We start from the raw sequence: 72089 nt of genomic DNA on the forward strand, positions 1-72089 counted from the left end.
CAAACGACAACAACTGAGAACAATCAGACCTTTCATAAAGACAGTGAGGCAAACTAATAACCCCGCTGGACAGAAAACATAATGAGCATCACCATGGACCGTGGTTTACACAACAACCTCAGACATAATCCTTTAATTAAGTTCTTCCTAAGTACATCAGTTGCATGTGTTCATGGAGGCCGAATAAATCCACCCACCCAACTCTCCTCCCAGTAACCACCCAACTCCCCTCCCAGTAGCCACTCAACTCCCCTCCCAGTAGCCACCCAACCCTCCCCAGTAGTCACTCCACCCTCCTCCCAGTAGCCACTGGGAGCCACTATGGCTGGGCGGCGTCCTTCTTGGGGGGGGGCTCGGTGGTCTTGGGCCGCTTGGACTCGGGGGGCAGGCAGACGGGGTCGGAGGGGGGGGAGGGCCTCTCTGTGGGGAACAAGGGAGACGATCACATGAGCTCATGTGATGAGACCCCTCTACGTTGCTATAGCAACTTACACAACCATCACTGGTAATACAAAACATGGATGCTGCAATATTTACATGGTTGAGAAACATCAGAAAAAGAGCCGGTTCGATAACAACGCTGAAATGTGTAAAATGCCATTTTACATTTACCTTTACAGTCGGCGTTTAGCGGACGCTTTTATCCAAAGCCACTTACAATCAGCACATTCGTCAGAAGAAAGAGAAACAACAATATATCTCTGTCGGTACAGTAAGGATGTTCATATTAACCCATTTCCCCTATACAACAGAGATAGCTAGGATAAGATGCTACACCATGCTAAGTACTATTCTTAAGACCCAGGACGTACAACATACAATAAGTGAGTACAATAAGTGGATTATGTTTCCATTACTGCACTATAGCTTGCTCCTTATGGAGCTGCATCCTGAGGAGGTGTGAGCACATGAATCCTGAGGAGTTGGGAGTACATGAATCATGAGGGGCTGAACCCACCATGCTTGGCCTTCTCGGTGGAGGACGGTGTGAAGAGGGCCGCTGGGGACCGCAGAACCACCGGGGTCAGGGACACGCGCCTGGAACACAAGACCAGAGACCTCAGGACGGGAGGGGTCCGAGAGGGCACTGGAGGCAGCGTGAGGGGCCCCGCTGGAGGGGCCACCGGAGGCAGCTGGAGGGACCCTGCGCTGGAGTGACGTTGTGTAGGTCACACCCCACATAGTAAAATACTGCACATAACGCTCCTTACATTTACATTTTGCAGATGCTTTTATCCAAAGTACCTTACAATATATCTCGGTGGGTACATTGAGGATGTTCATAGAACCAAGTGCCAGGATGTACAACATTAATAAGTGTGTACATTAAGTGCCAGGACGTATAACCTACAATAAGTGCGTAAGAGGGGTGTGGGGGGCTAAGGGGGGCGGCTCCTTAACTTCCGTAGCGCTGCACTGACCCACAGGGTTTAGTTAGTTAGTAGGGTTTCAACATATAGTTGGTTCTGTTGACTAACAGAACAGTTTGAAACTGAATTCAATTAATTTAAAACATCAACATTTAGAAGGTTCTGTGGCCTCGCAGGAGAACCTAGTCCTGGTCCTGAAGTGGAGCGGTACAGGACTCATGGTGGGGTCGCGCTGGCAGATGCGGCCCTACACACGCCCACTATTGTCCGCCAGCAGGGCCCCCGGCCTGGGGTCTTTATTGAGGAACCAGCGGGGGGGGGTCCGACCAATCCCTGAGGCCAGACAGGGCTTTGTTCTCCCGGCCGTCCAGGAGCAGCGCGGCTCCGGCTGTTTACACCAGCCGCCTTCACTGAATCCATCATATACAGAGACGCCTTAAACAGCCCAGACAGGACCTCGCTCTGAGGACTACACACACACACACACACACACACACACACACACACACACACACACACACACACACACACACACACACACACACACACACACACACACACACACTTTCTTTCCCGGGGGCCACTAGTAGTCACACAACATTTGAATAAAGGGTTTGAATATTTACATACCGTAGTGTCCTTGTTAGTGTCCTTGTTCTACTGGCCCTGTCCTAGGCCCTGTCCCAATTCTCCCCCTTCCCCTAGATTTGAGCCATAACACTACCCCTTTGCGTTCCCGCAAGACGTTAAAAAGACGTTAAATTAAATATAGGCTACTATACGGGACATAGACCGCAGCCTACCCTCATGAACACACCATGACTGCACTTCACCACCACACCACTAGGCTATGTGAGCAAACTGCACGATCAATTAGATTTGACAGATTGCAAGTCCAAAGAAGTCACCTTGCTTTTAGCTAAATATGCTTTTGAGGTAAATACCAATTGGCTACGGACTTTGAGTTAAGCACCCGTGGTCATTTCCTGTGAGACCAGGTTGCCTTAATTACATCTGTCACATATGTCAGGTGAAAACTAAATGTCAAGGGAAAGAGGCGGTGGTTGAAAAAAGTATTTTGATCGCTTATTAAGTTCATCAGTTGCTTATAATGGTACAGCCGAGAACAGCTGAGACAATCCTTAATTCAAACATGCCGTTTCATTTTGCCTCAATTGGCTACGGATGCAAACTTGGAATGAACATGCGCAACATGCAGGGATTTCTAAAGGTTACTGTACAGTGGTGGAGTCTAGCGTCAGGAGCTGAAACATCATTACGGTAGAGCTAAGAAGGTTCTACAAGCTCTTCAGACCAACCTTACCAACGACCGACGTAGGCTACGAAAGAGCTTCGTAGCAAAGAAAGTTTCGGGAAACACGCTAAATGTTAAGGTAGAACTTAAAGAAGAGGTTACGAATACCAGGGCTTTTGCCCATGGTAAGGCTATGTGTGCAGTGCGCCAACTTTCTTTATGAGATAGAGAGACCCCCTTAAAGATGAAAAGATAATTCAAACCCTGGTCCCAATACTTAAGGGAGCAAGGGGGAGTGCTGTTTTTCCCTTAAAATCAACCCTTGAACGCTAGCCAGCTCGGGAGCTGACTTGCAGCTAAGGGCACTCAAAGCAAGTGTTCTTGTTAAGGGGACAGAAATGGGACTGGGCCCTAGTGTCCTGGTCCTAGTGTCCTCGTTCCCTTGTTCTATTGTCCACGTCCTAGTGTCCTCATCCTAGTGTCCATGTTCCCTCTTGCTAGTGTCCTTGTCCTAGTGTTCTCGTTCCCTCGTCCTAGTGTCCTCGTTCTAGTGTCCTTGATAATAAAATATTATAATATAACAGTATAATAAATACTGACAGTAAAAGGCGGTAGGATGTGAACCCTGAACAGAAGCTAAAGCACCCTTACCTGGGGGCGGGGCCCTTGGGAGTGGAGGGGCCCTTGGGAGTGGAGGGGCCCTTGGGAGTGGAGGGCCCCTTGGGAGTGGAGGGCCCGGGAGAGTAGGTGCCCTGGAGGCCCTTGGTGCCGGTGGGGGTGAGGGGCCCCAGGCGAGGCTGGGGCGTGGAGGGGGCGCTGGTGCTGCCGGGAGCCGAGATCTGGGGGCCCTCTGCCGGGGCCCGGGGCCCCGCCGGCTTCCCCCAGCCCTCCAGGGTGTTGAGGGTGATCCTCCGCGGCGGGGCCTTGCTTGCGACGGTCGGCGTCCCCCGGCTCCTCTTGTCCTGCGAGGGGGAGGTCAGGGAGGACAGGGGGGTGGACGGGGCCTCCCTGACGGCCGGGGCCACGGCCACGGCCGCGGGGGCCGGCTGCGGGAGCGGGGAGGAGGTCCTGGCTCCAGCGGACCTCTTGACCTTCTTCTCAGGGCCCGGCGTTGGGGTGGAGAGCTCCAGGACGGGGGGCTCCTTCAGGGGCTGGCCCAGCTCCCCCGGGGAGAAGGACACCAAGGAGCAGTAGCCATCCGTGGACGACACGGCCAGGAAGAGGCCGTCCCCAGACCTGGACCCGGGGAAGACACGGCTCAGAACCAGGGACCCACATCTCAGAAACCAGAACCACACAGAAACCAGAAACCTGGAAACGCTTCTCCATACTCAGGGTGAACCAAAGACAATAAGATCAGAACCCTAAATCACTTCATTAGCCAAGGAGGGAATTGGACTAGGTGCACAAATAGACTTGGTATTTGTAATACAAGCTGTTTACTGTTATATGGACATTTTAGTATACAAATAACTAGAACACAGCCTATGCTCATTATGTAGAGCCCTATATTAAGTTCAAAATGTTCAATCAGCTGGGGTCTACAAAAGGGACTGCTATTGAGTCAGAGGAGGGAGAGGAGAGGACCGGAGAGCAGAGAGGAGAGGCTAGGAGAGGAGAGGAAGGGAGGGGAGAGGAGGAGAGGAGAGGAAGGAGACTAGGAGGGGATGGGACTGGAGAGGAAAGGAGAGGACAGGAGAGGAGAGGATTGGACAGGAGAGGACAGAGGCTAGGAGGGGACGAGAGAGGAGAGGAGAGAGGCTAGGAGGGGAGAGGAGAGGAGGAGAGGCTAGGAGGAGGAGAGGAGAGGAGGGGGCAAGAGAGGAAGGAGGCTAGGAGGGGACGGGGCTGTACCAGCTCAGGTCGCTCAGCGTGTGGTAGTGAATGTTGGACACCAGAGCGAAGGGCAGGGTCTGCTGCGTGTCGTACAGGTAGACAGAGTCCTCCGACGCCACCGCCAGCACCATGCGGTACGGCAGCTGGAACACGTTGGGGAGGGCCTCCGTGGAGCCGTCTGGGGGAGGGAGGAGGAGCGGGGGGTGGGGGGGCACCAGTGCTGGCGTTAGAGAGGAGCCTGGTGAGAGGCCCCCAGTAGTGGGCCAGTATCAGGGCCCGCCCACTAGCCTCCATGGAGACCGGCGCAACAATGAACACAGACAGTACCGCTATACTATTAAAGGGATGGACGGAATCTTTTCATTGACTTCTGATGATGCTGAATGTACCCTGTAATGAAGTTCGGTACCCTGAATGAAGGGTAGTGAAGCTGTGCATTAAGCACCAGAAGACGATGGTCCACGAAATCCATTCTAATCTCACGTCCTTCCGGTCTATCGACCTCCTTCTATTCCTTCAAGCTGATTTAATGGGTCTTTTTCCCCTCCTGGCTACGCAGCCAATCATCAGTTCATCAGCTGACTTTGGGATGTGTATTTATGTACTTGGTGACATTTTCCTGACCAGGGGTTCAGTAGGTGTGTGGGGGATCCCTCAGTGATGTGTGGTGGTTACGTCTCTACATCCTGCCGTCTGTCCCTCGCCTACAGTGAGGTATGCCGCACTGCTTCCCCAGGCAGAATGCTGTCCTACCGTCGGCCTGCTTGGTCCTCAGCTGGAAGTAGACAGGGCAGCAGCGCACCGCCAGGGTCGCTTTAGACGGACAGGGCAGGTGGGCGATAGGCCTGAGCAAACAGTATCATCATCATTATATCATCAGTATTCATAGCCATTGTGCTGCTTCATAACTTTCTAAGGGAAAAGTGATTCGGGGAGGGGAAGACACTGCAGCGGCCGCTGAACAGCCTAGCCGCTAGGCCAAACAGCCTAGCCGCTAGGCTAAACAGCAAAGCCGCTAGGCCAAACAGCAAAGCCGCTATGCTAAGCAGCCTAGCTGCTAGGCCAAACAGCCTAGCCTAGCTTATCAACAACGACACATCTCACAAACGTCCAATTAGGAAGGAACTGCTCCAAGTATGCTTTGACATACCAGGAATTCGGCTCTATTTCATCGCATACAGTTTACAGACAATATATACAACAAATCTCTGCATTTGTTTATATCTCCCATTGACTCATGATTTAGAGCTTAGCTGTAGTCTCACAGAGTATCAACACAGAGTATCACGACGGAGTATCAACACAGAGTATCAACACAGAGTATCACGACGGAGTCACCTCTTGAGGCTCTTCCTGGAGAAGACGTAGGTGGTGTTGGTGACGTTCTCCCCAGCCTCCACGCACCCCGCTGAGGACCAGGATCACACCACATCATCATCATTATCATCATCCTCCTCCTTAAGAAGACATGTTTTAACCCAGCATGATGCCTTTATCCCCCTGTGTGTGTCCGACTGTGTGTACCGGGGGCCAGCAGGAAGGAGCCGTCTGGGGTGAAGGTGAGGCGTCTGAAGAACGATCTCATGCTGTCGTCATGGAACATCCGGTACGGCTTGGTCTACACAGACACACACGATATTGGCCATCAATATTTAATATCAACACCACAGCATTCCTGATTGGTCAATAACGAACCACGGCCGTGCTTTAGTTTCAATAACCGCACACCTCTAACGACAGGAGGCTAAAAGCCTGTTATCGGGAAAGTAACTTGTATCGAATGATGTGGGATCGGTGGAACATACCACAATGGAGGGGTCCCGTTACGGGGAAATAATGTATAACGTGGTGGCGGTGTCCACCACCGCCGAAATACATCCTTATTTAGTCCTGATTGCTTATGGATTATTATTATTTAGCCATCGAGCAGAGGGTTTCATTGGGGTGAACCCAAGAGGTGCTGCCCATCTCCTCAGGGAGGCGTGGTTAGTCCGTTACGACGCGCTGCCTTCTACAGGAAGCCCCACCTCTCCGTCTCCGGGGGGCCCCGAGGTCATCTTGCTGACGCAGTACGCCTTCTTCTTGGTCTGAGTGCTGTACACCCGCATCACTCTGAGAGGGGGGGAGACAGGTCGTCAACATCCTCTAGTAAACATGCATGTTGTACTTCCTTGCGCATAAAAATAGTACTTAGCATTGTGTAGCGTCTTATCCTAGCTAGCTGGTTCTAGCTTTGGATACAATTTTTTGCTAGATTCCCTGAATGTAAATGAGCACAACGTGTGCCCCCTGATATTATCAGGGGGCGGGGGTGTCTGTGTCAGCGTTATGGTGGGGGCTCTGGTACCTGTCGCAGCTGAGCGTGGCTACGTACTGCCCCAGGGGGTCCCACGTCACCCCCTGCACGTAGCTCTTGTGGTCGTTAAATATGCTGATCTTCTGACCTACAAAAGGAAGAAATACATGTTAATGTTAATAAGCATGTATTATTAGGTTTACATATGTTTCCATCTGGTTTAAATACCGTTAAAGCGGTTCTATTGCAAAAATCAAATTCATGTGGACCGGCTGCTACGGAAAGGGCTACAATAGTGAATGTTATTACGGCTCAACAGTTCTGATCACCAGCCCCTAAAATGTGTGGGGTGCCCATCTGTACCCTCCAGCTGCATGTACAACATGGGGGTACAACATGGGGTACAACTAATCCTACAGACACCCCATAGTGTGGGTGTAACTAGAGATGTTCTGAGTATTGGCTGATACTGAGTATATACCGATACAGCATCTAGCATTGTAAACTTCTTATTGAAGGGTTCTCTTACGATGACAGCAATGCATATTCAACAGCATACCACTGTAGTGTTTGTGATGTTCTCTGCCTGTGTAGTAAATGAGGCAGGTGATGGTACTGGATCGGCGCATAGACTTGATAATGATAATGATAATGCATTTTAGGCAGTATTGGAGAAATTTCCGATACTGGTATTGGAACAACTAACCAGAACCAGTTTAATATTGCACAGAAGAAGCGTATCTCCCACCTTTGGTGACATCCCACAGGATGGCCGTGTTGTCCACAGACCCAGACACCATGAAGGTTCCCTCACGCGTCCAGGAGATGTCGTACACGTCCTCGATGTGACCCCTAAGATAAAATACTAGTCAATATCCCTCAAACAGAGCGGCTGACAGGACACAAACAGGCCCGATGAAACAAGTTTATTTGGGAGTAAAGTAGGCCTGAACGATTTATCAAATTCAAACAGACATCGGAATGTAATGGAACACAATTTTTGAATCACAAAGACAGTGATTCAAATAAATAAAGTGTGTGTTTTATTTCTGCACTTTAGTATGTGTGATTTGTTATGGACTGAAAATCAGTAAGATTCATGTTTATTTTACAATTCAATAGTTCATACTATAGAATGATTTATTGCTTGTGTTTAGTGAATAATACAGAAGATTAGGAAAAATCGCATGCTAATGGAAATTGCGATATTGGTCCAAAAAGTAAAAAGTTAGATAATTTCCCCAAATCGTTCAGCACTAGAGTACAGGAATCTGAATATCAAAACTATGAATACAGATATGACGGTGATGACAGAATGTGGGCGTTCTCTGTGTCCTGACCTCAGGGTTTTGACCACGCTCCAGCTCTCCTTGTTGAGCAGAGAGTCGTCCTCCTCCTGGAACAGCGGAGACGACTCGGGCTCCTTGTGGTCGTTGAGCTTCCACAGCAGGATGGCAGCGTCTGGACACACAAGAACACCCGAGGGTCAGAACTAGAGCCCTCGAGAACCCCTGAGGGTCAGAACTAGAGCCCTCGAGAACACCTGAGGGTCAGAACTAGAGCCCTCGAGAACACCTGAGAGTCAGAACTAGAGCCCTCAAGAACACCTGTGGGTCAGAACTAGAGGCGCACTGTGGAACCTCTAGGCTGATGACGAGCTTCGTAAAGCTACCGCAGGCCGGAACAGACGTCATTTTTAAATGTCGTCAAGAACTGCGGTCTTTTTAAATGTACCCCTAGCGGCATCACAGGACTAGAATATGATGCTTTTTAAAAACAACAACAGAATGTCAATAATTGTCCCACCCTCGAGCAAAACATTATTACACATTTTGGCCAATCCTCAACTTCAATGATACACACGCATCCCCCTGCCAGAGCGAGCCATCGCAACACAGCATCAAAGAGTTCAGTGAAAACGCTCCTCCTCTTCTCGTTGCTGGGAGTGAATTCAAGTGTCTGGATGAGGAAACACAGCGGGCCGTACCGTCGCCTCCGGAGGCCAGCAGCTCCCCCCCCGGGCTGAAGCGGACCACGTTGACGGCCTTGGTGTGTCTGGCCAGGTTGGAGAGGAAGTCCACCACCGCCTTCCCGTCCGGGCCCGTGTCCACCCGCCACACCTGGACCCCCACACAACACACTGTTGTTTACCATGTTGCACAACCAGCCAAGATGAAAGACTGAACATGTTACTCATTCGAGACCTGCCTTTAAAACTGCTGTTGTACTTACCTACGATTTTCCATATATATGCAATGTATAAAACTCATTGCATCGGTAGACCTAGATTTAGTAATCAAGTTCTATTGGCTGGTGTAAATGCAGTCTGTGTGCTGTAATGCTATGAGCAAGGACCATTCTGTAATAAACCTCATATATAACAGTTAGAGTCTAAATGTTATTTATATTTTTTTTACTGAACCTTTATTATCAATATTCTGCTGTTAAGTTCACGTCCATTTGACCAACAGAGCATTAAACTGTAATAAAGGTAACACAATCAGTCGATCGACAGATATAGATAGTGAATGGTATCCGACAGCGATGCATTTAGATCCAACCTTTGATTATCCTCCTCCTACTGCAGCTTACCCTGACTGTGGTGTCGACCCCGGCTGTAGCGAGCCGGAGCACTCGTCCATCTCCGTGGTGCTGGAAGTCCAGACTGTACACCGGCTCCTTGTTGTGCCAGGCGATCTCACACGTCACCACCTTCATCCTCGTACGTCTTGATGCCCACTTTATCGGAAAACGAGAGAAATGAACGACAGGTGTCAAATTAACAGTGGGGTTTACAGAACTGGTCGACTGGACAGCTCAAAGCCCTACACTAGAACAGACCTGGAGCTCAAAGCCCTACACTAGAACGGACCTGGAGCTCAAAGCCCTACACTAGAACGGACCTGGAGCTCAAAGCCCTACACTAGAATGGACCTGGAGCTCAAAGCCCTACACTAGAACAGACCTGGAGCTCAAAGCCCTACACTAGAACGGACCTGGAGCTCAAAGCCCCACACTAGAACGGACCTGGAGCTCAAAGCCCTACACTAGACTATGGCCACCAAGCCACGAGAGACCCTCAGGTCACGACCTCCACTGTCATGTGTGAGATGACAACGTTGTTATGTATGAGCATCTTCCTGTCCTTAAGTCCGTGGAGAGTTCAGGCCCTTCAGGACACTGGAAGGAGAGTTCAATCCCTTCAGGACACTGGAAGGAGAGTTCAATCCCTTCAGGACACTGGAAGGTGCAACGCTTCACAGATCTCTGATCTCTGACAGGACCGACGGAGATCTTTGTGAACCCAAAGGCTCGTCGATACAAAGGAGGACGAGCCGAGCTGTGCAGAGAGGTGCAACATGTCGCCATTTAACACCAGCAGATTGCTACAGATAAGACTTATATCCTCATGAACAGGGCCTGAGGTGGAGATAATGGAGATAATAGAGACATAGAGGACTAAGAGGTCGCTCCTGTTGACGAGAATGTCGGGTTGTCATGTCTCGAGTTGATACGGAGACGAACGCTGAAGCCAACATGTTTTTGGCGAAAAGACAGAATAATAACACACCATACATAACAACATAATACATATCCTACTAACATAATACATACCTATTCTCCGTCCGCTTGATACCGTTGGGGTCGGTTCCCTCGTCCAGCGGTAAACAGATGAAAACTTCAGCAGCTTTCCCGCGTAGGATTTACTCCGAGCTTCCTGTTCAAGTCCACGTGATTGGTCAGAGTACAGGATGGGGAGGGGCTGAACGTCTGATTGGTCAGGGTGCAGGAGGTGGGGGGTATGATATATATGATATGAATATTATTTATTATGACATTCTTTTTGTATAATTGACCGTTGCTAAGCATAATTTACCGCTGTCAAGGAAAGTGTATTTTTTTTGCCTCTGATTCACGTCTTTCGTATCACTCCGCAAGCAGTCCGGTAACTTATCAACCCCAGCGTATTCGGTTGCTAAGCGACGTCCACGTCTTTGGCGGACTATTTCTCTGCTGATCAACACTACGAATGCTTGTAACAAATACATTGTAACAAGAGTAGTTGTTTTTTTTCGTTTTGGCAAGTAGCCGTGTAATAAGCGGGATAATGTATAGAACGCCGGTCATTATCGAAAATATATTTATATTTTCCTGATCATGACCGGCGTTCTATACATTATCCCTTACTTAGGGCGAGACGGTATGGACACGCCCCTACCGATGTCAAGAAAAGGTCGAAATGTCATTTCGTCCTCTCATCCACAAAGGCAGAACTCTACAAAACGATACGTCATTCACGTCATTTCATCCTCTCATCCACATAACTCAACAAAAAACTAACGGCGCTAACGGTTAATCTGTGGTCCGGAAGCGCCAAGCAGCGCCTCCACCGGAGCGGAGAATGTGATAGGAATCAATACCTTAAACACTTACCTCATATTAGAGATGTTGTCAACCGATAACTTTAACGAATGTTATGAACAATGTTTTACCCGCCTCTCCTAACGTTGTGTGTATAACTAGGTTATACACAGTTAAACATGTCATCCATCTTATTAACTAGGTTATACACAGTTAAACATGTCATTCATCTTATTAACTACACAGTCAAACATGTCATCCATCTTATTAACTAGGTTAAACACAGTTAAACATGTCATCCATCTTATTAACTAGGTTATACACAGTTAAACATGTCATCCATCTTATTAACTAGGTTATAGTTAAACATGTCATCCATCTTGTTAACTAGGTTATACAGTTAAACATGTCATCCATCTTGTTAACTAGGTTATACACAGTTAAACATGTCATCCATCTTGTTAACTTGGTGATACACTGTTTAAAATGTCTCCCAAGAGAATACTAATTAAGATTATTTTACTTATTAGTACTTATTAGTACTTATTTTTTTGCGGACCTGTATTTAGAGTTATACCACATGCATTGATAACTCTGGAATCTCAGAAATATAGGAACAAATACTTTCAAAGACATTATTGGGATATCTACACAAGAAACATTGAGATAGAAGTAGGCCTTGGCAATAAAACAATGTTCAATATATAGCGATATATTATTATTATTATATATTATATATTATAAGAGACTCGACCACCGAATCTAGCAGCTGGGTTTGTTACACAAACACAGTTCCATACTTATTTACAATATTTGAATGTCTTTCATTGTTATAACGACATTGGAGTGTTTATCAATGAAGAACAGTGGAAAGTCATATTAAGTGTTAAACAGAAGTGTTTAAATCCAGCATGGTAATTCCTAGTCTTTTTAGGTCATTAAAATTATCAATAGTTATCGATATCGATCAAGTTATATCGTGATATTTCTTTCGGCCATATCGCCCAGGCCTAGATAGAAGGTTCAATTCATTCCAGTAATACTCAAACAAGTAATACGCAAACTAGCAGAGTTATATATTTACAAGCTATATATTTTCTCTTTATGCATCAACTTATATTTTTATTAGGAGAAGGAACCAGCAGGTGCAAGCAAGACAGGGAGGAGGAACAGGGCCACAGGTGAGGACTTACCATGGTTTAGTAGTTTTAACAGTGTAGCAAACTATGTTTAGAGCTCTTATTCTATCATATATATATATCTTTTTAATATATATATATGTATATTATATTAAGACAACAAGGTATTTAAATCAAAGTATGTTGGTTAATACCTTTACCTTTAAAATGTAGTATAACAAAGCAAACTACATGAGATGGACAATATATTTTCTCTTTTTATTAGGAGAAGGAAGTTATGCAGCCAGCAGGTACAAGCAGGACAGATGAAGCAACAGGTCCACAGGTGAGGTCCTACAATGGTTTAGTAGTTTTAACAGTGTAGACTACGTTTTAGGCTCTTATACTGGGGTGCTTTTGATGATAGAGTCCATAGAATGGCATTATACAGAGTAGCTACATTTGTTATGCTTTTTTAGTTACATTTTCTGAGGAGGTAATTGGTAACGGTCCACATGCTAGGGAGGATGTAGATGACAAGTGACAGTAGCATCGACAGTGAGATTGTAAAGGCAGTTCAGTATAATATAAAAGATGTCATTATTGTTTGGAACAAGCCTAAACATGCAAGTACACAAGTACAGAGTATGGCAAATAGGCTTCATCATTTAGCAAAATACTGTAGGTGTGTCTCTGTTTCAGAATAGGCAATTGTACTTTCGGCTCTTGACTGTACCCCAACAGTAATCAATATTTTATTTTCCTAATATTAAATATGATTCTTGGCTAAACCTTCAAGGTCTTAAAAATGGTCGAAAAGTAAGATATCCTAGCAAATTATGTTTGTAAGGTGAAAAGCTTGAAAAGGGAATACATTTGGTCATAATAGAGCTGTATATAGTTTTTAATAGTTTGGCCCATGTGTGCGTGCACATGAACCACTTGGAATGGGTATGGGTAGAATAAAATAAATAAAAAGTCCCTACCAATATTAAAATCAAACCTATGCCCTTGACCGCCATCTTATATTTGATGTAAACTGTGTTTCTTTCTAAACTATTCAGATGGGAGTTTATTAGGCACTTGGTGACTGAAGCGAATGTGGTCACCAGATCATAATTAATACGTAATTAAATAATCCAGAATTTGACATGCATCAAATTATGACGTTACTGAAGGATGAAGAGAATGTTTTGTTAAAAAGGTACAATGATACAATGAAACATTTAGGCGACTGGTAATGTATTAATATATATGCACCCTAAACCTAACAAAATATATAGATTCAGTTTTATACTGCAGTTCTACTTACCTTACCCTTAATTCATAAATAAAGCATACACCAGTTTTGTATGGGGAAAACCTGCCTTGTCTAAAAAAATTTTTATCAATTGAATCAAGCTATACTTTTTGTTAAATCTTTTTCACATTATTGTAAATGTGCAGTGAAAGTAAGAAACATGTTGCACACTATGAGGAGCCCAAGACCTCTTGTCCGGTAAAGGATCAATGTTCAGGGAGGGCATCTTTACCGGATAAGCTCACACCGTAGCGTTATACTATAGGCCTAACCCTCACTCAGACGGGAGAATGGCAAAAACATAGGATTTTACCGCTTTCTCTAAATTGGGGACTTATTTCAGTAAATAAAGTGATAAATTGCATAGATTACAGTTGATTATGGTTCAATGGCTCTTTATTATATTGATAATTGTTATGAACAGCACACAAACCCCAACAATCAGCACAAAAAACCCCAAAATATATTATGAATATTATATTATATTATATTATAATATTATAATTAATATTATGAATACAAAAAATAAATAACGTTGTCCCATCTTACCAATAGAATGTTATGTTATGTTTCATACAATTATCTCTACAAACAATTTACATCAACAATATATATTTTAATTTCTGATTTATTTATGGAGACCGGTCTGACACCAAAAACTTCCATCACATCAGGGCCCTTACAAAACAATATTTACGATGACATTTTCAAACACGAAGGAGTAATCAAAATATAAACAGTTTACAATATTATAATCATTAAAAAAGCTGGAATCGAGACTAACTCCAGGTCATCCTGGAGCCTAGCCAACTACTCTGTATATAATAGCTAAACGCTGTCTTTGCCAAAATCCAAAAGGTGCCCGTGGGACTCTGAAGGACACTGAATGTTGACCTTGCTTTGGTGAGATAGGTGGGGAGTTTACCCCAAACAGCTTTGTAACCAACATGGGTCAATGGTACTGCTGTGAAGTAGGACCGTTGCTACGGAGGACCTGTTCCAATATCTCCTCAATGCACTCGTAGTTCAGTCGGTCGAGTTCACAAGGTCCAGCATTTTTTTTTTTAGCTCTGTCAGACTGTTCCAGAGTTGACGAGAGAGACAGAAATATAACGATACATATTGTGTACTTTTTAATTGGAGGCAATTTATACCAATCAATAGATAGAGTGAGAGGGACTAACCTTGACTTGTTCTTTTCACACTGAGCAGAAATGGTGGCTTTCTCCTCCTCCAACTGCTTCACCTAAAGGGGAATCACATGGTGTTTAAAGTTCTAACAAGTCGTGTTGATTTTATTTGTATAAAACTCCCAGTTGCGGTCTCAAAGGGCTTCACAAGCCTTCTCACAATCATTCTTTTCGCATTTCAGACGCATTGCAACAAAATGTTTGCCCTCACTTCAAGTTCAAGTATTTAAGTACCTTAAGTCAGGTACACAGAGAAACTGAGGACGAAGCTGGGCACTGAAAAGTTTAAGAAAAGGCAAGCCACCTGCAGCCTACTAAATCAAACCTTTAAGTGCAGTGTCTTTGTCACGTTGCTGCTTTGGTCCAATCTACACGTCAAGTCTTCAAAATGCTTCGCATGTTCCTGGTTTTGGCGGGAATGGGCCTCCAGTAATGCCTCTTTTTCTCTGCTCAGCTTCTCTGCCTTCTCTCTGGCTGTCTGACAGTCTGCACACTGCTTCTTGGCCTCTAGTTGTGCATGGAGCTCCTTAACCTTCTCTTTGAAGGAGTCTCTCTCATCAGACACAGACTGCAGTAGCTCCATGAGCTGGTCTTGCTGTTCTTGGGCATGGATGATGCTAATCATTCCCTCCTCCATCACTCTAGCTCCATTGTTTGCCGCTGTGCTGCTGTTCATCTCCTCCTCATCCTTCACTCGTGGTCCTTGCATCTGGGTGCTTTTGTCCCTCATCTCCCCCGTGGCATCATTTCCTGTAGAACTTGCCTCCAAGAATGCATGGCTAAAGGTCATCCCGTAAGAGGAATCCATCGGGTCACTCTCTGCCCTCACTCCGACCGGGGGGAGGGTGGGCTCCGTCGGTGCAGGAGTACTGCTGCCCTCAAATAGGTTGTTGTCAATGTTTAAGTCCTTGCAAGGGACAGGGGTTGGTGGGGACGTAGAGCTGCTCAGGCTCATGACTAAATTTCTCTTGAGACTATTTAGCTTCAGTCTTTTGGATTTGTTTTGTGGAGTCGTAGGCTGCTGCCTTTTCATCCTGGAATTCAACAAACAGAAATTAAGATTTTCCAAGACAATAACGTGAAAAACATGTGGGGGTTAAAGGCAGTCCTACCTTGAGGGGGTTTTTGACAGTGAGAATACATCTGTAATTACCGGATGACTAGTGGACACACCAGATGCTAGAGAAAAAATTATATGAAATATATTACAAAAAACAGAAGGTGAAGAAAACAGGAGGTAAAAATAAAGTATGTACCACCCAGATAATACAAAAACACATTTTACCAGAAGCGCCCTCTCCTGGTGTCTGTGGTGTGTTCGGGGTGGAGGTCTTGTTGTCATGATCAAAAGTTAGTTTTAGTATTATTGTAGAAATACTATTTACATGTGATATTATTCAATATGTAATTCACTACATTAGTTATATATTTATATGTCATCTGTAGAAGTCAGTTAGAACTAGAAACTACTTCATACACACCACGCACCATTTGTCTCCACTCGCTCTTCTCCTTCTGTCTTCTGAGGGCCTCGGTTTTGAGGAGAAGCCTTTTCTCTTCCTGATACTAGTGGACACATGATAACAGAAGACTTGATGGTTAAAGACCTTTTCTCACCAAACTTTTTTCAATCTACCTATAGTTTTTTGTCTTTTACGTAATAAACATTCATTATTATCATTATTATGATAATGGTACAGATATAATCAATATTTTAATTACCATTTATTGTTTACCATACCATTTACCATTTAAACAATACTACATACAGTATAATATGATTTATATCTGAAGACATTTTCCTCACCTTTTTGAATTCTTTCATCTCGTCTTGTTTCTTTTTTTCCTCCTTCTCCCTGTAAACATAAACAATACAATTATCAGAAACGCCAATGTCAGTAAATGTACAGTTTTCAGTATGTGACTAAAACACCACATACACATACATACATACTTTTTTTACTGACAAAAAACACAAAGGTTGAATTTGTTTACCAGGCTAAGTGAAGAAGAAATGTTAAAAATGAACCCTACTGTATCTTATAGGTCTTAGGGTTTGCTGGCTGCTCAGAATCAGAGTCCTCTGGCTCTTCCATCGTCTGACAGCTCCTGAATGAGGAGATATGAATATATAACAATACAAATGCTATAACAATGATTGTGTCCCCTACAGCAGATTTCAATCTGGATTAATCATTCAATATGCTAATAATCCTCCTTTTTAAGGAACAATAAAGAATATAAAGTATACTAGTATATAATAAAATTATTTTAACATCAATTGTTTCCCAAATTGATTCCCAAAATGATGAAAAGTGCAACAGTTGACTTGCATTTATTGTGGTGGTGAATGCATATGGATTAATTTCAAGATAGCCAGGTTGCTGAAAATGTCCCATCTAATTTCAGTAGCTGCTTTTATCCAGAGCGACTTACAGTTAATTAGTATAGATTGGCATTAAGGCATCTTGATGCCCAAAGACCTCTTGGTCAAGTCATCGACTGACATCCGATTGACATCGGGGATCAAACCCAGAACCTTTCAGCTATCTTACCTGAACTGAGGGTCGGGGTTCATGTAGCAGAACCACTCTTCAGGAAGTTTATCCTTGTTAATTCCATCCGGCAGCCTCCGCCACTGCTGACACCCATCACACTGGGCCCAGTTCTGATCCGGGCGTTTTCTATAGAACACAGGAACACAGAACCACTCCAATTATCAGCAACGTCCTCATAAGAGCGTCCAGTGACAGTAGACAACATTGGGATTCTTAGCTTGACAAAACGACAAGTATCACAGTATGAGGCAGTATGGCTGTAGTATCTAGCTGCAGCCATTGAAGATTATTTCATTTCATTTCATTTCAAACCTTTATTTACACTCGTAGGGCATTGAGGTTTCCCTCATTTACAATGTCGACGAGTTTACATCAAAGGACAAGCAAAAATAAAATAAAAAACAACATAAAATAAAAAAACAACATTATACAGGTAACTGACGGTATGATGACGATACGCGATCTGGTTGTGACTTACTCTTCTTCCTCAATGGGTACGTTGTCGCCCTTTCTCTTAAACCGAATTTCTTTACAGTATTCTTCTAACTTGGTTGCAACATTTCTGATAGTGTTCCTGTAAAACAAACAAAGAAAATGTCAGCCTTGTGTCTTGATAAGAGGGACAGTGTAGTGGTTAGGGTGGTTGACCCGAGGCCCTGGGCTCAAACCCCAATATCAACAGTCTACATGTAGGCACTCTTGAGCCGGATTCTAACCTCTTCCAGCTCATACAGACATCTGAATTCACTGCTTGTTGCTTTGTGGAAAAATGGCTGCTAAATGCCGATGATAAATTAATTCATGGCTGTGAAATCATGATTCTACAGGCCTTACCTGTACTTATCATCAGTGTTGTCAAAGTCCTGTTTGTTGTGAGTCGGTTCCAGAAAATTACATTCAATCACACCGATGACTCCGATGCCTTGCTTGTTGCTAGCCTGTTACATACAGCAATGTTTACCAACACAAACACCAAAGTATGAATGATAAGAAATTATTAAAAGGCGCATATTAAACTAGACATGTGAATTTTCAGAAGAAAATGCGTGTGGTTGCATGCCAACTCCTGCTGACAATATTCTGTGAGCACGCTGACATGCTAATGACACCGTTTGCCAGTCCCTTGGCCGCTTTGAAGCGGACTTGTGATTAATAGAACAATGGGGCTTAGTTATGGCGCCCCCTGTCGCCCAAGAGGTCCTTTACCTTTGGAGACCTTCTGACACGTGGTTTCTAACTTAAACCGCTCTAAGTTGTTAAAATTCGGAATGGCTGAAGTTAAAGTAAAAAAAAAAAAAATTAAGTCTGCATTGCTGGAGTGGGACATAATTCGTGCATATAATTTATTATTCATTTTTATGCTTTATTCCTGAAGAGTTAGACAGGAAATATCGCCCCATAAATTTATATTTTCATAAATAAAATAAGGCGCTCTAAACAGATTCCCTGCTCCTCGAGGTGGCGCTCCACACATTAATGAAGGAAACTTGAATGGAATTTAACTAACCAAAGACGAGTAACTGAAAAACTCAGATTGGACCGTGAGTAAAAAGACAGAAATCCAGCACTTTACCCTTTCACAGTCATTTTGTATTCATCGTTAGACAAATATCGCCATGTATCGCGTATCAGATCGTGAGGTACCCTGTGATTCCCACCCCTAGCATTTATACCTCAAAGACTTTTGGAGTAGATAATTAGGAAAAATAGAGGGGAAGAAAAATGTAAATAGTAAGGCACATGATAACAATAGTGTGGCTTGCTTTGCAACCACACTAATTATTGCAAACAAGCACACACTCACGTTTAGCTGACAGCCGACACGATGATACGCCTTCATGAGTCGGTTCTTGTGGTACATCATGAGGCCATAATGCTCCTTGCTCTTCGTGTTGTACCCAAAGGTGATGGGGATTTTTAGTTTCTAGAACGGGACTTAAGGAACAATCTGGACCAGAATAACTGATGTAGATTCTCCACAGAATGAAAAACATGTCATGCATAAATAAACCAATGACACACAAACAAACAACCAATAAACACTAGCTCCTAGCCATCCCTTAACAAAGACAACCATGCTATAAACTGGAGTTCCCAGAAGCTACACCATGTAGCAGTCCACTGTTACCGGGTTAAGGGGCAGAGAATGAATTATTTCTTCTGCTGCAAGAAGAACCTTGAACGTTTGTGGACGTAAAGGATACGACAAAAGAAGGCTTGTAGATTTCTTTTGCGATGTGGGCCAGGCTCTTAGAGATGAGCTGAGTCTTCACCTTCTGTCCTCGAATGTTGATCTGCATACGAGGCTTCATGTAGAGGACGCTGCAGTATGCCTACGTTTAGTATAGATACAAAACTAAATTCAACCTTTCATAGATACAAGTATGCATATCCCTAACACAACCACAACTAAACATTTACCATCTAGTCGCTTTTTAGTCATAAAGATATGTCTTATTGGTAAGTGGTAAAGTACATAGCATTCTGAGGTCGCTAAAACTTACACGCAAGGAGGAGTCACTCTCAGGGACTGAATAGTCTGATCGCCCCCGTCTTTGGTTTGGTTCAGTCGTTGATTTAAGGACATCAGAGGGAATGCAGATATCATAGCGGTCTGTGGTGAAATCAAACTCCATATTCCCTGCAAACGTCCTATAATGAAAATATGAAATAAATAAAGATTGCAGAAAGAAATACATGAACTAAGGTTAAATGTATTTGCAATAGTCTTTATATAATCTAAATATGTATCAATATTAGACAAAGCAATCTCAAAAATCAATATTGATGAAAGCAACGACCGCGGGGTCCTACATGGAATGGAGAGTGTGGTGAGCATTGCCTGATGCAAACATCATATTTGACATCATTTGATTTTGTGCCGTGTCTCACAATATGTTTGGTTGAGGTCGGAATCAAACAGTGGACCTCCTGTGCAACATTGCTTAGCATTGCCGCTACACTCTCTACCACTTGCAGGTATCCACCAGAAGGGGCAGGACAGACTATGTTTTGAGAAGGAGGAGTCTTCCATACTTTGCACAAAAGTTTAGCTAGTTAAGTATAAAATGTCATTGATATGCCATAAGAGCAGGTTTAACAGAAGTAAACTGTGAGTGTGGGGTTGATGGCCGGTTTAAGTTGGCTGGCTGGGTGAGGCTGCACATCTGTTTTGCAACAATCAATGAGAACAGGTTAAACCATCCATCAAACACTGGAGAGATGGCTGCATGTTTCTCTGCTATGAATCATTAATCCTACAACGTATAAACTGGTTATAATAATAAACTCTATGCTACCAACAATATACCTATTCTCAACATCTACAACCTGTGTCCGGGTTAGAGGGGGCCAGTAAAGGCCACCTAGGTGGCCTGTGGCGACAGACTTTGAAACCTATATAATCAAAACATCAACAATGCCTCTATGACAAATGTGGCAAAGTGTATTTCAAGGCATTTCTGACAACTGGTCTTAACAAAAACTAGGGATGTGAATAACTCAAATTTTTCATGGTTGAATAATCAGTGGGTGGTATGAACGAATAATCGATTATTCGATGTGTGCCGACATTCACAAAGGCAGCCATGGATCATCTGCAAGGAATCACTCAATATCTTAAATGCAAAAAAAACAACTTTAACAGTGATCAGTGTTTGTGTTGTATTCATATATATATTAATATTTATGCTTGTGTATTGTGTATATAGTTTTTCTGTACATGATTAATAATAATAAAATCAACTAATAGTGCTACAGAACCAACATTGTTTCTGTCCGTTAATTCTTGTTTATTTGAATGGGAAAAAATGTTAACGGTCCAAATGTTAAAAATCGGCTTTGACCCTCAGGAACGAATAATCGAATAATCGAATATTCTAACCCATCCCTAACAAAAACAAGGGTTCCTACCAATGTTGTAGGACCCCTGATTAGTTCCAATTATTAATTTATACTAATAGTTATTGATTCAGCTTACCTAACCCAATTTGCTTGTATATGAGATATTTTCATATAAAATCAATGATAATGTTTGCATGGCTAAAGAGGCCATATTATATTGTTTTTGGTCCTTTCTCATTATAGGACTCAAGAACAATTTTCAAACATTCTAAAACATTATTTTGTGTCCGTCGGTCACAGGTGTAGTGTGATTAGCCGTTACAAGCCGTTTTGGAAATCTGCCCCTTATGACATCACAGGTGGGCGTGTCCACCTGTGATGTCATGTCATAGGACCTTTAATGTGAATCTGTCCTCCAGAGAAGCCTAGTAACCATGGGGATAAACCCAGACCTGCGGAGGTTCCAGATGATGATCCGGGTCCCCGTGCTGGAGCAGGAGGACTCGATAGCTTGGAGCTCAGTGAGCAGCTCTTCCTCAGTGTTGAAGGGTGAGTGGTCCAGGATGTCCCTCAGACTGGCCAGGTGCTCCTCCATCACACTGAGTAGTCACTCGGGTCAAGGAAGTTCTTACTAGGCTTTGCTGATAGATAGATCTATCTATCCATCTATCCATCCATCTATATAAAGTCAGCGCAAGGTAAGGTTTAGCTACTTCCCTAGCTTTATCTATATTGGTGCACAACCTTATTATATATGCTGCATATGGAACCAAAAAAAATATTTGTCTTAAAGGGTGATCACCCCTTTAACCCCCCCCCCCACACACACATAACAATCTAAAATAAAACAAACTAATATCCCCTTAAAAAGGCTCTAGCTGAAGAACCGAATGTGGCTTTATTAACATATCCACCGTCATTTAGTTTATGATAACAGTGATTAAAAAGACACAACAGCAATTATAGCTGCTGCGCAGCAATGGGTCGGGTCCGGGCTAATTTTGGCAAATTCTGAGCAACAAACAGGAGAATAGGAAGACAGGACAGTTGACCTTATAATGTTCAATTTGCACCAGTTGAGGATTGAACCCACAACCTCTGGAACCAAATACCATTGTCTATCGCACTGAGCTAATTGGCTAATTGGCAAGTGGCATTTCAACAGTGGCTTCACAAATTGAGTAAGCCATTCACTGTCGTGCAGTCAAAATTTCAGAAATTCAGTCATCTAAACAAAAATCTGATAATACATAAATTGCATCTTGACAGCATGGAAATTTTGGTGATTTGTTTTTAATGATAAGTGTTTTGCTTCATAAGAGAAAATATGATGTTTAAAAATTCCACTCTCACATTGGCTGCAGTTGTTCCCATGAGAGCAGAATTCAAAATGTTCTCAAAAATTCAGTTTTTGAGATAAAATTCTGATATTTGCCAAACTTCATCAACCATGACTCCAGAATATTCTCAATTTTTTTCAGGAAGATTGAAAATGTATTTATCAAGAATTTGATGGTATACGTTTACAGTACTGTTTACAGTCATACGTTTTCATGCACTGTAGGATCAATTTTTGCTTAATCAAAAATCCGAGAAACAAGTTTTGTTGAGGACGGTCTGGAGATGCTCTGTACCAAGTTTGGTGACAATTGAGCAAAAATTGTGGGAGGAGATACATTTTAAAAGTTTTACAGTTATTGAAAAAAACAGAGTGATGGACTTCATAATTTGTAATGAGTTTAAGTGGACTAACGTTTCAGCAGTATTGAGGCTACATTGTGGTGAAGTTTCAACACTGTAGCATCTACCGTTGGTTTGGTAGGAATTTTTTTAGTTTTTAAATTGTGCATGTGCCCCCCCCTAGGAGGGGGGGGCACATGTCCTTGGAGTTGAGTGAATCTGGCATGGGACTGGACCTTTGTGCAAAGTTTGGTGAGTTTTCACCCATGGGAAGTATGACTTCCTTGGAAGAAGAAAGAAGAAGAAGAAGAAGAAAGAATTCCTAGGAATACAATAGGTTCCCGGCAGCTTAGCTGCCCGGACCCTAATGACCAGGAACACAGTGTATACCCATTTGACATGCTCAAAAGGATATACTTTTTTGCTTCTGGTTTCTTAATGCTTATGATGGGCACAGTGATCTGCTTAGCTCCGACCTTCTTCAGGTAAGTCTGTGACAGCATGCCAACACACAGGTCATTCTTTGATTTGGATAAAACGATGGCATCCTGGCCCAGACGCATTGAGCCAGACTTGAAACCGTTGCCATACATTCCAATGGGATGTTTGCCGTTCACAGCTTTTTTGTCGCTGTATCCGAAGCTATAAGGGAAAATATGTTTATGCATTAACCACTAAACTCATGACAAACTAATGAATATACTGAATTCCCTGATTTTGTGATATTATAAATAATCATTGTGGGATTGTGTGTGGATGATGGCTTTAAGCAGCCTAATCAGGGGGAAAGGCTGCAAACAGGCTGTTATATTGAGTAATCAGTGTGCATAGGTTAACCAGTCATCTCCATACACACATACACAATCTGGAGCCCAGTCACCTAGATGGAGTGTGGCAGCCATCTAGGTGGCGTGAAGCTTTTGTACACTGGACATTAGGCTCCAGCCGGTCTATTGTTAAAGTTGTGTTAATGAACATGGCAATGGTACTCCGCTGCCATGCAGGAGATCTCCCGAGTGTGTGTGGAGATGGCCGGTTTAATCTGTGCATACTGATTACTCAATGTGCAACAGGTGTGCAGCCTCACCCAGCCCCCCAGCCCCCCCACTACCACAATCATCAATACTGTAAATAATCGACTATCACCTGAGCATCCTATGCATCATGTCACAGCTGAGTCCGTTTCCGTTATCCATGAAGGTGAGACACTCCATGTTTTTGATCTGGGTCTTATCGATCCATATCTGTTTGGCATTGACATCAGGGTCGTATGCGTTGTCTTCAGAAGGAATTAAGGAAAATATCAAAGAATGCTTCAAATTAGGTCCATCCCAACATAAAATGGCTGCTATATTGTTATTAGGTTAATAATTTTTTTATTCTGCATTTGTGAAGGTCTCTATTAAAACATTTGAGCTTCTGTTAGATGTCAAGTGAATTTTTGGTCCTAGGTGACTTAAAGCACACTTCTACAAACCAAACTCCAACTAATGTATGCTTCCACATAAACCAATAGTTACAGGAGGACTCACCTATGAGTTCAGCAATAGCACTGAAGGGCCAGGTGTGGCTGGTAGAGTTGGTGTGGAGAAACTTTGGACAAAGCTGAAATAGGAATGCCAATTACTGATTACAAAACTACACATTTTTGCATAGTTTGCATCACTTTTGCATTACATTTTCATAGTCAACTCATCTTAGTGGTAGTTAGCAAGTTAACATTATGTTCCTTTGGGCCGTTTCATTGGAAGGAAATGACATAACGTGAATACAACTTACATTCAATACATTCACAACAATACATTCACTCAGGCTTGAACATGATTTCTGCTTGAGTCAGATACATTTTCACCAGCAATAGAGAGCAACAGTGTGGTTCCGGACATAAAAATCCCATAAATTTTCTCCATAGAGGTTTTGATTAAGTCATAATGTCAGAACCATCCAAAGTATTTATCACATGCTGTTATATTGCGAAAGCCAACCATTGCAAAATGGTTTGCAGTGGTTTATGGGAGCAGTAGTTCCTTCACTCTTAACAAAAAAGAATGGACAGAGTCTTACCTCTGCCTTTTCCTGTTTCCCAAATTATTTCCCCCCCGAATCAAACGTTTTATGGTCACGACTACCTTTCTACGATTTTTACGAAAAGTCAATGGAGAAACTGAATGGTAAATTTACTTCCGAACCAGGGGTGCGTTTGCCAAAACAGTCAGGAAGTTAGAATTTTGCGGACATATTACTAAGCCCAGTTGTACTATGCAGCAGCCAAAGTATGAATGTTTCCCAAAAATCTCCAGCTAACATAGCAATACATAGCTGACCTCTTCGTTGATTAGCTGCGTACTTATCAGTTAATACATAGTGAACAGATGTTTTCTGAAGGCGGAGTTCGTAGTTGCTCTGAGGCATTCAATCATCCACAGGTGGAAGCCTCACAAACTTTGATATTTATCTAGACTACATGCTTGTTATACAGTTGTGGTTAATATTCGTCAACTTGATTGTGTATAGCCTACCTATCCTTTGTATCAACATTAGAAACAATTGTTTGTTTGGAAAAAAACGTCACACGTTTTTAATGACACTGGCAAATTCATCAGCATAGGCCCTATCTATGCAATACAATATAGTTGCTGCAAACGTTTGATACGTTTATGGAAAAAAGATAATTCAAACAATGAATTTGGTGAGAAATTTGCGTTGTCTATACTATTCTCTGGGATATGGATAAGTAAATAAAATACTTTTCTCCCCAATTCTGTGCAAGACACAAATGACAAATGGAGTGGTTAGAGCACTCGCCCTGAGAGTAACAGGTTATTTTTTTTGGACACCGGTTCAAACCCTGCCATATGCATCTTGTTTCCTCAGTTCTAATGATAAGTGTAAACAACTTTTGAAGATTTTTAATGTTTGAAGTCTGTCGATCTCTTAACAGTACCTAGGCTGTATATTTCCCTCCTACAATATTTTGATAGCCTATTAATTTTGACAGGGGGGCAGCATCTTGTGTTGTCACTGCAGTGGATGCATGTTTCTTGATACTTTTTTTTATTTTAAATTGTAAATTGTATCACTGAATTCACTTCTCTAAAACATACTGCCCAGAATCTTATCACATATGTAAAAGTAACAGGGTTGTTAAAAAATATATTTGTGAGCCATTAAATGTCCAGTGATGTTCCACACCCTAAAATTTGGAGGCGAAACTGCACTAACTCGGATTGCTAATTGGGTAAAAAAGAAAAAGAAGACTGAATTCGGTTATGTGACCATGAATATCCAGGAAGCATGTGGCATAATATGGACCTACAACAGCCCAAGAGCCGTTGTAAATAATTTGCCTTTTTACCATGTGGGTAATAAGGAGTTTAATAACTTCGGAGCTTACTATGTAGGTGAAATGGTTTTGGGGAACACTTTCCTAATAACTGCTGAGTCCCTAAGAGGTAGGTTGCTAAGGAAGTTAGCAACTAATGCCACTTTTCCAACGACAGTACCAGCTCAACTCGCCACGACTTAGCACGGCACGACTTGGTTTGGTTCCAGGCACGTTGCGTTTCCATCTAAAAAAGTACCTATTCAATGTGGGCGGGTCGTAGAAAATAACCTAAGAACGTGGGCGGGTCGTCATTAGGTTTTAATCCCGGGAGACGGGATTCCTGGGAAATCTGATCAAGATTCCCAGCAAAAGTTGTGACGGGACATGGGAAATAAAATAAAATAAAAAACGCAGCAGCCTGTTTACGTCATTCAAAAGTACCAGCTCAGCTCGCTTGGAACCTCGACGGAGGTGCTACTAAAAAAGTACCCGGTACCAGGTACTTTATTTGCCAATAGAAACACAAAAAGAAAAGGCAGAGTCGAGGCGAGTTGAGCTGGTACTGTCGGTGGAAAAGGGGCATATGCTTTTGGGAAACAAACCCCAGAGCTGTTAAAAAAGGGTGTGGTCACTGTTGCGCTCTATACGGCATTTCAGAATGTTAGTAAACAATAGCCGTAACGACACTTCCGGGTGGCAGAACGAGCGGCTACCACTGACCAGAAGCCATCCAGCCGGCAGTAAACACAAATAATAATAATAAATAATAATAAATAAATAACAATAAAGACTATGTCACACAGTCAACAAAACATTGTTGTTGATCTGAAGTTGAAACGATGACGAAAACTATATTAATATAATATAATATATTATATATATATACATATATATATATATGTATATATATATTAATGAGACGTCCCGTAGCACCCCGCAAGAAGAAAATCATTAATTCAAGCCATTTACTCTGTTTTCTCGATCGTGGAAGGGTTTGTTTACTAGTGGTGCCAACGGAGAACGCATCGGCTTTTGCCACCCGGAAGAACATAATGTGACGTCATGGTGAATTGCCGTATAGTGGTGAAGACAACAACCATGATTCCCCACAACTTCATGACGTCATCAAACTAGGTTGTCTTAATTTGTCCACAAATGGATGCTAGGGAATCTATTTAACTATATATTAGACTGCAACCATCTATATGTATTCATGTTGTCCACAGGACAATATATTCATCTATCATCATCATATCATTCCATCAAAGAATAATTTAAACCTAGATTTGTTGTTCACTCATGTAATTGAACAGTACTGTTCTACCCTTATCCATAATTTATGCTTCAGAGGTGTTCATTGCCTGATGTGTTGAAATTTGTAATGATTTATCCGTATTTAAGGATTCATGTTTGCATCTATGCTTAAATTTAAAAGTTATGTAGGCCTACTGGTGCGCCAAATCCTAATCTCGCCTAGGGCACCAAAATGGCCAGGGCCGGCCCTGTTGACACTGTCTACCAATATAATCAAAACAACGGTATTGGAAATGGTAGCATTAGAGAGCTGAATATTGAACTCTGATGCTGAACTGAATCTCATTAAAGCGTGTTGTTTATCGACCACACAATACATTGGCTGCTATGGAGAAATGCAATGTTGCCCGCTACGTCCGTAACATCCCGCTTTATTTTAATTTCTGCGGTGATCATCGATAGATTTCGCTCCTGTGATGTCGTTAAGATAAGTATTGGCATAATTCTACCAATCTATTATATGTTAACCTTACCGTACTCAGCGGGACCCCGCGTACCGTCTGTGCAGCTGCCATGTTCCCGGGAAACCGAAACTAAAACTCTCTGAGTGCGGAAGAAAACCCGCCCACTGCAAATCATAAACTCGCCTCGGCTCTCTCTCTCTCTCTCTCTCTCTCTCTCTCTCTCTCTCTCTCTCTCTCTCTCTCTCTCTCTCTCTCTCTCTTATAAAATGCAATTCAATGTGGAAGTAATCCAAGTATTCAGAATACAATACCCAGATTGAGCAATGTAACGAAAAAGTATCCTTCCGAACACTGCACACAGGCAACACATAACAGTCAAGTCTGGATTTCAGTAGTGTGCAAATCACAGTTTTTGGTCCTATTGCATCTACTCTGAATCTCCGGCCTGAGGGGAGAACCTAAAAATGTTGGTGAAGGTGGCTTTTACAGTCTAAAATCGTGTTGGCTTTACGGACGACCTGTTGCTCGAAGATATATGTCAGAGGAGTCTTTGGCTACCTTCTCAATATGACTCATGTGGTTTCGGTCATTCACACTGATGCCGCCATACCAGGCAATAAATTAAAAGCTGAGGACAGATTGGATAAATGACTTATAAAAAAGGGTCATCAATACCTGCTCCACATTAAATGAGTTTAACTTCCTCAGGAACCTCAGTCAAACGGTAGACCATGAGGCACAATAGAAAACGGATCATAAACATAAGCTTAATATCTGTATCAAATAACACAATTTAAACGGTCAGTTAAACCGCACACCTCTGAATGCAGTCAGACCTACATTGATATACGCCCCTCTAGTGTCGAAGGATAGCACATCAAGGGATAAGATAAGACTGCCATAAACACCTAGATTCACACACACACACACACACACACACACACACACACACACACACACACACACACACACACACACACACACACACACACACACACACACTTGTATGCTGGATACCACTGGACACTCCCACTTGTGTTGTCACTAAGTCAAAGGTGTGGCGGAGGCAATTTTTCAATAAAATTTCAATAAGTGTATTTCTATAGGGGCAGTCTACATGCTGTTCATTCCAAACCTTTACTGGGACTTAGTTTACTAGTGCTTTTGTGTTCACAGAAAATATCAAATTACACGCTTGCAGTTGCCTGCCTCCAGCATCATGATTGTAAAGTGACCATGGTGTACACTTTCAGCATGAGATAAAACAGATAAAATTATCTTTATAAAAACTGTCTGACCATGTAACCAAGAGGGGGAAAACCAACTTTAATCTCTTGTATGAAGTGTCCTATACAATTTACAACTTCTCATCCTTCCATAATTCCCTTTCAAAAATGTATATTCCTTATATAGCTCCTAGACATTATTACTATTATATTGTTTTTTAACAGCTCCAAGACATTTTCAAAGTTGTTAAGTTGTGAATGAAAGGGGCTACACCATAAAAAAAGATTAAAGCTGGTTTGACCTCTGAGGGTCACACGGTCAGAGAGATATTAAATCTTGGAATTGTTTAGACCTATTGAAATTAGAATGTTGAATATGTTTTCATTGTAATAAATGCAAGCATATCTTGGACATAATTGTTTCTGTAAATTGTAGTTGAAGTGCTGATGGAAAAATAAAATGGATGTTGGATCTCTCAGCGATGACAGGAAAGCTATTGTCCCTTATTTACATTTTAAGGAAGCATCTCATAAAAGTAAATCAGAATGGTTTGTTTATCGTCCCCAGATGCAAAAATAAACATCTTCAGTGGAGTGTGGCGGCATCTTAGTGCGCCAGTCATTACAGCTGGAGCCAAACTAGAGGCCTTTACTGGGGTGTAGATGGGGAGACTCAGAGAAATGGTAAACCTGTCCTCCATATCCATTGCACTAATGTTGACAACAAAGTGAAAGTAAAGTCAGTGTTGTACAGAAGATGCAGTAGACTGCATGAGTAGACTATTTATATGATTGGTAATCAATAACGATGCCTTATGGTCCCTTTTCTTCACCCTTTTGTAGCCTCTTCTATATACTGCAGCTCACCACCCTCTCATAAGACCAAATTATATAATATAAACTCATCTAAGATCTATTTAGTGATGTTTGATTGTCTCTGATGCTAAATGTCCTTTTTTTTCAAATAATATGACAACAAATATGACAAAATTCTTGTGAAATAAATGACCTACCCTTACCATCAACTAATATTATTGTTCTCATTCTTTGTGATATGATTGCATAAAATCTTAATGAAAGCATGAACAAACACCATGTTCAACACCCTATGAAAGCCAAAGCCCGCCCTCTAATGCATCATTCAGCCTCAGGAGGTCTGCCTTGTCTGATAAAGGACCTATGGCTAAGCTTCATGACTAATTAAAGATCCATCACACAAACTTAAAATTAAACAAATTAATTAAAATGAAAGTAAAGAACATTCTAAACATATTGATTACTGTTATGAAGAATCAAAACACAAAACAAAACATTTAATTTCCATTGTCCTTTATGAATGAATAAAAAGTAAATACCATATGTCCCATCTTACCAATAATATGTTTGTTTAATAAAGTGATCACTATAAAATATGTCTATTTTTTTATTCTGTCTTTGACCAAAGTCTCCCTTACTGCAATGCCCTGCATTACAGAACAATATAAAAAATCACATGTAGTTACAACAAGCAGTAGACATTAAAGCACTATTATCAATGAAAACACTAAATTATCAAACACGAAAGAGTAATCAAAATATTTGCCGTTTACAATCTAAAAATCATTAAAAAAGGTAATAAAGCTGGAATGGAGACTAACTCCTCCAGGCCGAGGTCATCCCGGAGCCTAGCCAACTACTCAGTATATCATAGCTAAACGCTGTCTTTGCCAAAATCCAAAAGCGCCCGTGGGACTCTGAAGGTCATCTTATGTTTTGACCTTGCTTTACATCTATTGACCGACCTACCTACCACTATATAAAACATACTATATATACACTTTCTCTCTGATTGCATAGTTGTAGTAACGGATATGGGTCAATGGTACTGCTGTGAAGTAGGACCATTGCTACGGAGGACCTGTTCCAATATCTCCTCAATGACGTTGCACTCGTAGTTCAATTGTCCCAGTTCACAAGGCCTGCCACTCTGTTTTGGAGATCTGTCAGACTGTTTAAGAGTTGACAAAAGACAGAAATATAATAATACATAGTGTGCCATTTAATTTGATGCATTTATTTTATAATATTATATGTAGATGAGAAGGAGAGAGAGACTGACCGTGCCCTGTTCTGTTCAAACTCCTCAGAAAGGCTGGCTTTCTCCCCCTCCAACTGCTTCACCTAATGGGGAATCACATGGTGTTTGATGTATTAACAACTAACAAGATGTATTGATTTTATTTGTATAAAACTCCATCACGGTTGCTGTCTCAAATGTTTTCCCAGTTGACAGTCAACATTTCTACTCAAGACACATTTCATTGCAGCATTATTTTCCTACCCTCAAGTATTTTATTGTCAGGTACACTGAGAAACTGAGGACTAAGCTGGGCACTGAAAAGCTTAAGAAAAGGCGAAACACCAGCAACCTACTAAATCTAAAAGGCATACCTTTAAGTGCAGTTCACCTATTTGCACTGCCAGCTCCTGTTTTTCTTGCGTTAGGCTTCTAACATTCTCCTGTAACTCTCTTAGAGCAGAGCTTCTCAGGTTCATGTGCATTTCTGACTCTTCCTCGTCATCATTACGCCTTGGTCTCTTCGTACCTTGAGGGGGGTTTTGACAGAGAGAATACACCTGTTATTACCGGATGACTGCTGCTACTGGACACACTGCATGCTAGAGAAATATTATTTGAAGTATTGTACCAGCTGGTAAAAAAAACAGAGAACAGAAGGTGAAGAAAACAGGAGTTCAAAATAAAGTATGTACCACCCAGATTATTACCAGAAGTGCCCTCTCCTGAGGACTGTGGTGTGTTCAGGGTGGAGGTCGTGTTGTCATGATAAAAAGACGGTTTCAGTACTCTGAATTATCATAGCAGCACTATTAACACGTAATATAATTCAATATGTAAATCAATACAAATTATAATTCGTTTTTGTGTAAATGTCAGGCAGACCTGGAAACGACTTCCCTCCACCTGCCTGACTAACAAATGCAGTATTAAAAAGACACAGTATTTAAAAAGATGATTATTGGCTACCTTAACTTATTCATCATGTAGAGCTTTTATGACATTAGCATGTAATAAACATTCTCAATCTTTATTATTCTGATAATGATAAAAAATAGAATAAAGCCGTTTAATTAATATTTTATGTACCATTTATAGTACATACAATATAATAATATATATATTTTCTTTACCTCTTCGTTCCCATCATCGTCATCACTCGTCTCGTCACTGTCAACAAACAATTGTCAGAGATGCCAAGGTCAGTCAGATCATACAGGTAACTTGGACTGTATGATGCCAATACCTAAAGCACTCCAAACGCTGTGATTGTGGACTTACTCTGGTACATTATTGCTGGGGTTGTTCTTTCTTTTTCCACTGTACTCTCTTAACTTGCTTGCCACACTCTTGATAGTGTTCCTGTAAAACCCCCAAAATATTGTCAGATAATGATAAGAGGGACCTTGTAGTGGTTCTATTTCATGTAGGCTAAGCCGTCGAGGCTTCGCGTTATGGGCTTCTCTTGTGAGCGCACTCGCATGCACTGAAAATTTCAGCTATTCACCAATCAAAGTGCGGCACTGTGTATATAACGTAGCGCACAGTATAGTTCGTCCTCTTTTCTCCCAGCAGTTGCTTGAACCATCTACCAAGACTACTACTTTGACCATCAACGATGAAGAAATGCAGCATCGGCGTGACAGAGCCCACAGAGATACGGCCCCTTCACGGCCTCTGCACCTCCTGCCCGGACGCTTCCACCAGGGCAGACCTCATGTCTCGCGGCAGTCCCCACTTACACGAATGGCCGTTAAATCTTGACTTTGTCAGGCTGCGGGCTCTCATGTGTGCCCTCTTAATTTCCGCTCTTAATTACGCTGGGATTAAGAGTGTCCGAACATAGGCGAATATAAGGCGGGGCTGATAACTAACTAACCACCACCTAAACACAGTATGAACACTGTAAAATGAATTCATGATTTTGCAATCATGATTTGATCCCCATTACAGCAGAGGCCTTACCTGTAAGTGTCGGTGTTGTCAAAGTCCTGTTTGTTGTGAGTCGGTTTCAGATAATTACACTCAATCACACCAATGACTCCGATGCTTATCCTGTGTTTAGCCTGTTAGGAGCACATACACCCAAGTTGAAGTATAAGAAATAATAAAAAGGCACAGATTAAAATTTCACACACAAGCACACACTCACTTTTAGCTGACAGCCGACACGATGATATGCCTTGATGAGTCGGTTCTTGTGGTACATCATAAGGCCATATTTCTCCTTGCTGTTGTTGTCCCCAAAAATGATGGGGATTTTTTGTTTCTAGAACGGGACTTAAGGAAGACTCTGGAACCGGAAGACTGCTGTAGATTCTTCACAGAATGAAAATTCTGTGAAGAATCGACAGCCATGAATAAACCAAACACACACTCACACTGATCAAGAAGACTGTTGTGACGATCTGTCTCTCTGATGCATGTTGTAATGTTTGGTGACACATGGCTCAGTGGTTAGCACTGGTACGTCACAGCCAGAAGGTCCTGGCTTCGAAGACATGGCCATCAGGATTTTTTTCCACTGCGTCTAACCTGGGTACTCTGGTTTCTCCCACTCCATAACACATAACCACAGAACACCTAGACGTCCCTTTACAAAGACAAGCCTGCTATAAACTGGAGTTGATCCCAGTGATACACCGTGTAGCAGCCCGCTGCCAATGGGTTAAATGCAGAGAATGTACTCATTAATGATTTCTTCTGCAAGTAAAATCTGGAATGTTTCTATGTCAGGATGAAAAGGATACCACAATATTGGGTTTGTAGCTGTACGAGGTGTTGATATATTCAAGGCTCTCAGAGATTGGACGGGTATCCAACTTCTTTCCTTGAATGTTGATCTGCATAGATGGCTTCATGTAGAGGATGCTGCAGTATGCCTACGTTTAGTATAGATACAAAACGAAATACAACCTCAGACACACAAGAATAAAGAAAAAAGAACTCACATAATGATTCACATCTAGCCGCGTCTTAAGTATCTTAATTGAATTGTTCAGAAAATACATTTTATTTATTTGGTCTTTGCAAAGTGCTTAAGGACATAACAATGCAGACATCAGGTTTTCTTATGAATCCCCATGTCTGAAATGTTCAAAATGATAACATTAACATGGTTTTAGAAATAAGGTAATCTTAATAGCTTCATTAATTAATATTGCATCATGAAGGTCTGATCCCTTACTCTGCATTCGGTATGTGGGCCTTGCCCCAGAGCTACAGGGTGTTTATGTGTACCATGCGGTCAGCTGAAGTTGCTACTACTTACACGCAAGGAGTTGCTCTCAGGGTCTGAAGTGTCTGAAGTGTCTAAGTCATCACAGGGAATGCGGATATCATTCTCTGTGGTGCAATCCAACTCCATATTCTCTTCTTCTGTCCTATAATGAATGTAAAGACATGAAGATAGCAGCTATTTTTGCTTGCTTTGTATTACAGAATTCAATAGGTCTATTTTAGCTGCAAACATTCTAAAACATTATTTTGTGTCCGTCCCGCCCACAGAACACGCTGTGTTCTGTGGGCTTAAAGCATTAATGCCAATCTTTCTTTAATAAGTTTAGTAACCATGGGGATGAACCCAGACCTGCGGAGGTTCCAGATGATGATCTTGGTCCCGGTGGTGGACTCCATCGCTTGGAGCTCAGTGAGCAGCTGCTCCTCAGTGTTGAAGGGTGAGTGTTCCAGTATGTCCTTCAGACTGGCCCGGTTCTCCCACATCTGACTCCCACTGAGTAGTCACTCAGGTAAAGGAAGTTCTTATTAGGCTTGGCGGATGTAACTCTCCTCACCTTTAACCTCTATCCAGACCCCTTTAACATTAGTGTCGTAGCAGGGGACACAAGTTCCATGATAAACAATATGATTACATTATGAACCATTTTTCATGTTGGAAAGCCACTGCAAGGTTAGGTCTACCTACTTCTTGGTCTAAACACAAGAATATTATATATGTAGCATATGGAACCAATAACAATTAGAATCCGATAAAAAATGAATAATAATAATATCCTCTAAAAAGGCCCTAGCCAAGGAACCAGATATGGCTTGATTAACATATCCAGAGTAATTTACTTCATGATAACAGTAATCCACAACACACAACAGCAATGACCAGGAACACAGTGTCGACCCATTTGACGTGCTCAAAAGGATATACTTAATGGCTTCCTGTTTGTTAAAGCTGATGATAGGCACACCGATGTGCTTGGCTTCGATCTTCTCCAGGTAAGTCTGTGACAGCATGCCAACACACAGGCCATTCTTTGATTTGGATAAAACAATGGCATCCCGGCCCAGACGCATTGAGCCAGACTTGAAACCGTTGCCATACATCCCAATGGGATGTTTGCCGTTCACAGCTTTTTTCTCGCTAAATCCAAAGCTATAAGGGAAAAGGAAAAATATGTTACATACAATACTTCACAGCATGGTCATGAATAAATTGAATTCCTTGATGTTGTGATATTCTAAATAATCATAGATATTGTAAATAATCAACTATCACCTGAGCATCTGATGCATCAAGTCACGGTTGAGTCCGTTTCCGTCGTCCCTGAAGGTGAGACACTCCATGTTATTGATCTGGGTCTTATCGATCCATATTTGTTTGGCATTGACATCAGGGTCGTATGCGTTGTCTACGGGGAGGATTAAGGAAAATACAATGAAAAACTTCAACCAAGTCTATACATACACTAACAAAATGCTATTTTAAGTAAAAAAACATTTGGAAAAAAAAACTGCATTTGTGAAGGTGTACGGTAAAACATTTGGCCTTTTATCAGTTGTCAAGTGAATTTCCAGTTCCAGAAAACTTAAAACACACTTTAAAAAAACAGAAACTGAAACTAATGTATGCTACCACATAAACCAAAACAGGAGGACTCACCTATGAGTTCAGCAATAGCACTGAAGGGCCCGGTGTGGCTGGTCGAGTTGGTGTGGAGAAACTTTATGCTAAGCTGAAATGGGAACGTCCATTACCGATTACACAACACTGTGGTGATTCACACAAAAATTACTTGGGAAGGGACATTCATCCAGATCAAATATAATACATCAGTATTCATGGTTGACTCCGACACTCTATAACACATCTGTCTACAAATAAATCTATCCCAACTCATATCCAAACCAACACAGCCAAACATGAGAAACCCTGATGAATCTACGCTGATGGACCTCATTTTTACTAACAAACCCCAAACTACTAAAGAAACAATAACCAATTAACTATTGACTTCTAGAGATTTTTATGTTAACTACAATGGCAAAATTGAGACTTATAAATGTGAGACTTATAAATGTGATACAATGTAGCAAACAGACGTTGGTTCGGTTTCACATATGCATATTTCTAAACGAACCAAAATAGACCAAGCAAACCAAAATAGACCGTGAAGACTACGCCAGTTTCGCGCCACTCACGGGCCAGTTCCGAGAACAAAATGTAGCGACAGATTTTCGTTGCGCTCCTGGGGCTGATTCTCGCCTATTACATTGTATGTGTCGGTAACTTTCAGCAAACTATTCAGTTTGAAAATGAGTCGCGGCTGCGACTCGAAAACAACGTCATGATGCATTGGAGTCGCCGACGGCGCATTGCTCGCCACTTCAAACAGAAGAGACGTGCCCGCCTCCTGAATGACCGCAGATAACCTTTCTCCCTTAGCTGCTTGCTGAATAGCGCATAAACGTAGACGTTTTTATGGGTCGTGGCAAGTTGTTCCTGTATGTGCTGATCCGACCAAATATTTATGAGGCATTTTATCTCCTCACTAGTCCACATTTCTCCGTGGTTTGAGGGTTTTGGGGCTTTTTTCATCTCGAGCCGCCGATGAATAAACAAATGGGTAAGCGTGAGATCAATAGGAAATAAAAAATGAATAATCTGACCCATAATTACGTGCTCCCAACACCCACAATGCATAGTTTTCGACCATTTTTTTTCGGTTGCTTTCACACCAGAGGAACCGCACCAAATTTAGGGAGATCAGTGGAGCGGATCGAGACCAGCTCTTCAGGGAGGTCTCGGACGGCTGATTTGGTGCGCCAAAGTGCGCCGGTTGCATTCACACCAACGCAAACGTACCGAACCAAGGGTCCAAACTCATTTAGTGCGCACTAAATGCTGTATGTGTGAAAGCACCCTAACTTTCAGTAGATTCAAAGTAGAATTGCAGAGATGGATTGTTTGTTTGTTTTCTTTTTTGTATTTTAGAAGTGGTATGCTCACTGTGCTTAGCCAACAATAGGCCCATGATTTTGTAGCCAAGCTATTCATGCTGTTGCATGTCCTTTCCACCAGTGATGGCTCGTTCGCGAACAAATCAGTTTGAATGAACGACTCTCCATTGCATGATCGTGATTTGTTTGAGAATGAGAACGAGGGAGTCGTTCCCTATTCACTCACTATTCCCTATATAGTGTTTATGATATAGTGAACTATATAGGGAACCAACAAACGAGAATTCGGACACTATGCTGAACATTTCTAAACGTCATTTGCGTCAGTAAATGTGCCTGCATTGCATTGTGGTATATGGGAGTAACATCGTATGTTCACTCAAATTTTGGGTATTTTATAGTCCACTATATAGTGAATGAAATTAACCACTGAGAATTTGAACACCACTACAAAATGGCGACCACCCTATATAGTGCACTATATCCGTGATAGAGAACGATTTCAAACACAGCTAGTGACTGAGAACCATGATTCACCATGATTCTACCGGAAACGTGACTGAACGAATGATTCGAACGACTCTTCTTGGCGAACTGACCAACGCGAACTGATTCATTCAAACGAATGGAAAGACGTCTCGAACGTGAGAGAGAGCAAGAACAAGAAGTTACGGAAGACCCCGATGTCTTTGAACCCATGCCATCGACGTCTATTCTGAATCCAACAAAGAAACTCAGATCCAGGTCAGGCCTGCCAATCGTAGGCTCTGGCCCCGTCCTTCCTTCCCTTTGCATAATATGCAAGAAAAAGGAAAAATTTATCAACAAAGCAGGCAAACGACAAAGGGATCCTCTGTCAAAGGCTGAAACATTATCCTTGCACTGCCTTACCTATTTGCACTACCATCATGAAACACACTATCATAAAGCACCTTACCATACATACTGAATCACAGGGTCTATCTTTATTGACGATACTATTCATATAGATACAGACCTTCAGTGATCAGGTAAAGCCCAAAAATAAATCTGCAGCAGGCAAGGAAGTGATTTTGTGTGCTGACAAGAAGTTGTTTTCCAGGCTCCTCATCCTTGGTCAGAGCATAAAAATTGAAATGAGGGAAATTCTGTCATATTAGATAGAACTGTATCCTAGCCATTAGCAAGTGCTGATGGTTTACTTGCCAAAACAAATAAATCTGCTCTCATGGATCTATTGGAGAACAAAGGTGGAGACTGCTTGGTTGACCAAGTTCCAGTAGATGGTGCCATTCTTTTTGATGGCATGGCAGTCATACAGGCCATGCGATCCAGACCAGGTACATTTGGAGAGCTTGCAGAGACCATACTGCAAACATACTCCAACTCTCTTTGCAGCACAAGTGTACACGCATTGACTTTGTCATTGACCAGTATCCACTCATCAGTATGAAAAACCTAGAACGGTCACATAGAGCGGTCACAACGCATGCAAATCTTTGGCCCGGATCAAAGGGCCCCAACCCAATGGAAAAAGTTTCTCTTTGAAGGAACAAATAAGGAAGCACTTGCCGAATTCCTGTATGTTGCATGCAAAAATGCAGACCTTACAACAGTGGGCAAAAACCTCTGCTTGTACATCGCACATAAAGATCAATGTCACTGTGTGACTGTTATGGAGGGTGTACAGTCTGTTAATGTTGTTGAAGACCTGCAGTGTGATCATGAAGAATGTGACACAAGGGTGTTTTTACATGCACAACATGCTGCACAGGAGCATAAAGCTGTCATTATCAAGAGCTCTGACACTGATGTGGCAGTCATTGCTGTAAGTCTGCAGACAGATTTTCCATGCAGCTTATATGTTTTAACAGGGACTGGCAACAGGACACGTATCATTGACATTACCAAGGTGTCATCAGCTCTTGGAACCATTGTGTGTTCAGCCTTGATTGGAATTCACACATGCTCTGGGTGTGACTCCACAAGTGCCTTTTATGGCAAAGGTAAAAGAAAGACATTTTCTGTTGCATGTGAGAAGTATGCATGAGAGGAGTATCTTAAGGCTTTTCAAAGTTTAGGTACTAACTTTAACTTGGAGCAGTCAACATTCGCACCACTTTGCCAGTATGTATGCCACCTATATGATCAGCCAGCTGCCAAAAATGTTAATGAGACTAGGTACAAGGCTTTCTGTATGGCATCATTGGCCTTGCCAGAATTATCCATTCCCCCTACTTCTGATACCCTCCATCAGCACTGCAAAAGGGCAAACTACCAGGCTGTAATAATGAGGTCCTGTCTCAAAAGGAATATCAGTGCTCCATCCCCTGCTGGATATGGTTGGCAAATAGAGGATGGGAACTTACACGTCACCTGGATGACAGGAAATCCGGCCCCAGACAGTGTTTTAAATGTGATACACTGCAGCTGCAATGAGAGTGCCCGTGAGGAAGGCAGGTGTTCCTGTTTCTCTGCAGGACTGTGTTGCACTGACTTGTGTCGTTGTACCAATTGTGCAAACACAAAAGACACAGAGGAAAAGGAAGATGATAACTGTCTGGACACTGACAGTGAGGACTAGTGTCTTATTGCCGTATTCCTTATTCTGTAATTGTATTGTGTAAGTTTTGTAAAGTTGTATTTTTCATATTTTTATAAAGATTGTTTTTATGGTTGATCAGTGTTGTTTTCATTTGTGGATGGATGAATGAATGAATGAACGAATGAATGGTCATTGGTATAAGTACAATTACTGCCTCTTAAGATAAAAAGTTCACCTTATGGTATATTTGCCTCATTGTTCTTCTTGGACACAGCTATGTATACAGTCAAGTCAGTACAGGGTACAACCCAAAGCGCATAAATAGACAAAACAAAACAGAATACCTCAGACTTAATGAGGTCTTAGTCATATGAAAAAAACATGACATAAAACAAACATACAGCACTGTTTAGAATCCATTTGGCCCGGTATCGGTAACGTTGAATCTAACCACGGGGGCCGCCATGTTGCAATTCTGTTGACAAAAAGCAGCTATCTTATTGGTTTAGCACCGTCACGTGTCGAACCGTGGCACCACTCGCGACCAAAATCTTATTACGCTCTGAATAAACTAGTTCTGCATAAAACATAGATGCACGGACAATCGACTGGAAAATCAGCGACAAACATTTTTTTGGTAGCTTAGCATGAGCATTTTTTTTTATGAACGATTATGTAGATGCACGCCTGCGGAGCGGAATTCCTTTTCTAAAAGACTTTTCGTGGTTCACCTTGCGGCCTATAAATGAAAGATCTTATAGTAACCCTAAAAGTACACATCATACAATCAATTACAATACATGAGTTCACAACTGCACACGGATATAGAAAATGTTTTTTTTAAATTATTATTATGTTACCAGGGCTCTCAAGTTTTGAACTGAGTTCAGAGTGAGATTTTGCAGGGTTGCCAACTTTTGGTTTTTGGCCGGAGTGAGGATTTGATTCCTGCCTGTTCCACTGTTAAATAGCGGTGCAAATTGGTGGCCGCTATCCTGGTAAAGAAATACATAAGTGTAGCGTGTGAGCATGTGAATGGGTTGAATTGCGTGTGTCTCACGCCAAATGTGTGAGACTTGAGAACCCTGTGTTACACCTTTCCTGCTGTCGGCTCCCAGACCGTAGTCGAGGAGCACAGCGTCGTTGTTCTCTCGGGGGAAAATATGTTTTTGCCAGACGCGCTGCTTGTTCAAAGAATCACTTAAAAATGGGTACTGCGTTTTGTTGGTTTTATTAGAGATAAGTTAAAAACGTTCCATAGTAGCATAGTCCTAAAGTGATCGGTGCTAAAGTGCGTTAAATGTTAATAGATTGTGCGGTCAGCAAAGTTGGACTTCCCCCGTCCACCCCCTCTCATCTCAAACATTTCATTCAAGCAAAAACCCGCGCGTGAACAGCTGACTTTTACCACTGATCCTGACTGACGTAGCCCCAACACCACGTGACCTGTCAGTCTGCCTATACCTGTCACCAACATTCCGGCCCCTAATTATTACATGTTATTACACAGTAGTAATAATTACCAACGCATAAATTCATAATAGAAAAAAATTCTTCTATTTTTCACATTTTTTTGTCTTTTTTTTGCAATTTTTTGTGCGCAAGGAGAGAGTTCATAGTTCATATGACCATTGCAGGTCTTCATCCTTCTTGAACCGAACCCGCCCCAAAGTAAAGTCAATCCAAAGTCACGAAAAAAGGTCATGTCAGGCAAAAGTCAATATAATCCAAATCCATGGAAAAGAAGGGAAGCCTTCACGACTCCGTCGACTCCTGAAGAAGGCAGATCTTTGTCACGGGTCTGCAGAGAAGGCTGGTGCGGGTCTTGATCCGGACCTGTCGCACCAGTCCGTTCCTGGCGTGCATAGTTGTCCTCCTTGAGAAACAGACCAGGTGGTAAGCTGGGCTTGACTTTAAGCAGCAGAAGATGATTAGGTGTTAAAGCCTCCAAGTCATTCGGATCTGTGGATTCCTTCGTGAGAGGTCTACTGTTGAGAATTGACTCCACCTCACAGAGTACTGTATTGAGTCCCTCCTCATCCAGACTTTGGGTCCTCAAAGTGGAATTGAGAATCTTCCTGATGGAACGTATTAACCTCTCCCATGCTCCGCCGTGATGTGATCCAGTGGGAGGGTTAAACGTCCACTTGATTCCTTTCAATGAGAGCACATCATTGATCTTCTCCAGATTCCATCCTTCAACAGCTCTTCTCAGCTCACACTCTGCACCAATGAAATTAGTGCCATTATCAGAACGCAGCTCTTTGATTTGTCCTCTTCTTGCGATGAAGCGCCTTAAAGCATTGATGAACGAATCTGTGTCCAAAGATGAGGCAACTTCAATGTGTACAGCTCTTATTGTCAAACATGTGAAGATAACTCCATATCTTTTCACAAGACTCCGGCCACGCTTGATGTCAAATGGTCCAAAATAGTCAACTCCGACATAAGTGAACAGAGGTTCTCCAGTCGAAACTCTGTCACTAGGCAAGTCTGCCATTTGTTGCTGACCTGCAGCTCCGTGCAGCCGACGACAGATGACACATCTGGAAATGATCTGCCTTATGGCAACGCCTGCAGCAGGAATCCAGTACTGCTGACGCAGCCTTGACAGCATATGGTTCCTACCGCCATGGCCCACCTCTCGATGTATCTGGCGTAAGATGAGGTCTGAGATGTGGAGATCCTTTGCTATTATGGCTGGATGTTTAGACTCTTCGGGCATGGCAGCCTTACTAAGTCGGCCTCCGACTCTCAACACACCTTCTTCCAGTATCGGACTGAGTCTGTAAATGTGACTGTTCCCTTTCACACACTCTCCCTTTTGGAGGCAAGATAACTCTTCAGAGAACTTTCTTCTTTGACAGATCTTGATTATCTCCAGTTCAGCTCCTTTGATCTCCTCCAATGAGAGGCAAATCTCCTTGTCAAGAACATCTTTGTGTTTAGTTAGGTTCAATGCTGGCTGAGAATCACATGCAGTGACTTCTCTCCTCTTCCTGTTGTTCCAAAGTAAGGTTCTGAGTCTCAAGATCCATGCCATCACTCTCGTGAGACGTTTCCAAGATGAGCTGCGGTTGATCAGTTTCAGCACAGCATCCTCCTCTTGTTCCACAGAGACAACGGCAGCCGACACCTTGACCTCTGGGTCCCCAGGTGGAAGTTCTCCCAAGTTGTCTGGGTTAACAGGCCAAGTCTCCTCTTCCTGCATGAGAAATGAAGGTCCAGATATCCGTGTCTCATTCTTGAGGAACAGCTCCGCTCTCATGCCTCTGGAGGCAAGATCTGCAGGGTTGTGTGCGGTACTCACATACCTCCACTGTGATGCTTCAGACATTTTGAGGATCTCTGTGACTCTGTTCGCTACGAAGATGCGAAACCTTGATGTTTGGTTCTTGATGTATTTCAGCACCGATGTACTGTCTGACCAGAAAACGCTGTCTTGCAGCTGCAGTCTCAGCTCCTTCCTCCATAGCGTGTCCATGCGAGCTGCCACCACAGCCGCAATCAACTCCATACGTGGGATCGTCACAGGCTTTAAAGGTGTCACCCTGGATTTTCCCATTATGAAGGCAACGTGGATCTGAGAACAGTCATTGTGCAACAGCAGGTAGGTGACGGTACCGTATCCCTCCTCACTTGCATCAGCAAAGTGATGCAACAGGGTGCTGGTTGCTTCTCCAAAGTTGGGCGGTTTTAAACATCGTCCAACGCTGAAGCCCTCCAACAGGTGTAACTCCTTGAGCCAGTTGACCCACTCCTGGGCTACAGATGTTGGTATGACATCGTCCCATCCTAGCCCCTGCCGGCATAGGTCTTGAATGATCCTCTTGGCTGTGAAAACCACAGGGGACAAGATTCCAAGAGGGTCGTAGAAAGAGCTGACAGTAGAAAGGATTCCTCTGCATGTCAGCGGTCTGTCCTGAAAGCTTATACTGAACTTAAAGGTGTCAGACTGGACACACCAATGCACTCCCAGTGCCCTCTCAACTGGTAGGATGTCGTGGTCCAGATCCAGGTCTTTAACGTCCTTCGCTCTTTCCTCCTCCGGTATTGCTGCCAGCACACAACGACTATTACTCAGCCACTTCGTCAAATGAAAGCCTCCCTTGGCACAGAGCTTTACCAAATCCTGGTAAAGGGTTATGGCTTCATCCTCTGAGGCTATTGAAGCCAGGCAGTCGTCGAGATAGAAACTGTGCATGATGGTGTCAAACACTTTCTGGTTAAAGAGCTGTTTGTTATCTTCAGCACACTTTCGGAGAGCGAAATTAGCACAGCTTGGTGATGACGTCGCGCCAAACAAATGGACCACCATCCGGTATTCCACCATCTGTTGACTGAAGTCCCCATTGGGCCACCAGAGAAATCGAAGTAGGTCTGCATCTGTCTCTGGCACTCGAACCTGATGGAACATGGCCTCAATGTCAGACATCAGAACAATGGGCTCCATCCTAAACCTGGTCAAGACTCCCACCAGTGCGCTTGTCAGGTCAGGTCCTTGCAAGAGATGTGCATTTAGTGATGCGCCTTGAAATGATGCTGCGCAGTCAAAGACGATACGGATCTTCCCTTTCTTGGGATGGTATACACCGTGATGAGGGATATACCAAACCTTGCCGTCGCATCGTTCCTGACTTGTAGCTGGCACTCTCTCTGCATATCCACTGGATATCAGGTTGTCCATAAATGTAGTATAGTCTTTTTGGAATGCCGCATCCCTGCCAAACCTCCCCTTGAGGTTGAGAGTACGTTGCTCTGCAACTTTGCGATTGTTGGGCATGGTGATTGATTTGTCCTTCAGCGGCAATCCAACAACATAATGGCCATCAACCAGTTCCACAGTCTCGTTAGCCATTTCCAGGAACTTAGAGTCTTCCCTTGACAGCCCTTGCAGTTCATCCTGGCTGTTTTCAGGGAAGTCAGTCTTGAATTGTTGGTTCCAGAGCTCGTCAAGAGTGACAGCAGAGATCCTGTTGATGCTAACTGCAGACTGAGTCACAGGATCGTTACTGCCCTCTCCTCCAAAGGGTCCATTTACAGTCCATCCAAGCATTGTTTTGACCGCATATGGCCCTCCATCCACACTTCGGATGACTTCCAGTGGTTCCAATGCTCTGGGAACATTCAAGCCAATTAACATCTCCACGTCTGCATCTATCTGTGGCAGATAGACAGGCTTCAGATGTGGCCATCTTTCCAGATCTTGCTGTCGTGGGATGTTACCTCTGTTAACAGGCATTTGATGTTGTATGAAGATCTTCGGCATTTCACAGTACCAGTCACTGTCCAATCCAGCGACCTCCAAGTCCGATGCAATGCAACTGTCAACCACCTTCTCTTGGCCCATGGTACGTAAAAGAATCCTTGTTCTTCTCCCAGAGAGTCCCAGCTTATCCATCAGACCCATTGTGCAGAAGGACGCTGAACTCCCTGGGTCCAGAAAGGCGTAGGTTTCGACTGACCTTTGACCTTTACTGGACTTAACCTTGACTGGCACGATAGCAAGCTTACAATCTTGCTCACCGGCCCCAGTAAGACCACCGGTTTGGACTTCGACTAGAGCACTGTCCACTCCTCTGTCAGAGTTGCTCCTGCCTTTCTCTGGATCTCCATTCTCCTTAGAGTGGATATGGAGCAAGCTGGGGTGTCATGAGCCACATGTCTTGCAAGACAGACGTTTCCTGCACTCCTTGCTGATGTGCCCAGTGCACAAGCAGCCGAAGCAAAATCCATTTTTCTTCAGGAACTCCATCTTCTCACTGTGAGCTTTCTTCTCCAATAGAAAACACGACTCCAGTGTGTGTCTACCCTTTTTGCAGAAAAGGCAGGTCTTCTCGGGTCCATCTTTAACCCTGTTCTCCCAATGAGCATCTCTTTCCACAGTAGTGAAAGCTGTGGCAAAGCTGCTTCCTCTAGCCTTAGGACGAGGCACAGGTTTAGCTCTACCACTTTCTTTGAAGGCCCCTATGACTGGAGCATCTTGTATGTCTCCGAATACAGGGTCTGTAGTGATCCTAACTTCACGCTCAATAAAGGTCACAATATCAGCAAACATAGCTCTTTTCCGATGCTTTTCCTGAATGTCACATGCCTTCGCTCGCCACTTGTCTCTCAACTTGTAAGGCAGCTTCTTGATCACAGAGACCATGTTTGCAGACGTGTTCAAGTCAGATAGGTTGTATACATCTTTCATGGCATTGTGACATCCTCGCAAGAATAAGCTGTATGCTTGTAAAGCTTTTCCATCCTCCGACTTTATTGCTGGCCATGCAAAGATCTTGTCCATATAAGCGGATGCTATGACGTGCTAATTTCCAAAGTGTTCCTGGAGTAAAGCCTTTGCTGTAGTATATCCAATGCCATCAGTCATGTGTTGACAACTTCTGACTAGCTGTTTAGGCTGACCCCTGGTGTATTGCTCCAGGTAATGCAGGAGGTCAACAGCATCGTCAGTCCTCAGTTCTATGGTCTGCTCAAATGACTGCATAAAGGCATGATAGTGCAGAGGGTCACCGTCAAACAGTTGGATGTCTCTTTTAGGTAGTGAAGCAATGCATTGCTGATGCACCAACATCGAAGTTATGTCATTTTGTTTTTGCATTATAGACATCATGGTGTCCTGTTCACTGCTGATGTTTCCGGAAGCAGATTGTGTGTGTCTATGCAGAGACAGTGGGGCTCCTGTAGCCGTTGGGACTGTGCTCTGAGCCTGTGTGGGGGCTGAGGTCTTCTGGAGATGTTTGTTTCCATCACATTGCCTTTGTTTCATGGCCTTGTGCCTCCAAACTCTGCAGGTTGTCCTCTTCCAACATCTCCAACATTTTGCCGTACAAAGGTCTCTGCATTAAAGTTGAGGCCACTTTCAAAGTAGGCTTCCATTCCATCCAATTTCTGAGAAGCAACACTCCGTACCCCTGACCCAGAGGTTCTCAAAACATTAAGCTTTGCCGCCGATGCGGCCATGTCCGTTTCAAGTTGAAGTTGTTCCTTTTGCTTTCTGACTCAAGCTTCCTGCTCTTGCAGCGCATGCCTTATTTTGGCTTCCTCTTCCTCAAGAGCATGCTTTTGTTCGAGCAACCTTTTTCGAGCTATTAAAGCAGCCATTTCAGCTTCGGCTCTGACACAGGCAGATGCAGTTGAGGACACTTTTGACCTGATAGATTTTGAACCATGATTCTGGCTGCTATAGTTTGATATGCTGTCATCTGGCTGAATATCATCCTGAACATTATGTGACCGAGGCCCAGTCACTTCCACATTTTCCACACCTCCATTTTCCTCTTCTGCAGCCTCATGTAGCAGAGGGCTTTCATTTGACCTATTAGCCACCAGCAGAGGCCTGCTTGGGGATCCCCAAGATCAAATCCTCTGAGTCTGGTTACAGAAAACCATGCATTAACATCCTCAATAAAATCATCTTTATGTTTAATGATTTTTGAGAACCAACCGGTTTGTTTTTCTTGTTCCATCATGAGGAATGAGAGGCATTAAGGAAGCATGTACTTCATTAGAGGTGTGAGACAATTTCATCAAGCCATCAAGTTTCCCTTTAACAGCTGAAACATGTTTTCCATCTTTCATGAGCTCTTTCATAGAGCTTATCACAGTCTTTATTTCATCCACTTTCCTTTTTCGTTCCTTTTGTATGGACTAAATTTTATTTGCAAGAGCCTTTTCAGTTAGAATTACTTTCCTCTTTCCCATGTCCTGTTTCCCAACATCTGAACCAACACTTGTTCCACTCATCTTGAACGCACAAGTAAATGATCACAATGAGAGAATCCAAAGCAAAGCAGCCACATAAAACAGTCACAGCTATCGGCGATAGCATAGAGACAGAGCAGAGCACGTTAGTTTGTCACACACACAGCTTGGCCCGGCGGGCCGCGAACACAGCGTGATATCACAATTCACAATGACAGACAGTTTCCACTCAGCGACGGGACCAGATCAAAGTGTTCCAATCAATCATGTATCACAGCAGTCACGGAACGGGTCGGGTACGTTACCGCCTATCCTTTCAGTCCGTCCTTGTTGTCTGTTTGTTTGTGCGCGTCCTCCTTACATTGTTTGCATATCATGCATTCCTTTGTTGCTCCACGCGTCCATTTGTGACATGTCGGGTCCTTTCGTGGCTCCAATCCATGTGGTTGTGTCGCAGTTTTGCTGACAAATGTATGGCGACTATCGAACCACTTATTTAGTCACCGAGAGGCTAGATCGGGAAAATATGTTTTTGCCAGACGCGCTGCTTGTTCAAAGAATCACTTAAAAATGGGTACTGCGTTTTGTTGGTTTTATTAGAGATAAGTAAAAAATGTTCCATAGTAGCATAGTCCTAAAGTGATCGGTGCTAAAGTGCGTTAAATGTTAATAGATTGTGCGGTCAGCAAAGTTGGACTTCCCCCGTCCACCCCCTCTCATCTCAAACATTTCATTCAAGCAAAAACCCGCGCGTGAACAGCTGACTTTTACCACTGATCCTGACTGACGTAGCCCCAACACCACGTGACCTGTCAGTCTGCCTATACCTGTCACCAACACCACCCTTCACTTTTACCAGCAGTGGGTCTGCTTATAGGTCGGAATATGGTCGGAATGAAGCGGCCGCCGATGATTGACAGGCTGGGTATTTTATTCTAAACGTCGTTACAATACACGTTTGCACAGACACAACTGGACTCGTTCGTTACTTCACTAAACTGACACACGCTACTGCTCGCTCTCCTCGCTCGTCCACTCACTCACACACACTGCCATTCCTGCGCACACACATAAGCTACTCTCGTAACACTTATTATTGACAACAGTTAGCTGAACATTATAGGGTCCCAGCCTTCCACTCCCTGTTTTCTCAGTTAAACACAGATATCAACTACATTTGTCCCAGTGTTTGTTAGATGTGAAATGAAGCAAAAAAAGACACTCTCTTCCTCTGGTAACGCAGTCGTTCGTTTCTTATTCGTCGTTTCTTTTATTTGTCTGTAACTCATGCTCCAATCTTTCATCGATTGATGCTGTGGATGCAACGGAATATATGATGCATCGCTGCAGCAACATTTAAGATGATCGTGATGAGTTCTGCCCATTCTGCCTCCGTTGCTGTCTGCGGTCAGACCAAAACACACCTGAGTGACAGGGGCCATCCTGCGAACCTCGACCCTACGTCATATCCCCCGTTGATTCTACTGATGTCTGCGCGACAATGTCATGATCTTAGGTCATGATCATATATATGCAGAGCCGGATTAACCCAAAGGCAAACTAGGCACGTGCCTAGGGCCTGATTGGCGGGGGGGGCCCAGACAGAAGGACAAAAAAAATAATTTTGAAATAGCCTATACAATGTCCTATCTACTATTTATTTCAGTGTTAATATATCAATATATATTAATTAACTAAAAATAGTGACGTTGTTTATCTTAACATCACATCACATTAACGCCAATCAGTTAAGTCCGAGGGGAGGCCAGCGGGACAAGACTAAGCGGAACAATAAAGCTAGCAGGCAGGTCATTTTTTGAGTAGGCTAACATTCAAGATGCTTTCGGGTGTGGCAAAACGTAAAAAGAAAAAAAATGAAGAGGAACAAAAGAAGAGACAGCGGGGGGCTATTGAGAATGAGGAGTTGTCATCACTGCACAGAGCCCCCCCCCCTTCCCGCCATGTTGGAAGGTACACCCCTCCGAGTGCAGCTGAGCTTTGCATTGTTGTTGACACGGTAGCTGCTAGCAGAGGAGGTTGTTGCAATTCTGTACTGTTTTAACAATGCCTGGAAATAACTGCTGCGTTAAAAACTGCTTCAATGCCTCACACGATTGTCGAGGAAACCATAAGAACAGTGGCTTAGTTTGTCAGGTTCCCTAAATGGACAACGCACTTAAGGCTGCCCCACACTACAAGAGTTGAGTTGGATGTACACCACACACATAAAGAGAATTTCAGCCGATTTGTTGCTCTCCGATCGTAAATACAAATACATGAGATTCGAACACAAGACGGAACACCACACACAATCTTGTCCGATAATTGCACGCTGCAGGGCCGTGGAGGTAGAACTAGAGCAACTCGCGTCAACAGTGAAAATGGATCAGCGTCTTTTGACAGCAGTGGTTTCCGCGGTGCTTATGCTTACATAATATCAGAGAATATCCGTGTCAGTTCGGCCATGGCGCAATTAATGAATAAAGATCATAAACATCATAAACTAAATGGCTGTACAAGTGTTCTGAGACACGGCTGCGAACCGGCAACTTTAAAAAAAAGTAGTGCCGGTTTGATTCTGTGCCGCTGCCGTATCCAGTGGAATAGCCTACATCGACTATAATGGTTTCTAATGTCTTCGGCGAACGTTTTTATTGCTGTGCCGCTTCCGTGACGGTTCTGGTGGAAATTGCCCTTCACTCAACATTCCGAAAATATCTATCATGTTGGATAACCCCAATTTTGCGATCGGGTGCTCTTGGAGTTGATGAGATTATATCTTGGAACACTAGAGACAGGATAATCTTGGCCGATTTTCGTCGATGAGAGTGTGTTCTCTCTGAGAGTGCATTTTCACTAGGACCCTTTTCTTCTCCATTTATTTCTTCTATCTCGTAATGTCTCCTGCGTCTCTATGTTGCGTATTTCCTCATCTGTCTCTATGCCGCTCTGACAACGTTCCCCAAAAATCACGTGACTTCTCATTCTCAATACAGAAGTTTCTGTCGGGCAGCCATCCGACAGCTGTGAACCTGCAATGCTGACACCTATTGGTGATTTACTGGTACTACTGCCTTAACAATGACACTGGCAATGGATGAGAGATAAGGATAATTTAATAGCATTTAATGGAGCCGTGTAATAACATAAATAATAAAAATCAAAAAATAGTCTGATAGACTGTTTAATATACAACACATGACTTATTTTGGCGTACAAATAACCAACTTGTAACCAAAGGCTACGCTATGTAAAATGTGAATTAACTTTTATTAGTAACTTTGGTAAGTTTCAGATTTCAATTTATGAATAACATCGATGGAGGGGGGCCCAAAAAATACAGTCTGCCTAGTGTAGTCCATTTATTTAATCCGGCTCTGTATATATGGATATGTGTGTGTGTTATCGGTTATCAGTATCGGTATCGGCCTTTAGGAGCTGAAAGTTATCGGTCGTATCGGTTAAAAAAAAGTTATCGTGCATCCCTATTTTATACCATCCCAATTTCATCGACACACCTTCATGTAGTTCCCCCTGTTCATAACTAAATTAGACTATCACTCTTTCGGGGAAAGCCTGCATCCAAAATTAAACTGTTGCGATACAAATTCCTACCTTCATGTTATCAAAAATTAAAATTACCTTTACCCTTTGAATCAAAATCAAATACACTTCCACACCACAGAATGGGAAACTGTTTTCAGGACGGGTCTTGTTCTCACACGCATTTCTCTTTGTCTGGTTTTTGATCGTTAAACAAAGGTGTGTTGTTGAACAGCATTGCGACCTTGCCTTGTTTGCGCAGACATTTCTACTCTCTATGAAATGGGTTCAACGTAGAAAACCGAAACTGGTATCGATCTGAAGAGAAGAGAAGTAGTTTCTGTAGTATCGATATGTTGGGATCGATCCGCTCATCGCTCACCTGGCTCATCCAGCGGGTGAGCGATGGGCGGATGAGCGTGACACGGACTACCAATATAACAACTATGGTATTGACAATGGACGCGTTACAAAGGTGAATATTGTCCTCTGATGCTTTTAACGAGCTGAACTCAATATCATTAAAACGTGTTCATCGACCACACAAAACATTGGTTGCGATGGGAATAATGCAATGTAAACCGTTAAGTCGTAACATCCCACTTTTATTTTATTTTCTGAGGTGATCATCGATCGATTTCGCTCCTGTGACGTCGTTAAGATTAGTATTGGCATAATTCTACCAATCGATACAGATGATATGTTAACCTTACCGTACTCAGTGGGATCCCGCGGTCCGTCTTTGCAGCTGCCATGTTCCCGTGAAACCGAAACTAACTAACGAGAGTGCGGAAAAAGTTAAAACCCAAATGCAAACCATAAGCCTACCAGAAATCAGTGTCAAACGGTAGACCATGAGGCTACATACGCAATAGAAAACGAATCATCAGGGTAAGCTTAATATCTGTATCAAATAACACAAGTTAAACGGTCAGTTAAACCGCACCCCTCAGAATGCAGTCAGACCTACATTGATATACCTACGTCAAGTGATACCACATCAAGGGATCAAATACTGCCATAAACACCAAGATTCTCTCTCACACACACACACACACACACACACACACACACACACACACACACACACACACACACACACACACACACACACACACACACACACACTCAGAACAGCTCAGCTATTCTATATTTTATCTCAAATGTATTCAAACTTGATCACATCTTTTTTAACTCTTCCCTTTCTTTGTTTCCCACCATTTATTTATTTTTAAATTGTGTGCATGTTTACATTGTTTACTTAATTTAGACTCTGTTCAAATCCCTTCATTTGATTTAAGCCATTTAACATTTATTTACGTGTTAAACTATGTGGCTTTACTAAAACATATTCAACCTCACTTTGCACTACAGCACTCACTGCATTTTCTGCAGGAAATGCATTTTCTAGAGTTACACTTTTTAAACCAAGTGTAATACAAGTCCACTGGGTAGGCTGGTAGACTGATTATCCAGCATAAACATCTAGGTATGCTGGATACCAATGGACACTCCCACTTGTGTTGTCACTAAGTCAAAGGGAAGAATTTGAAGCTGGCTTTTATTGGCTTATCCCACACACACACCCCTGTTGGTAAAATAGGGCCCCTTGTCTCACATTATCGTGTGATTATGTTGAGGAAGCTTTCAGAAGGGGATTTCAATAAGTGTATTTCTATAGTGGCCAGTCTACATGCTGTTCATTCCAAACCTTTACTGGCACTTAGTTTACTAGTGCTGGCAGAGTTTGTGTTGACTGAAAATATCAAATTACGCGCTTGCAGTTGTCTGCCTCCAGCATTGTGATTGTACAGTAACCATGGTGTACACATTCAGCATAAAGTAATACATATAAAATGATCTTTTTAAAAACTGTCGGACCATGTAACTTTCCATAGTTCCTTTTCAAAAATGTATATTCCTTTCTGAATTATGCAAAAAAACAATAGCTTCTAGACATTTTCAAAGGGAAATATTGAATGATGAAAAGTTGAAAATTAAAGGGGCTACACCATTAAAAAAATTATATATCTTATATATAGCATATCTTGGACATAATTGTTGCTGTAAATTGTAGTTGAGAAGCTGATATAAAAATAAAATGGATGTTGGATCTCTCAGCGATATTTACCGAAATGTAAATAAGAATGATTTGTTTATCGTCCCCTGATGCAAAAATAAAGGCAAGGCAAGGCAAGGCAAGGCAACTTTATTTATATAGCACTTTTCATACACAAGGCAGACTCAAAGTGCTTCACATATAAACATTGTCATACAATAAAATAAAATAATAGATAAGTAAAAAGTAAAATAGATAGAAAGTAAAGGCAAAGTTAAAAAAAAAAAAAAAAAAAAAAAAACATTTTAGAAAGGCAGAGTTAATAAAAATGCATTTTAGAAAGGCAAAGTTACTAATAAAATAAAAATAGAAACATTGTAGATTTAAGATTTAGCAGAAAGCTAAAGCAAACATAAAAGTCTTCAGTCTTGTTTTAAAAGCTGTCAGAGTTGGGGCAAGTCTTAAATCCTCAGGGAGTTTATTCCAGCTATTTGTTGCATAGTAACTAAATCCTGCTTCCCCATGTTTCGTGTTGACTCTGGGGATAATTAACAGATTGGTCTCAGAGGATCTTAGTGGTCTAGAAGACTTATGTAGTGGAAGCATATCAGTTAAATATTTTGGCCCTAAACCATGTAGGGATTTGTAGGTTAGCAACATGATTTTAAAATCAATTCTCTGACATACAGGGAGCCAATGTAATGATTTGAGAATTGGTGTAATATGTTCACATTTTTTGGTCTTTGTTAGAACTCTAGCAGCAGCATTCTGAACAAGCTGTAGTTGCCTTAGAGTTTTTTTTGGGAGACCTGTAAGGAGACCATTGCAGTAATCAAGCTTGCTAGTGATAAAGGCATGTACAAGTGTTTGTAAGTCTTCGGTAGACATGAGCCCTCTAAGTTTTGCTACGTTTTTAAGGTGATAATATGCCGATTTTGTAACTGATTTGATGTGACTGTCGAAATGTAAATCTGAATCCATAATAACCCCTAGATTTCTGGCTTTGATTGAGGTTTTCAAGGACAGAGAGTGAAGGTGTTGGGTAACTTTAAGCCTTTCGGTTTTAGCACCAAATACAATTATCTCGGTTTTGTCCTCATTTAAACGTCATGAGTGGAGTGTGGCGGCATCTTAGTGCGCCAGTCATTACAGCTGGAGCCAAACTAGAGGCCTTTATGGGGTGTAGATGGTGAGACTCGTTAAACCTGAAATGATAAACCTGTCCTCCGTCTCAACTCCATATCTATTGAACTAATGTTGACAACAAAGTGAAGGTAAAGTCAGTGTTGTACAGCAGATTCAGAGTAGACTATTTATATATGAGTGGTAATCAATAACGATGCCTTATGGTCCCTTTTCTTCACCCTTTCTTTTGTAGCCTCTTCTACATACTGCACCTCACCACCCTCTCATAAGACCAAATTATATAATATAAACTCATCTTAGTCCTTTTGTTACGTCTGGCTATGTTTCTTTTTCTATCTGCTGTACTCCAGAATGGTTAATTTAATTTAAGAATATACATGTTATAGGATAGGATTTTATTGATAACATTATTGAAATCACTATCGATCAACATTGAATAGATATGTCCAGGTTATTTTAAGCTATGAGCAGGTTAAAATATTACACATTACCACTTTTAAATGTGTATTTGTCTAAACATGTAGGCTATGCCGTTACATGAATAAATATACATTACAATAGCTATAGATTATATAGCTATAAGTAATGCAATTCTTTTTTTATTAATACAGCCTAGACCTAAATATAAAAGCCAATATTGACTGATGGATCATACATAATCCATCATCCAACATTTAGAAGGTGCAGTGTGTAGGATTTAGTGGTGAGGTTGCAGATTGCAACCAACTGAATTCCGTCTTCCAACCTCTCCAAATAACGCAGGAGACGCTACAGTGGCCTGTACAGTACCGTTGCAAATGGTCTATGACAGCATTGAAGTAGCCAAGTGTTAACTGATGACATTCCTTGATAGATGCATCGTTTATTGAGTCTGTAAAGCTACGGGTCATGGCGATTGGACAGGTTTATCACAGACTTGGAAAAGTCACAGATACCGGATTTCTTAATTATTTTGGTCAGAGCATTTGATTTATTGATTGCTGTCGGATTGATTTCAAGATAATTTAAACAAATATGACAACAAATATGACAAAATTATTGTAAAATAAATGACCTACCCTTACTATCAACTAATATTAGTGTTCTCATTCTTTGTGATATGATTGCATAAAATCGTAATGAAAGCATGAACAAACATGTTCAACACCCTATGAAAGCCAAAGCCCGCCCTCTAATGCATCATTCAGCCTCGGGAGGTCTGCCTTGTCTGATAAAGGCTGATAATGGCTAAGCTTCATGACTAATTAAAGATCCATCACACAAACTTAAAATATTAAAGTAAAGAACATTACTTGTTCTCACACATTACTGTTATGAAGAAGAATCAAAACACAAAACAAAACATTTAATTGCCATTGTCCTTTATGAATGAATAAAAAGTACCATATGTCCCGTATTACCAATAAAATGTTTGTTTAATAAACTGATCACTATACAATATGTCTATTTTTTTTATCCAGTCTTTGACCAAAGTCTCCCTTACTGCAATGCCATGCATTAGAACAATATAAAAAATCACATGTACAACAAGCAGTAGACATTAAAGCACTATTCAATCAATAAAAACACTAAATTATCAAACACGAAAGAGTAATCAAAATATTTGAAATTTACAATCTAAAAATCATTAATCATTAAAAAAAGGTAATAAAGCTGGAATGGAGACTAACTCCTCCAGGCCAAGGTGATCCTGGAGCCTAGCCAACTACTCAGTATATCATAGCTAAACGCTGTCTTTGCCAAAATCTAAAAGGTGCCCGTGGGACTCTGAAGGACATTTTATGTTGTTACTTTGTAACCAACATGGGTCAATGGTACTGCTGTGAAATAGGACCATTGCTATCATTGTTCCAATATCTCCTCAATGACGTTGCACTCATTTTTCCCTCAACTTGTCCATCATGATTTGGAGCCCTGATTCCATACTGTTTAAGAGCTGACAAGAAATAGAGATATATTAATAATACATATTGTGTGCCATTTTAATTGTATGCATTTTATTCTATTATATTATATGTAGATGAGAAGGAGAGAGAGACTGACCTTGCATCGTCCTGTTCACACTCCTCAGAAAGGCTGGCTTTCTCCCCCTCCAACTGCTTCACCTAATGGGGAATCACATGGTGTTTGATGTATTAACAACTAACAAGATGTGTTGATTTTATTTGTATAAAACTCCATCACGGTTGCTGTCTCAAATGTTTTCCCAGTTGACAGTCAACATTTCTACTCAAGACACATTTCATTGCAGCATTATTTTCCTACCCTCAAGTATTTTATTGTCAGGTACACTGAGAAACTGAGGACTAAGCTTGGCACTGAAAAGCTTAAGAAAAGGCGAAACACCAGCAACCTACTAAATCTAAAAGGCATACCTTTAAGTGCAGTACATCTATTTGCACTGCCAGCTCCTGTTTTTCTTGCGTTAGGCTGCTAACCAGTAACTCTCTTTCTCTGCTTATCTCCACGTTCTCGCGAGTTGGAGCAGTAGAGCTTCTCAGGTTCATGTGCATTTCTGACTCTCCCTCGTCATCATTACGCCTTGGTCTCTTCGTACCTTGACGGGGGTTTTGACAGAGAGAATACACCTGTTATTACCGGATGACTGCTGCTACTGGACACACTGCATGCTAGAGAAATATTATTTGAAGTATTGTACCAGCTGGTAAAAAAAACAAAGAACAGAAGGTGAAGAAAACAGGAAGTCAAAATAAAGTATGTACCACCCAGATAATTACCAGAAGTGCCCTCTCCTGAGGACTGTGGTGTGTTCAGGGTGGAGGTCGTGTTGTCATGATAAAAAGACGGTTTCAGTACTCTGAATTATCATAGCAGCACTTTTTACACGTAATATAATTCAATACGTAAATCAATACAAAGTATAATTCGTTTTTGTGTAAATGTCAGGCAGACCTGGAAACGACTTCCCACCACCTGCCTGTCTAACGAATGCAGTATTAAAAAGACACAGTATTTAAAAAGATGATTATTGGCTACCTTAACTTATTCATCATGTAGAGATTTTATGACATTAGCATGTAATAAACATTCTCAATCTTTATTATTCTGATAATGATAAAAAATAGAATAAAGCTGTTTAATTAATATTTTATGTACCATTTATAGTACATACAATATAATAATATATATATTTTCTTTACCTCTTCGTTCCCATCATCGTCATCACTCGTCTCGTCACTGTCAACAAACAATTGTCAGAGATGCCAAGGTCAGTCAGATCATACAGGTAACTTGGACTGTATGATGACGATACCTAAAGCACTCCAAACGCTGTGATTGTGGACTTACTCTGGTACATTATTGCTGGGGTTGTTCTTTCTTTTTCCACTGTACTCTCTTAACTTGCTTGCCACACTCTTGATAGTGTTCCTGTAAAACCCCCAAAATATTGTCAGATAATGATAAGAGGGACCTTGTAGTGGTTCTATTTCATGTAGGCTAAGCCGTCGAGGCTTCGCGTTATGGGCTTCTCTTGTGAGCGCACTCGCATGCACTGAAAATTTCAGCTATTCACCAATCAAAGTGCGGCACTGTGTATATAACGTAGAGCACAGTATAGTTCGTCCTCTTTTCTCCCAGCAGTTGCTTGAACCATCTACCAAGACTACTACTTCGACCATCAACGATGAAGAAATGCAGCATCGGCGTGACAGAGCCCACAGAGATACGGCTCCTTCACGGCCTCTGCACCTCCTGCCCGGACGCTTCCACCAGGGCAGACCTCATGTCTCGCGGCAGTCCCCACTTACACGAATGGCCGTTAAATCTTGACTTTGTCAGGCTGCGGGCTCTCATGTGTGCCCTCTTAATTTCCGCTCTTAATTACGCTGGGATTAAGAGTGTCCGAACATAGGCGAATATAAGGCGGGGCTGATAACTAACTAACCACCACCTAAACACAGTATGAACACTGTAAAATGAATTCATGATTTTGCAATCATGATTTGATCCCCATTACAGCAGGGGCCTTACCTGTAAGTGTCGGTGTTGTCAAAGTCCTGTTTGTTGTGAGTCGGTTTCAGATAATTACACTCAATCACACCAATGACTCCGATGCTTATCCTGTGTTTAGCCTGTTAGGAGCACATACACCCAAGTTGAAGTATAAGAAATAATAAAAAGGCACAGATTAAAATTTCACACACAAGCACACACTCACTTTTAGCTGACAGCCGACACGATGATATGCCTTGATGAGTCGGTTCTTGTGGTACATCATAAGGCCATATTTCTCCTTGCTGTTGTTGTCCCCAAAAATGATGGGGATTTTTTTTTTCTAGAACGGGACTTAAGGAAGACTCTGGAACCGGAAGACTGCTGTCGATTCTTCACAGAATGAAAAACATTACATCCATGAATAAACCAAACACACACTCACACTGATCAAGAAGACTGTTGTGACGATCTGTCTCTCTGATGCATGTTGTAATGTTTGGTGACACATGGCTCAGTGGTTAGCACTGGTACGTCACAGCCAGAAGGTCCTGGCTTCGAAGACATTGCCATCAGGATTTTTTTCCACTGCGTCTAACCTGGGTACTCTGGTTTCTCCCACTCCATAACACATAACCACAGAACACCTAGACGTCCATTTACAAAGACAAGCCTGCTATAAACTGGAGTTGATCCCAGCGATACACCGTGTAGCAGCCCGCCGCCCCTGGGTTAAATGCAGAGAATGTACTCATTAATGATTTCTTCTGCAAGTAAAATCTGGAATGTTTCTATGTCTGGATGAAAAGGATACCACAATATTGGGTTTGTAGCTGTACGAGGTGTTGATATATTCAAGGCTCTCAGAGATTGGACGGGTATCCAACTTCTTTCCTTGAATGTTGATCTGCATAGATGGCTTCATGTAGAGGATGCTGCAGTATGCCTACGTTTAGTATAGATACAAAACGAAATACAACCTCAGACACACAAGAATAAAGAAAAAATAACTCACATAATGATTCACATCTAGCCGCGTCTTAAGTTTCTTAATTGTATTGTTCAGAAAATACATTTTATTTATTTGGTCTTTGCAAAGTGCTTAAGGACATAACATTTTACAATGCAGACATCAGGTTTTCTTATGAATCCCCATGTCTGAAATGTTCAAAATGATAACATTAACATGGTTTTAGAAATAAGGTAATCTTAATAGCTTCATTAATTAATATTGCATCATGAAGGTCTGATCCCTTACTCTGCATTCGGTATGTGGGCCTTGCCCCAGAGCTACAGGGTGTTTATGTGTACCATGCGGTCAGCTGAAGTTGCTACTACTTACACGCAAGGAGTTGCTCTCAGGGTCTGAAGTGTCTAAGTCATCACAGGGAATGCAGATATCATTCTCTGTGGTGCAATCCAACTCCATATTCTCTTCTTCTGTCCTATAATGAATGTAACAACATAAAGATAGCAGCTATTATTGCTTGCTTTGTATTACAGAATTCAATAGGTCTATTTTAGCTGCAAACATTCTAAAACATTATTTTGTGTCCGTCCCGACCGTAGAATGTCCTAACACGCTGTGTTCTGTGGGCTTAAAGCATTAATGCCAATCTTTCTTTAATAAGTTTAGTAACCATGGGGATGAACCCAGACCTGCGGAGGTTCCAGATGATGATCTTGGTCCCGGTGGTGGACTCAATCGCTTGGAGCTCAGTGAGCAGCTGCTCCTCAGTGTTGAAGGGTGAGTGTTCCAGTATGTCCTTCAGACTGGCCCGGTTCTCCCACATCTCACTCCCACTGAGTAGTCACTCAGGTAAAGGAAGTTCTTATTAGGCTTGGCGGATGTAACTCTCCTCACCTTTAACCTCTATCCAGACCCCTTTAACATTAGTGTCGTAGCAGGACACCAGCAGGACACCAGTTCCATGATAAACAATATGATTACATTATGAACCATTTTTCATGTTGGAAAGCCACTGCAAGGTTAGTTCTAGCTACTTCTCTAGCTTGGTCTAAACTTGGGTACAAGAATATTATATATGTAGCATATGGAACCAATAACAATTATAATCCGATAAAAAATGAATAATAATAATATCCTCTAAAAAGGCCCTAGCCAAGGAACCAGATATGGCTTGATTAACATATCCAGAGTAATTTACTTCATGATAACAGTAATCCACAACACACAACAGCAATGACCAGGAACACAGTGTCGACCCATTTGACGTGCTCAAAAGGATATACTTAATGGCTTCCTGTTTGTTAAAGCTGATGATAGGCACACCGATGTGCTTGGCTTCGATCTTCTCCAGGTAAGTCTGTGACAGCATGCCAACACACAGGCCATTCTTTGATTTGGATAAAACAATGGCATCCCGGCCCAGACGCATTGAGCCAGACTTGAAACCGTTGCCATACATCCCAATGGGATGTTTGCCGTTCACAGCTTTTTTCTCGCTAAATCCAAAGCTATAAGGGAAAAGGAAAAATATGTTACATACAATACTTCACAGCATGGTCATGAATAAATTGAATTCCCTGATGTTGTGATATTCTAAATAATCATAGATATTGTAAATAATCAACTATCACCTGAGCATCTGATGCATCAAGTCACGGTTGAGTCCGTTTCCGTCGTCCCTGAAGGTGAGACACTCCATGTTATTGATCTGGGTCTTATCGATCCATATTTGTTTGGCATTGACATCAGGGTCGTATGCGTTGTCTACGGGGAGGATTAAGGAAAATACAATGAAAAACTTCAACCAAGTCTATACATACACTAACAAAATGCTATTTTAAGTAAAAAACATTTGGGGAAAAAAATTGCATTTGTGAAGGTGTATGGTAAAACATTTGGCCTTTTATCAGTTGTCAAGTGAATTTCCAGTTCCAGAAAACTTAAAACACACTTTAAAAAAACAGAAACTGAAACTAATGTATGCTACCACATAAACCAAAACAGGAGGACTCACCTATGAGTTCAGCAATAGCACTGAAGGGCCCGGTGTGGCTGGTCGAGTTGGTGTGGAGAAACTTTATGCTAAGCTGAAATGGGAACGTCCATTACCGATTACACAACACTGTGGTGATTCACACAAAAATGACTTGGGAAGGGACATTCATCCAGATCAAATATAATACATCAGTATTCATGGTTGACTCCGACACGCTATAACACATCTGTCTACAAATGAATCTATCCCAACTCATATCCAAACCAACACAGCCAAACATGAGAAACCCTGATGAATCTACGCTGATGGACCTAATTTTTACTAACAAACCCCAAACTACTAAAGAAACAATAACCAATTAACTATTGACTTGTAGAGATTTTTATGTAAACTACAATGGCAAAATTGAGACTTATAAATGTGATACAATGTAGCAAACAGACGTTGGTTCGGTTTCACATATGCATATTTCTAAATGAACCAAAATAGACCAAGCAAACCAAAATAGACCGTGAAGACGCCACTCACGGGCCACTTCCGAGAACAAAATGTAGCGACAGATTTTCGTTGCGCTCCTGGGGCTGATTCTCGCCTATTACATTGTATGTGTCGGTAACTTTCAGCAAACTATTCAGTTTGAAAATGAGTCGCGGCTGCGACTCGAAAACAACGTCATGATGCATTGGAGTCTCCGACGGCGCATTGCTCGCCACTTCAAACAGAAGAGACGTGCCCGCCTCCTGAATGACCGCAGATAACCTTTCTCCCTTAGCTGCTTGCTGAATAGCGCATAAACATAGACGTTTTTATGGGTCGTGGCAAGTTGTTCCTGTATGTGCTGATCCGACCAAATATTTATGAGGCATTTTATCTCCTCACTAGTCCACATTTCTCCGCGGTTTGAGGGTTTTGGGGCTTTTTTCATCTCGAGCCGCCGATGAATAAACAAATGGGTAAGCGTGAGATCAATAGGAAATAAAAAATGAATAATTTGACCCATAATTCCGTGCTCCCAACACCCACAATGCATAGTTTTGGACAATTCTTTTTCGGTTGCTTTCACACCAGAGGAACCGCACCAAATTTAGGGAGATCAGTGGAGTGGATCAAGACCACCTCTTCAGGGAGGTCTCGGACGGCTGATTTGGTGCGCCAAAGTGCGCCGGTTGCATTCACACCAACGCAAACGTACCGAACCAAGGGTCCAAACTCATTTAGTGTGCACTAAATGCTGTATGTGTGAAAGCACCCTAACTTTCAGTAGATTCAAAGTAGGATTGCAGAGATGGATTGTTTGTTTGTTTGCTTTTTTGTATTTTAGAAGTGGTATGCTCACTGTGCTTAGCCAACAATAGGCCCATGATTTTGTAGCCAAGCTATTCATGCTGTTGCATGTCCTTTCCATTAGTGATGGCTCGTTCGCGAACGAATCAGTTCGAACGAACGACTCTCCATTGCATGATCGTGATTTGTTTGAGAATGAGAACGAGGGAGTCGTTCCCTATTCACTCACTCACTATTCCCTATATAGTGTTTATGATATAGTAAACTATATAGGGAACCAACAAACGAGAATTCGGACACTATGCTGAACATTTCTAAACGTCATTTGCGTCAGTAAATGCGCCTGCATTGCATTGTGGTATATGGGAGTAACATCGTATGTTCACTCAAATTTTGGGTATTTTATAGTCCACTATATAGTGAATGTGAAAAAAGAAAGAAAGTGAAACCACTGAGAATTTGAACACCACTACAAAATGGCAACCACCCTATATAGTGCACTATATCCGTGATAGGGAACGATTTCAAACACAGCTAGTGACTGAGAACCATGATTCACCACTACCGGAAACGTGACTGAACGAACGATTCGAACGACTCTTCTTGGCGAACTGACCAATGCAAACTGATTCATTCAAACGAATGGAAAGACGTCTCGAACATGAGAGAGAGCAAGAACAAGAAGTTACGGAAGACCACGATGTCTTTGAACCCATGCCATCGACGTCTATTCTGAAATCCAACAAAGAAACTCAGATCCAGGTCAGGCCTGCTAATCATAGGCTCTGGCCCCGTCCTTCCTGCCCTTTGCATAATATGCAAGAAAAAGGAAAAATTTATCAACAAAGCAGGCAAACGACAAAGGGATCCTCTGTCAAAGGCTGAAACATTATCCTTGCACTGCCTTACCTATTTGCACTACCATCATGAAACACACTATCATAAAGCACCTTACCATACATACTGAATCACAGGGTCTATCTTTATCGACGATACTATTCATATAGAATAGTATCGTCTTTCTTATAATCCTGCTTATGTTGTATGTGTATGTTATGTGTGATGTCTTTAAGCTACTGGGACCTTATATATATATCTACTTAACATTATATAAGTAAACATCCAATTTTCCTTCTGTTGTATGTGCACACAATCACAACACGTATTAATTAATTTACTTCTCATTCATATGTGTTGCTTTAGGGATGAGAAAATGTTTGACGTCAGCTATAAGATGTTCTGTGAGACGATCATCCGCCAAAGGCTGCTTGTCAACCAAGAGGTGCTAAGAATGGGCCAGCTGAGGAAGGCCTTCATTGAACTGGTGATGGCAAATGAAGGTCTTGATGCTTCAAACTACAGGTAACAGCAATGCAATTTTCTCAAGTCTTATTATTTCTCATGTGCAAGGCCAGCTTAACACAAAATGTGTGTGACATGCCTGTTTGGAGGAATAGTTTTTAAGTCTTGCTGTTTGCACAGACATGTACCAGTTGGCAACAAGGAGAACAGCGAGTGTACGTGTTGTGTGGTTTGTGATGTTGTGTGCCTGTCTTGGGCATCTTTGGTGTTAAATGTGCTGTATGGCAGAAAGGTTCTAGCCTGTAATTACTTGTACCACCTCCATCACTCTCTGCTTTTGATGGTACTCATGTGACCCTTAATTGTCACTGTTTTGTTGTGTTGCAGACAAGATACGTTGAAGAAGAGGCTGACTCGTGATTTCCCTCAGCTGGTGTTTCACTGTCCCACCAAGCGCAACGTCTGCGAGCTGGTTTTTACAGAGACTCTGTCAACAGATACACTCGTGAACATGTTACCTGATCCATCAGGTGCAGAAACCACCCAATCTAGTGAGTTGACCCAGACCGACAGCGAGACTGAAAAAGGGACAACACACCAAACGACACAACCCAAGGCTGAATTAAATAACACGCTTCGGCCAATGAATCGATTTACTCACCACCATGTATACGCGGACAATTGCAGTTGTCCAATTGAGGAGCATAGTTGAGCTATGGCTTTAATCAAATTAAGCTGTGCATGTAAACGTACTGATTGTGTACCTTGCTTCCAAGGGCTGTAAGCAGACACCTAAGTCATTGACTTTAGGTTTAACTGTTTGACATTTAACAGGATCATCACGCATTGTCCCAGTCTTAACAGACTGGGACATTGTGCATCATGGGACACAGTTTTGAGTCTGGACACTAGCCTTGCCCAACTGACACTAGTAGAAGGCAGAGACAAGATACCAAAAGGATTCTCAAAGAAGGCACCCACAACACTTGTGTGGGATAACATTGACTTTGGTGAGGAGACTATCAGGTCGTGGAACCACTCACCATACAAATGGAATTATGCTCCAGAGTCTAGCCATCGAGCCTATGTCCACAGCAATCAGACAGCCTCTGAGGAAGGGCATTTCCACATTCAAAGCCCCCCCCCCCCCAATGCCTATACAACCGTACCATCAGTCCACCATAGATTCCATGCTCAACCCTTTTGATGTATACCAAGATGGCATTGTGTGTCTTAGCTCTGGAAGAGTAGCAACAGAAGAAATCATGACAGATTTGCTTGTTGCCCCAGAAAAGGGTGAAAATGCTGTACAAGAGTTTATGGACCAGAGACTGTTATCCAATTCAGTTGAAATATTTGCCCCCATAAAATCACAAAAACTGCAGACCTTCAGTGATCAGGTAAAGCCCAAAAATAAATCTGCAGCAGGCAAAGAAGTGATTTTTCGTGCTGACAAGAAGTTGTTTTCCAGGCTCCTCATCCTTGGTCAGAGCATAAAAATTGAAATGAGGGAAATTCTGTCATATTAGATAGAACTGTGTCCTATCCATTAGCAAGTGCTAATGGTTTACTTGCCAAAACAAATAAATCTGCTCTCATGGATCTATTGGAGAACAAAGGTGGAGACTGCTTGGTTGACCAAGTTCCAGTAGATGGTGCCATTCTTTTTGATGGCATGGCAGTCATACAGGCCATGCGATCCAGACCAGGTACATTTGGAGAGCTTGCAGAGACCATACTGCAAACATACTCCAACTCTCTTTGCAGCACAAGTGTACACGCATTGACTTTGTCATTGACCAGTATCCACTCATCAGTATCAAAAACCTAGAACGGTCACGTAGAGCGGTCACAACGCATGCAAATCTTTGGCCCGGATCAAAGGGCCCCAACCCAATGGAAAAGGTTTCTCTTTGAAGGAACAAATAAGGAAGCACTTGCCGAATTCCTGTATGTTGCATGCAAAAATGCAGACCTTACAACAGTGGGCAAAAACCTCTGCTTGTACATCGCACATAAAGATCAATGTGACTGTGTGACTGTTATGGAGGGTGTACAGTCTGTTAATGTTGTTGAAGACCTGCAGTGTGATCATGAAGAATGTGACACAAGGGTGTTTTTACATGCACAACATGCTGCACAGGAGCATAAAGCTGTCATTATCAAGAGCTCTGACACTGATGTGGCAGTCATTGCTGTAAGTCTGCAGACAGATTTTCCATGCAGCTTATGTTTTAACAGGGACTGGCAACAGGACACGTATCATTGACATTACCAAGATGTCATCAGCTCTTGGAGCCATTGTGTGTTCAGCCTTGATTGGAATTCACACATTTTCTGGGTGTGACTCCACAAGTGCCTTTTATGGCAAAGGTAAAAGAAAGACATTTTCTGTTGCATGTGAGAAAGAGGAGTATCTTAAGGCTTTTCAAAGTTTAGGTACTAACTTTAACTTGGAGCAGTCAACATTCGCACCACTTTGCCAGTATGTATGCCACCTATATGACCAGCCAGCTGCCAAAAATGTTAATGAGACTAGGTGCAAGGCTTTCTGTATGGCATCATCAGCCATGCCAGAATTATCCATTCCCCCTACTTCTGATGCCCTCCATCAGCACTGCAAAAGGGCAAACTACCAGGCTGTAATAATGAGGTCCTGTCTCAAAAGGAATATCAGTGCTCCATCCCCTGCTGGATATGGTTGGCAAATAGAGAATGGGAACTTACACGTCACCTGGATGACAGGAAATCCGGCCCCTGACAGTGTTTTAAATGTGATACACTGCAGCTGCAATGAGAGTGCCCGTGAGGAAGGCAGGTGTTCCTGTTTCTCTGCAGGACTGTGTTGCACTGACTTGTGTCGTTGTACCAATTGTGCAAACACAAAAGACACAGAGGAAAAGGAAGATGATAACTGTCTGGACACTGACAGTGAGGACTAGTGTCTTATTGCCGTATTCCTTATTCTGTAATTGTATTGTGTAAGTTTTGTAAAGTTGTATTTTGAATGAATGAATGAATGAACGAATGAATGGTCATTGGTATAAGTACAATTACTGCCTTTTATTTATTTATTTATAAATGACTTAAGATAAAAAGTTCACCTTATGGTATATTTGCCTCATTGTTCTTCTTGGACACAGCTATGTATACAGTCAAGTCAGTACATTGGGGTGTTCCAAGAACGGAGGTTTAACAAACACAGAGTTAACGCTGAACTCTAGGTTGATTGATCCTGTGCCAACTAACCCAGAGCTGTCGGTTCCACAGCACCGGTTATGAATTAGTTCAATCAACACGGGGTTGGTTAACACAGGGTTGTGCGCGTTCACGGCAAACCTATAAAGACGTGATGTATGGATCATGGAAATCCTGATCAAAATGGCGAAACGGGCCGCATATTTTACCGATCTCGAGCAGAAATTCAAAGTGGACGATGATGATATTGCTATTCAAGGTACTAATTATTATTTTTCCTCCCTCAGCAACTAAAGAATAAAAATTATGGAAGAAAACTGTGTTTGGTGTGTTTTTTTTTATTTTATTGAAATGATTTCTGCAAATGTGGTCTTGCATCCTTTGTCAGCCCTTACAAACATTTGCGGAATGTGTTCCTCCTCGAGGAACAGGTCAAAGGGGGGAGGCATCTCTTTGCGCAGCGTGGCTATATTGTGGAGGACGGCGCATGCAACAATTACATCGCATGCCCGTTCCGGACAAACTCTTAGTCCACGTAGGCATTGGAATCTGGACTTCAATATCCCGAATGTATTTTCAATCTTAATGCGGGTTCTGCTGTGTGCCAGGTTAAATGTTGTCTGTGGTCCAGGAGCGGGATTAGGGTACGGGGTGATGAGCGTCGGGAGGCATGGATACCCTCGATCTCCTAGGAGATCCCCATCGAATTGCCCTGCGATCAAATACAAACTTTGAGCTATCTTGCAAGCACAACAATTATGAGGTCTATGATATGTTCATAATGCAACTCACCCTGTTGAAATGTATTGCTCACATTGGATGTATGCCATCAATGCACCCAATTACATTAGGAAATCCCGAAATATAATACCCAGATGAAAAGTCAACAAGGATAATTTCGGAGCCATTTGGGAACACTTAAAGTAGATAATGCTGACCTGCAAGTTGGTGAAACTCCATTTTAATGCGTCTCGTGGGTTTATGGCCTGGAAAAACGATGAAGTTACGCAACAACCGCTTCAGCGCAAGACAGACGCACTGAGCGGCAGACGGTAGCTTTGCCTATGTGCTCAGCATCTCCTACACTGTACAAAAAGCTACCCGTCGCAAAAAAACGGAGGGCAGATCCACGATTGTTAACATTTGCAATGTAGGGTTGGGGAAGGCTATTTAAATATATCAAAGAATCACGTGAAAAACTATATCTCTCCAGCAAAAAGTCATCCGGAAAGGCCAATATGTCGAGCCATGGTCTAATTAATCTCTCAGTGAATTGCACAAATTATTTGCGCTCCGATATCAACAGGCAAAAGCGTAAAAGCTGCGATAAACGCGGGTTTAAATAGCCTACTCTGAGCGAAACCGGGTTATCTTCCAAACTTAAACTGCGCAAAACCTGCTCCGACCAGGTTTGATTGAGAGCATATGTTTCTATAGCAGCTTACATACCGTGTTCATTTTGGAACGGAAAACCTAGGGTTGCCGCTAACCCTGGGTTAACTTAGCTGGGTAAGTGATAAAACCGGCTTTGTGGAACACCCCTCTGGGTACAACCAAAAGCGCATAAATAGACAAAACAAAACACAGAATACCTCAGACTTAATGAGGTCTTAGTCATATGAAAAAAACATGACATAAAACAAACATACAGCACTGTTTAGAATCCATTTGGCCCGGTATTGGTAACGTTGAATCTAACCACGGGGGCCGCCATGTTGCAATTCTGTTGACAAAAAGCAGCTATCTTATTGGTTTAGCACGATCACGTATCGAACCGTGGCACCACTCACGACCAAAATCTTATTACGCTCTGAAGAAACTAGTTCTGCATGAAACATAGACGCACGGACAATCGACTGGAAAATCAGCGACAAACTTTTTTTTGGTAGCTTAGCATGACCTGTTCTTTTTTATGAACGATTATGTAGATGCGCGCCTGCGGAGCGGAATTCCTTTTCTAAAAGACTTTTCGTGGTTCACCTTGCGGTACCACCCTTCACTTTTACCAGCAGTGGGTCTGCTTATAGGTCGGAATATGGTCGGAATGAAGCGGCCGCCGATGATTGACAGGCTGGGTATTTTATTCTAAACGTTACTGTGTGTTCACACCGCACTTCGCCCCGCGACACGTTTCAATGTTAAGTGAACGTAGAGACGCGTATCGGGCGAAACTTTTTGTCGCCGGGACCCGCGACAAGATTTGATTGACGGGGCGACAGTTTTCCCCAAGACGGGCGGGTGCGTTGAAATATTTCAACTTCTTTCGCGGCACTCGCGGTGAGACAGCCAATCAGCGTTCACTCCCTGTGGGTAACGTGGGTGAAGTAACGTAAAACAGCCAATCAGCGTTCACTCCCTGGGTGACGTCACGTAACAGCCAATCAGTTCACTCCCTGGGTGAAGCAACGTAAAACAGCCAATCACCGTTCAGCCGGCTGGGCTAACCGTTCAGAACCGGCCGCAACTGTGGGTCTATTTAATGATATGCGGCTGATATTAACAAACATCGTTTGTTACCAGTATTGTATACATTATCGTTGTCGACTTGTGTTCATAATATGCATGTGTCCCCCTCCCCCTGTTAAAGACCGGGTAAACCAAATTCAGTATTTTTCTTCTTATCATATTAATTAGGCCTTAAATGTGTCCCTCAAAACATGTAAAAAATATTTTTCCCATTCATCATTTCCTTGAGGAGCTAGGCCTCAGAGAATGTTCTGTGTGCAGGTTTAAAATGGGCGGGTCTACATCGATGACCGCTTTACGTAAAGCGGTCATACTCACATAAACCCGCCCCCTGCTGCCCTCTAGGTATAAATACATTAACCGCGCACTAGCATTCTGTGGTTTCACCCGTCTATGGTTTTACCGTTCACGAGTCTGGTTTGAATTGTCAGTTTGCAGTTGGCTCTCCGGTGATGGGCGTGGTTTCCTGGCCTGCAGCGCACACGCCCCCACCGTCCTGAGCCAGGGATTACTGCTCATTTTTCATCAACTTTGAAGCATAATTTTATATACTTCGCGATTTTTTTAGTCCTTCAAATTTGGCAGGGTGGTTAATAATATATTTTCCTGTGGTATTATAAACTCAAAACCCATAATTATTCTTGGTTTACCCGGTCTTTAATATACATCGCCATGGACCAACCGTTCCCTGCACTCCGCAGTGAACCGCAGCTTGAGGAGGAGAAAGTGAGCTCTATATATAATATTATATATATAATATATAAATATCTATATAATATAATATATACGATATATATAATATCACGGCACAAAGCGGTGTGCGCCTCCGGATTATATTATTAACCCATAAACGACGGGCATTCCGACGTCTCTCCCTCTTCCACAACAGGTACAGACACACATCTCGGCCATGGTTGATGAGACTGAATTGGCATGAATGACCGTTGGCGGGCAAAACGCTCCGCGACACGTTTCTGTGCACACATTAAGCACAGCGACAGATTTCGCTGAGTCGCGCGACAACATACGCAGCTTCGCGCGAACAGGCGAAAATTGTGTCTTTTGGTGTGAACGCACAGTTACAATACACGTTTGCACAGACACAACCGGACTCGTTCGTTACTTCACTAAACTGACACACGCTACTGCTCGCTCTCCTCGCTCGTCCACTCACTCACACACACACTGCCATTCCTGCGCACACACATAAACTACTCTCGTAACACTTATTATTGACAACAGTTAGCTGAACATTATAGGGTCCCGGCCTTCCACTCCCTGTTTTCTCAGTTAAACACAGATATCAACTACATTTGTCCCAGTGTTTGTTAGATGTGAAATGAAGCAAAAAAAGACACTCTCTCCTCTGGTAACGCAGTCGTTCGCAACGCCTTTCTTATTCGTCGTTTCTTTTATTTGTCTGTAACTCATGCTCCAATCTTTCATCGATTGATGCGGATGTTGTGGATGCAACGGAATATATGATGCATCGCTGCAGCAACATTTAAGATGATCGTGATGAGTTCTGCCCATTCTGCCTCCGTTGCTGTCTGCGGTCAGACCAAAACACACCTGAGTGACAGCGGCCATCCTGCGAACCTCGACCCTACGTCATATCCCGCCCCTTGCAAGCCAGCCCCCCTAAACCCCCGTTGATTCTACTGATGTCTGCGTGACAATGTCATGATCTTAGGTCATGATCATATATATGGATATGTGTGTGTGTGTGTGTGTGTGTGTGTGTGTGTGTGTGTGTGTGTGTGTGTGTGTGTGTGTGTGTGTGTGTGTGTGTGTGTGTGTGTGTGTGTTATCGGTTATCAGTTTTAGGAGCTTAAAGTTATCGGTTATCGTATCGGTTAAAAAAAAGTTATCGTGCATCCCTATTTAATACCATCCCAATTTCATCGACACACCTTTATGTAGTTCCCCCTGTTCATAACTAAATTAGACTATCACTCTTTCGGGGAAAGCCTGCATCCAAAATGAAACTGTTGTGATACAAATTCCCACCTTCATGTTATCAAAAATTAAAATTACCTTTACCGTTTGAATCAAAATCAAATACACTTCCACATCACAGAATGGGAAACTGTTTTCAGGACGGGTCTTGTTCTCACACGCATTTCTCTTTGTCTGGTTTTTGATCGTTAAACAAAGGGGTGTTGTTGAACAGCATTGCGACCTTGCCTTGTTTGCGCAGACATTTCTACTCTCTATGAAATTGGTTCAACGTAGAAAACCGAAACTGGTATCGATCTGAAGAGAGGAGAAGTAGTTTCTGTAGTATCGATATGTTGGGATCGATCCGCTCATCGCTCACCTGGCTCATCCAGCGGGTGAGCGATGGGCGGATGAGCGTGACACGGACTACCAATATAACAACTATGGTATTGACAATGGACGCGTTACAAAGGTGAATATTGTCCTCTGATGCTTTTAACGAGCTGAACTCAATATCATTAAAACGTGTTCATCGACCACACAAAACATTGGTTGCGATGGGAATAATGCAATGTAAACCGTTAAGTCGTAACATCCCACTTTTATTTTATTTTCTGAGGTGATCATCGATCGATTTCGCTCCTGTGACGTCGTTAAGATTAGTATTGGCATAA

At 42.4% G+C, this 72089-nt stretch overlaps 4 protein-coding genes across 4 annotated transcripts in view; all 4 read right to left on the reverse strand.

The window, feature by feature from the left end:
* The window catches only part of chaf1b (chromatin assembly factor 1, subunit B), a 10608-nt gene extending 154 nt beyond the window's left edge, over positions 1-10454 (reverse strand). Inside the window, exons 1-14 of the mRNA XM_084478309.1 lie at positions 10373-10454; positions 9350-9496; positions 8745-8877; positions 8098-8218; positions 7506-7609; positions 6809-6905; positions 6489-6573; positions 5986-6079; positions 5800-5869; positions 5215-5306; positions 4480-4639; positions 3277-3861; positions 959-1038; positions 1-420 (exon numbers count right to left, since the gene is read on the reverse strand). The exon at positions 1-420 is cut by the window's left edge and continues 154 nt beyond it. Of these exons, the coding sequence (XP_084334435.1) occupies positions 320-420; positions 959-1038; positions 3277-3861; positions 4480-4639; positions 5215-5306; positions 5800-5869; positions 5986-6079; positions 6489-6573; positions 6809-6905; positions 7506-7609; positions 8098-8218; positions 8745-8877; positions 9350-9475 (1848 nt within the window). The 5' untranslated portion in view covers positions 9476-9496; positions 10373-10454 and the 3' untranslated portion in view covers positions 1-319. The remainder of the gene's footprint in view (positions 421-958; positions 1039-3276; positions 3862-4479; positions 4640-5214; positions 5307-5799; positions 5870-5985; positions 6080-6488; positions 6574-6808; positions 6906-7505; positions 7610-8097; positions 8219-8744; positions 8878-9349; positions 9497-10372) is intronic.
* Positions 10455-13926: 3472 nt separating this feature from the next.
* On the reverse strand, positions 13927-27969 carry morc3a (MORC family CW-type zinc finger 3a). Its single transcript, XM_084478713.1, has 19 exons — positions 27921-27969; positions 24341-24413; positions 23955-24087; positions 23224-23450; positions 21581-21731; positions 19790-19937; positions 19490-19618; positions 19090-19209; positions 18120-18223; positions 17764-17859; positions 17283-17411; positions 16762-16836; positions 16535-16583; positions 16216-16293; positions 16013-16058; positions 15840-15906; positions 15053-15761; positions 14722-14783; positions 13927-14615 (listed from the first exon to the last, which is right to left on the reverse strand). The coding sequence occupies exons 1-19, from the start codon at positions 27960-27962 to the stop codon at positions 14564-14566; spliced, it is 2490 nt and encodes an 829-aa protein (XP_084334839.1). The 5' UTR covers positions 27963-27969; the 3' UTR covers positions 13927-14563.
* Positions 27970-30425: 2456 nt separating this feature from the next.
* On the reverse strand, positions 30426-52057 carry LOC311358250 (MORC family CW-type zinc finger protein 3-like). Its single transcript, XM_084478251.1, has 15 exons — positions 51813-52057; positions 36028-36100; positions 35644-35776; positions 35296-35520; positions 34723-34866; positions 34405-34516; positions 33884-34015; positions 33286-33402; positions 33099-33199; positions 32415-32495; positions 32267-32303; positions 31844-31865; positions 31508-31662; positions 31176-31237; positions 30426-31064 (listed from the first exon to the last, which is right to left on the reverse strand). The coding sequence occupies exons 1-15, from the start codon at positions 51852-51854 to the stop codon at positions 31013-31015; spliced, it is 1488 nt and encodes a 495-aa protein (XP_084334377.1). The 5' UTR covers positions 51855-52057; the 3' UTR covers positions 30426-31012.
* A 3668-nt stretch (positions 52058-55725) lies between these two features.
* LOC311358602 (MORC family CW-type zinc finger protein 3-like) overlaps positions 55726-72089 on the reverse strand; it is a 16493-nt gene continuing 129 nt past the window's right edge. Inside the window, exons 2-15 of the mRNA XM_084478693.1 lie at positions 61243-61315; positions 60860-60992; positions 60510-60736; positions 59918-60065; positions 59601-59703; positions 59073-59204; positions 58485-58601; positions 58298-58398; positions 57614-57694; positions 57466-57502; positions 57043-57064; positions 56680-56861; positions 56348-56409; positions 55726-56240 (exon numbers count right to left, since the gene is read on the reverse strand). Coding sequence (XP_084334819.1) covers positions 56234-56240; positions 56348-56409; positions 56680-56861; positions 57043-57064; positions 57466-57502; positions 57614-57694; positions 58298-58398; positions 58485-58601; positions 59073-59204; positions 59601-59703; positions 59918-60065; positions 60510-60736; positions 60860-60992; positions 61243-61315 — 1425 coding nt within the window. The 3' untranslated portion in view covers positions 55726-56233. The remainder of the gene's footprint in view (positions 56241-56347; positions 56410-56679; positions 56862-57042; positions 57065-57465; positions 57503-57613; positions 57695-58297; positions 58399-58484; positions 58602-59072; positions 59205-59600; positions 59704-59917; positions 60066-60509; positions 60737-60859; positions 60993-61242; positions 61316-72089) is intronic.

The sequence above is a fragment of the Micromesistius poutassou genome (assembly GCF_964030765.1).
Source record: "Micromesistius poutassou genome assembly, chromosome: 14".
NCBI lineage: Eukaryota > Metazoa > Chordata > Actinopteri > Gadiformes > Gadidae > Micromesistius > Micromesistius poutassou.

Coding starts and splice junctions, on each gene's coding strand:
- morc3a (XM_084478713.1), bottom strand. CDS start 27,962: ATGGCAGCTGCACAGACGGTACGCGGGGTCCCGCTGAGTACG. Junction 18,224..19,089: donor GTGTCGGCTGTCAGCTAAAC/GTGAGTGTGTGC, acceptor TGTATGTAACAG/GCTAGCAACAAGCAAGGCAT. Junction 16,837..17,282: donor AACCCCGACCCTCAGTTCAG/GTAAGATAGCTG, acceptor CTCCTCATTCAG/GAGCTGTCAGACGATGGAAG.
- LOC311358250 (XM_084478251.1), bottom strand. CDS start 51,854: ATGGCAGCTGCAAAGACGGACCGCGGGATCCCACTGAGTACG. Junction 36,101..51,812: donor GCGGGATCCCACTGAGTACG/GTAAGGTTAACA, acceptor TTCCCATTTCAG/CTTAGCATAAAGTTTCTCCA. Junction 34,016..34,404: donor CTGAGAGCAACTCCTTGCGT/GTAAGTAGTAGC, acceptor TACTAAACGTAG/GCATACTGCAGCATCCTCTA.